Source organism: Mytilus edulis, chromosome 9, assembly GCF_963676685.1.
Source record: "Mytilus edulis chromosome 9, xbMytEdul2.2, whole genome shotgun sequence".
In the NCBI taxonomy this organism is placed as follows: Eukaryota; Metazoa; Mollusca; class Bivalvia; order Mytilida; family Mytilidae; genus Mytilus; species Mytilus edulis.
In genome coordinates, this window is record NC_092352.1 from 53,683,505 (window position 1) to 53,755,593 (window position 72,089).

The following is a 72,089-nucleotide window of genomic DNA, read 5'->3' on the forward strand; positions in this document are numbered from 1 at the left end:
ATGGCTGGTGCTGTTCCAAGTTGTCTTCTTTTTCTGTTTCTTGAGAAGTATTTGTTTAACCTGTTCAGTCACTATAAAGTGTTACAATTCTTATTTAGACGCAACACATAAATAGTGACCAAAAAGGTGCTGCTTTCACATGAGAGAAGCTAGAAAGAAAAAAATCTACACATTTTCAATATTTTTGTAGGACTATCATATAAAATTAAGGAGATATGTAGTTAGAGACTGCTGCTGAATAGAAATGTTTGGGTTGATCACCTGCAGTGATATTGCTGGCTTTTTTCAAAACTACCTCTGCCCTTTTTTATTGGGAAAATATGCGTCATTTTCATCAAATTGGGAAATTTAAGATAAACCATGAATTTGACTGAAGCTTCAATTTACAGACCAATTTTCAAGAGTCAAACCTGTTTTAAAATAAAACCCAATTTTTTCAGTGATGATACTTAAATAGACCCTACAATGTGGACATATAGGGTTTTTTAGGCAAGAAATTGTTTAAATGAGAGTTTTTTAGTTTGTATTCATGCACAATTACCAATGAGACTGCACTGTTTGGGAAAAAGTTTTCTTTTTGGGAATTATTTTAAGCCATTTTTTTTCAAATTGGGATAATTCTCCAGGAGAAAAAGCCTTTACTCTCCACTAATTTAAGGCAAACAATATTACTGACCTTATACCTGTTTTCAAATTAGTCCATATTGAAGTTTGAAGGGTCAAAAATTAAAATATGCTTGATTTCATCTGACATAAACAAAAATTGTATTTTTTATAAGCTAAATATACATCTGTTCTGCTGTTGTATCAGGCTGTGCATGGGGAAGCATTTTATTGTCTTTAGGTTTGAACTTTTTTTTGTTTTGGTCCTAAAAATAAATTTGTAGTTGTAAAGTTGCTAACATGAGAGTACCCAAATTGCACCTACATTGTCAGTTTTTTTTTTATAGAAAAAGATGCTGGTAACAAATTAATTTTTGTTTTACATTGTCATATCAGGGCCTTTTATAGCTGACTATGCGGTATGGATTTTTCTCATTGTTGAAGGCTGTACGATGACCTATAGTTGCTAATTTCTGTGTTATTTTGGTTTCTTGTGGACAGTTGTCTCATTGGCAATCATACCACATCTTGCTCTTAATTTGCTCTTTTTAGAAATATGATAATTATATAACTTCACATGGTGAAAGAAAGCTTGAAAGATTTCTGCAGCTTTTTTTGTTGAATACATGTAGGTGCAATTTTGGTACTATGATGTCATATAACCAAAGTGATAAATAGGTTGAAATGTAAACCTGAAAGTGATATAGTGATAAAGTACTTGGTATATTGAAAATGTTATGATCAGCAGGGATCTCCATGGCCTGTTTAACTATGGCGCCCCGCCATCGTTCAAATGTCTTGCGCCATCGTCAAATGACTCACGCCATCGTTAAATTGCCTTGCGCCATCGTTAAACCGTCTTCCGCCATCGTTCAAAACTTCATCGTTTTTTGTAGCCCGACGCCATTTTTTTATCAATTATAATCAAATGCATGTAATTGCATAACCCTTAGGCTTTTTATGGTATAATCCAATACAGTTCTAATGCCTGATGGATATCCGGATTAAGATCGCTAATCACTTGTACCTGAGCTTGTACAGGTAGATCAACAAACCAGACAGGAGAACGGTGCTTTTCATTTGCGCCAATTGGCATTTCATTTGCGCCAAAAAAATCTTTCATTTGCGCCACAAACCATATTTCGTTTGCGCCAAAAACTAAATCTTTCATTTGCGCCAATATTACAGGTGAGTACAGGTAAATACAGGTAAATACAGGTAATAATAGTATAAAACATAAAAATTTTCAAAAAGTCTTTTAATAATGAAGAAACATACTCCTCAGAAATACATGTAATAAGAGTATAAAACATCATACAAGTTATGCTAAAACCTCGATAACAGTATAAAACATCATACAAGTTATGCTAAAACCTCGATAAAATCATACAAGTCATGCTAAAACCTCGATAAAATCATACAAGTAATGATAAAACCTGAATAAAACCTTGGTAAAATCATTAAAGTAATGTTAAAACCTTGATAACATTGAGACATTTGTTAGCACTATAGTAAAGTTACAAGTCTGTTCTGGCACAAAATTTATATGCAACGGTCTTGATGTAGTCATGCCTTGAAATTTCCCCTCTTAGGTACATGCCATGTTTCTCCATAAGATAGTCAGTTTTCTCTTTCTCCCATCGTCGAACTGCAGCCGGTGTGTCCATAGATCGGATTTTGATGTATGTTGTAGCCTGAATCTTCTTTACAACGTCAACATAAATAAACATGTTTGGATGTTTTGAATAAAATTGTTCATTAAAATGTGCATGGAATGACTCCGGTCCATTGTTGGTTCGTTTAAAATTAGCAGTGGGTGTAGCAGCCCAAAATGACGGTGGATATCTAGATTCCGGGCTTATATAAGTTTCCAAAACATAATCAGCAAATTTTATGCATCTGCTATCAGTTGGAGATTCAGTCATAATATCATCTACGATGCAGTCTTCAATTTGATCAGGCGATAGATATGGTAAAATGGCGCAAATGAAGGTTTTTTTTTTGGCGCAAATGATATATAACCTTGTGGCGCAAATGAAAGGTTTGATTTTTTAAAAATTGGCGCAAATGAAATGCGCTCCAGGAGAATACTATCTGAGGATAGACGACCAATTGTCGAATTAATCAACTAAGTTTCAGCAAATGATTATGATAATTTAGATTAAATAAATAAATTAATAATCCAGTTACAAAAAAAATAGTTTAACAAGTCGAACACGTGCTTTATTTTGACTTACGCAATCAGCATCCCCCTTTTTAAGAAGTACAAAATAAGACGCAAAACAGTAAATATTATTTCATCGCAAATAACTCGAGTACTGCTGTAACGATAATTTAAAATTACTTTTTTTTTAAAAGTTTAAAAGTAAAAACTTAAATATTTCCTGTAAAGAAATATCGTATCGTAATTCCGAATTCATTTGGTATATTACAATCAAATTGATACATCCTCGTTTCCGGTTTCTATTCAGACTCGAAAGATGCATGTTGCACAGCATCAATTTGCCAGATAAAGTCATTAAAAACCTCTTCATTTGTCAACGTTTGCTTTACAAATCTCTTTTAACCTTTTACATAACCCGTAAGAATCGTTTTGTTGTTGCTGCAAATCAGCCATACCGGTAATGGGTTCTGAATTTGACAGTGTCCATGAAAAATATATATTAATATATTGTTACTTCTAATTCTATAATGAAAATTCAAATAAATATAATTTAAATAAGCAATGAATTAGCATGTTCACCATTCCTTGTATGGAGGGATAAAATACTTCCGATCGCGCTACACTGTACAGTGTAGACACGGTTTGTAATGGTGAAAGTTCCTCCATGGTTCAATTTTCATCCATGGAGATCCCTGGATCAGGCCACTGCTGCAGCTTGAATTTTAAAGGATGTAGCCCACATACTTCCAAGTAACCTGCCCTGTATATACCTTTCAAAGTCATGGTATTCTCATGGGTTATCATAATAATTCCATCTTCCAATAAAATCTAATTTTGGACAATATGGGAGCATACAAGATACAAATGTATACAAAATGTATACAGTACTAAATCTGAGACTACTATAACACTGTGTACGGTTTTATAGGGAAATTGAGAGTGACCAATCTCTGTGTTATAGTAGTCTCAGACTAAATGTACTACTCAAACTCAAGTCTCAATTTTTTTTTATTAAACTTAGAGAGAGAAAACAAAACAGTGTCCATCTCCTGGGACTTTTAAGGTAGATATCTGATATGTGACATACTCAATGAAAAGATTTGTTGAGAGTTTAGTTTGCCAAAGGAAGTATCAAGCAGATTAGAATTGTCAATTATTTGAATATTTCTTTTCTGTGTTTTAAACTTTTGTTAAGTTTTGAATTAGTCTGTGGCCATATGCGGATCAAGGGGTGTGCCCCTCCTTTTCGTGGAAAAAAAACCTGGTGATTATGAAGGGCATGACTGAGCCCCCCCTTTTCATGTTAGTCAGCGGGATTATTATTGGCCTCCTTGAAAAGTTATGTAATATTCGCCACTGACTACATGAATAAAAGTGATCACATTCAACAGAATAACCTACGTCATTATCACTGGTCCTTGATGTGGGGAATTGTGCGGCAGATGAACATAAGTAGCCATGGTCAACCAGTGCACCAAAATTTATCCCGCATGCCGCATGGCCATTTAAAAAAAATCGAAATGTATTGCTTGCGGAAGTTTTATCTGTGTTCCCATTGCTGGACGGAACTTTTACGCTAAATATATTATCGTTAATTATGATTTTGTGACTTTTAAATGAAGTACCTGTGTTTATTTGGGTTATTTGTTTTGGCCTCACTGATATTATAATGGAAAGTCGAAGCAGACGAAACATGGCGTCAGATGTTGTTGTCCTAACTTCGGTAATTTCCGTGGTCATGGTGGTACAATAAAATTTAAATTAACTACACAAGTTACGAAAATTTCTGAATTCTTGTTTTTGTAAACAAATAAAAATTCATGTCGTATTTAACATCGAATTTGTTCCGTTCTGCCTGTTTTTACAAGATCGCGATTGAACGAGAATTTTGGCAGCCATTAAAAAAAATAATCGTACGAGATTTAACGAGAGTGACGAAACTTTTCAGATGGGTCGTCTAGCAAGAGTTATCGTTCTTTGTCCCAAAACGATGCTTCTACCATAAGTGCCAGCATAGCTGGCATATTATAAATATATAGGTATCACTGCAGGTATGTATACACAAATAGAGGGAATTATTAGATTTTATTAGCATTTTTTTTTACTTTTCATTTCGTACTTAAAAAAATGTCAACTACATAACACAAATGAAATAATGTTGCCAATAAACAACTGATTATATTCCTTGTAACTAAGGAAGTGCATTCTACTAACTCTTCATCCTCTGATGACGTGCTTAAAGTTACAGGATGACATCATGGATTAATTTCATTATAGATTAGTTTTGGTGAGTACAAATTACTCCGTAATTTTATTCTATGTCAACTTTGTAACGGCAAAAACATTGATAAATTTTGGCATAAATATGTTTTTTTTTACATAAATCATTCAAAGTCTACAATACTGACTCTAATTCAATAAAAACCATTTGTCTGGTAGTATAAGGGTAAAGAAAAACACCCAAAAACACTAAATAGGTCAACTACATAACGGTCAACTACATAACGCAGTGAATCGTTATGTAGTTGACAAAAAGCGTTATGTAGTTGACAATGCTGAATTAAATTCACTTTAAAATATGTTTCTAAAAAGTGTTATTTTAACTGTTGACACTGTTTCGAAAAAAGTGTGATGATTTTTATGGAAATATATATCAAGCAAAATGTAAATATTATTAAAAAAAAATTAGGGACCGAAACTAAATCCGTTATGTAGTTGACATATGTCCCATACTTGTTTCTATGTTATTTTTTAAAATATTTTTGTAGTAGCATTTAAGATTGCATATTTTTATTTCAGGTTGTATTGTTGTTAAACTATTCAATTTCATATTTTAAAGTTGAAAATTGAATATTTTTTTGTATTGTTATTTCACAACTGAAATATCCACATTTTTTGAAAATGACCCACTTAAGTAATTGATTAAATTGAACATTACATTTCATCATAATATTTTTTTAATAATACACAGAAGATGTGGTGTGAGTGCCAATGAGACAACTCTCCATCCAAATAACAATTTATAAAGGTAAACCATTATAGGTCAATGTACGGCCTTCAACACGGAGCCTTGGCTCACACCGAACAATAAGCTATAAAGGACCCCAAAAGTACTAGTGTAAAACCATTCAAACAAGACCAACGGTCTAATCTATATAAAAAACGGGAAACGAGAAACACGCATAAATTACATAAACAAACGGCAACTACTGTACATCAGATTCCTGACTTAGTACAGGTGCAAACATTTGCAGCGGGATTAAATATGTATATATCCTGCATGTGTAAAATATTCATGTATAGCATAGTTTAAGCGTTGCATTTGATAATCATTAGTAATTTTAATGTTTTGTCATTTAGTCTGCATCTCTCTAGTCTGAACACTTTGACAGCAATTCTAAATAGTCTTTAAACAGGAGCTAATGTGGCAGATATTGCTTGATCAGGCCAACTTCCATGATTAGAAGATGTGTTGATAGGAGAAAGAATTTGTTCTTATTAACTTGACAATACATTTAGGGGTATTTAACATCTCAGAAATGAAGTCGTTTAAATTAAACATAATAATAAAATTATAAACAAATTAAACATTTTTTTTTTTTACTTTAAAAATATTAAAAAGTATGCTTTTCACAATATAAATGTAAATACAATTGAAAATAATTTTTAGTACAAACAATGTATATACTGACTAAATATTAGACATTTTAATCTGATTAATTGCTTTTTGTTTTTACAGCTGTTAAATTTTTATTTCTATAATCCTTTTGTGTATACTAATTTGACAAAATGATTGTGTGCAGTGATTTTAAATTCTTGATAAACTGTGTAATAAAGATTTGTTCACACATTTTTTTGTTTAACAAGGTGATTAATTACTTATCAATCTATTCAGTTGAAGATCTTTCTTAAAAACTAAACAACACTAGACTATTCAGAAAAAAAATTTGTAGGTCAAATAAAAACTTCAGTATAACTTACAGAGTTCATATAAATATCAATATTCGAAAAATAAATATAATTTTTAACATAAATCCATATTATTAAAACCATACGATTACATGTAATTGATATGTAATTCAAAAGGAATTGAGCATCACATGCTTTTTTCATTGTAATTAATTAAATTACCATCACACGTAATCGAAAAAATGTTCAATTACAAATTACATTCAATTACATGGAAAATTGTAATGCATTACACTTAATTACCATCACATTTTCAATTACCCCAACCCTGATGACAGTTGTTATCCATTCCTTTTGTGTGAATGAGATTTTCATTTTACCATTTGTTTACTGACTTTCCGTTATGAATTTCCTCGCAGTTCAGTATTTTTGTGATTTGATATTTTTACTGAGAGCTAGTTCAAAGCCAAAAACCATTAATGATAAAAAAAAAAAAAAAATCATGCATCAGAGACTTAAATCAACTAAAACACACCCAAGGGATTTAGTGTTTTTACATCGTAGACAGTGAAGAAGACATGTTTTTTTCGCAATGGCAACATAAAAGTATCGATAGTTTCGGCAGTAGGATAGTTGGGATTTAACCTTTTTATAAATATGTATAATGTTATTTATAGATAAATATAGGCAACAGTAGTACACCGGTGTTCGAATGTCCCTGATCAATCGAGAAAAAACAAAGACGGATTACATACCAAAACTGAGGGAAACACATTAACTATTACAGGAAAACAAAGCAATAACTAGAACACCGAAGTGCAACAAAAAACAAACCCAAACACACATACAAACCAACTATATAGACCCCGTTTACACTGACAAAAAAGATTGATCTTCAATCGGACCTCTAGAGATAGTTTTAAAAAGATCGATCTTATTAGAATCGATCCTTTTTTGGTGTTAACACTTAGATCGATCGCGATCGATCTTTCTTTCAGGTGAATGTTATATTTAGATAGGAAAATAAAGGTCAGGCCGGTTCTTTTTATGTTGTAGTGTAAACGAACTGGATTAAATAAGATCGATCTCGATCGATCTTGCTTGTGCATTGTAAACGCGAACTTGTCTTTTTAAGATCGATTCAAATAAAGATCGATTCAATTTCGTTGCCAGTGTAAACGGGGTCTAAAGTCATAAATCAAAATCGTGGGTTGAACTTGGTATAACGGCATGCCAAACCTATCCGATTCATGACAGTTATCACTGAAATGCGACGTGATAGAAATACAGCAAACACACGAAAGAACATTTATTTTCATAACTGGGAAACGCACAAATAAATAATATGATAGTCGACACAACATGCAAACCGCAATACAACAACGAGCATATTCTATCACCAAAAACACAACAGCATATCAAAGCAGTGACCCGCTTACGAGACTAACATGCAATATCGAACTTTTTACAATTATTTTACAATGTTCATCCTATCCATTTTCACGACAATGATCTTTAGAGCTATGCTTTTTTTAAAGTCAAAGAATACTCGTATTTTGTGTTAAGCTAACAAACCATTGTCAGACACACGAGCCCAAAAGCTGTTCTTAAGCGCATTGTCAGAAGTAGGTTGTTAAAAAAGAACAGTCAATTGGGTCTTCACAGTTTTTAAGAAGCGGCGGGTTCCCAAAATAAATCTGTACATAATCGCATCATCGAAAGACTACTAGTATTTAAATCATGCGGTCGTTGGAAGACAGATTTAGCTAAAGACGGTATCATGAAAGAAAACCATAAAAATAAATTGTCTGTTTCCAAAAGTTTGAATTTATAGTTATTAATGAAATGATAATAGTCACAATAACCATTTATACTTTTCCCTTTGCCTTGGTGAGTCTCTTAGTTCATAGCAGTGTGACGTGTCGGGTGTCCGTACCCGAGGTGATTCTCTAGATCTGCGACTTAATGTATACTAGTTTCTTTTGTTTACAAAGCCTTTTCAACTCCATCGGCTCATTAAAGCTCCTCCAACTCAAATGAATATTCAGCCCAACTGGTTTACTGATTCTACATGTACAGGTCAAATAAATAGCAAGCTCCACTTGGTCACAACATGTAGCAGCTCTTAGCTCAACAGTCTCACTAGCGTGGTGGCTCCACTGGTTAACAATATTTATAAAGACGATTGATTTATCGAATTATTCAACATAGTTTTAGCAAATGCCAATTTAATTTAGATTAATTAAATAAAATTATAATCCATGTACAAAGAATACAGTTGAACAAGTCGAACACGTGCTTTTATATTGACTTACGCTATCAACATCACCGTTTTGTAAGAAGTACAAAATAAGACGTAAGACATTGACATTAATTCATCGCAAATAAATGGAGTACTGCTGTAACGATAATAAAGAATTACTTCAAAAGTTAACAAGAATGTGTCCACAGTACACGGATGCCCCACTCGCACTATCATTTTCTATGTTTATTGGACCGTGAAATTGGAATAAATTCTCCAATTTGGCATTAAAATTAGAATGATCTTATCAAAGGGAACATGTATACTAAGTTTCAAGTTGATTGGACTTCTACTTTATCAAAAACTACCGTGACCAAAAACTTTAACCTGAAGCGGGACAGACGGACGAATGGACGAACGAACGAACGAACAGACGGACGGACGCACAGACCAGAAAACATAATGCCCCTCTACTATCGTAGGTGGGGCATAAAAAGTAAACACTTAAATATTCACTGTGAAGAAATATCGCATCGTTATTCCAAATTCATTTCGTAGTTTACAAAACGGTAAAATATTATCTTTGATTGAAGTGTTGTCTCTTTTTTTTGGTTTTATTAACAATAAAGTGGAGGACAACTTTATTTCCATGACAAATTGTAATCAATCCTAAAATGAAACATACGACTACAGAACTCTTTTAATTGACTTCTCAACGCAAAAAAAACCACCTAATTGTCATTATTTTCAAAAATGTATTTATTATATGACCTTGAACGACTTTTTATCGAACACAATATTTACTTCCTCGATAACTTTTAAAAATCGTTTTTCGAATATTTTTAAGTTGTGTAGTGATGCATATTTCTGTATGTAAATTGATCTTCTTTACGACTATTAAAAGTTGGCCTCAACACGGAAGTTTAGATTTACACAGTAATTACAAATGTTAAAGTATTTCTTTTTAGTTTTGGATATATTTGCATTGACAACACCCGGTGAGTTTTGTTAATCAAAAGGACTCCAAGTAGATTTATTTTCTTGATAGGTTTTATAAACTCACATGATATATACTCTTTTATTTATTTGTGAAGAAAATGTTTACAGATGTTTTTAATAGAGTTATATGTCTAACAACAAATGTGCAATTCATTTTTTTTTTATAGTGGAAACATGTTGAACATCAATTCTTCAGAATTTGTTTTATATGTACACTCTATTCAGCTTCTTGTGAGACTTGAAAAAAAAACTATTAAAAAGAAGAATGTAATCCAAAGCAGTCGTGTGAAAATTAAGTATAGCAAGTCCAATGGGTTAATGTTAATGTTAATTAATGTTATTGCACCAGATGGGTGCACATATCGACAACTAATGCTTTTCATTGTTGATAAAGGCTAATCTTATTTTAAAATCAAAACTTATACAAACGTTTAGTCGCTGATACAAATAAAAGACCAAATGTTAAACTACAGTTGCACATGAAAACTATTCCTTAATTATATCAGAAAATTTAAATTAAATATATCAGAATGTTCATGCCAGTACTGTCTATTGCGATGGTACATGTAATAACTTGGGGGGGGGGGGGGAACTAATGGTCCACCAGCAAAGTTATCGACCAAATGATAGTAATATCATTAACAGTACCAACATTACTCGTATTCCTTTTGACTCACCGAAATGACTACACCGTAATGCAATTTTATCACATTAAGTTCGATAATACAGTAGTTAACAGATAGTAGTCGGCGATAAGTGATGAACCATGCGATTACCAAAGAGCATATGCCATCGTAGTTAAATATATGTCAGCTGTATTGTATTGTAGCCTCAGTATCTGGTTTGTTTGCTCTCAACAGTTCTACTGTACAATTAGAGTGTCCATATGCAGCCTCGGACGGGAGAAGGATAGTATGGAAGTACAGTGCACGATCCATATTCAAAACATATTCAGAGGGTAATATGATAAATCCAACATTTGCAAAAGACCTTAAAGAGCGATTACAAATTACTGGTAATCATACGAAAGGAGAATATCATCTGAATATATCTGACATAAGAGAAAGTGACGAAGGAACATATGAGTGTACTCTTTCTGGTAGCATTGGAATACACACAGAACAACTAACTGTTATTTGTAAGTCATTTTCTTAAAACAACACTCAGTACAATTGCACTTCTATCTCGTTATGATGCCGACTTTTGGACTAGTCGAATTTATTTTGCCAATAAACACAATAGGGTGACATTAATATTGCAAGAGAGAAATGCACATGAAAAAATATGTACACTCATAGAATGATTGCCTTTAAAAGATTGTTTTACCAGGTATAAGCAATAATAAGTTTTATTATTTTTACTTTTATTTATACAAAGACTAGTAAATAAGGATCCGAGAGAAGGCGAACATATACAACAATCAAGTTTATACTGTTTTGACTGACCTCGATCTCTTTTCATGGATCGAGGATCAATTATTGGTGTCTTCCTCCTATTCCCACTTTTTTAAAATACTATTCCTTCTATTCCCACTTGCAAATAACAATAGATGTTTTCATAAATAATTTGTTTTTAAAACAATCAGGGTTAATTAGAATTTCACCTAAGATTTACCTGTACTTTTTTAAAGCATAACATATTTGGTACACTGTTTAGGTATAATACCTTGTTTATTTGTAATATGTTTCTTTTTTCATCAAATAAATACTTAACAAGAATGTGTCCTCAGTACACGAATGCCCCACTCGCACTATCATTTTCTATGTTCAGTGGACCGTGAAATTGGGGTAAAATCTCTAATTTGGCATTAAAATTAAAAAGATCATATCATAGGAAACATGTGTACCAAGTTTGAAGTCGATTGGACTTCAGCTTCATCAAAAACTACCTCGACCAAAAACTTTAACCTGAAGCGGGACAGACGGACAAACGGACGAACAGACGAACGGACGAACGAACGGACGAACGGACGCACAGACCAGAAAACATAATGCCCCTCTACTATCGTAGGTGGGGCATAAAAATAGAGAAAAATTATGATAAATAGATTGGAGTCAGATTTATTTTTAAATTTTTGAATTTGTAACTTTAAAAAATTGTCTGCTTTACTAATAAATCATGATATAAATAATATTATAACCAAGTATAATCTTATATATATATAAATCTTTATTCTCACAAACCAAATAACAGAAAGGTATAGAGATAATTTTACATATTTCAATACAATTACATAAATATATAATGTACGAAAGTAGATAGAGGCATTCACAATTGTTCACCCAGAAAAGTTCAATTTGTTATTGATCTCCTTTATAAGTTTACAAAGTTCGTTCAGTTCTGTACATTTTGGGGAATTCATTAAGTCATAAAACTTCAATGTGTTTGTTCTATTTCTATTGTAAAATGCAATACATTGTTTTCTACAAATATCGAAAGCTGAACAATTAAAAATGTAATGGTATTCATCACCAATGGCATCTGTTTTCTTTTTCTATATATGTTTTGCCATCTTCCAGTTTCTATTGGAGATTTCATGTTCAAAGTTCCAAATTTAAGAAATAAGGATATCTGCCATTCATCCAAAATAAATATTTCTCAAACTCAAAAGTAACTTTAAATAAACGATAATTTAATGCTTTTAATTACTTGGACCAATAATCAAAGATATAAAATAATGGGTGAAAACTGTTAACTTTACTTCATTATTTATTTTGTTTAAAAAAAAACCAGAATTCATACAGATGCAAAATTAACTTATTACCTGTTCTAATAAAAAAAAAACCACTGGTCAATTAACAGTTGATTAAAAAATGTTTGTACAGTATAATCCTTTGTTTGCACAAGTTTTCCTTCTATTCCCACATGAAATTCTACCCTTTCTTACCAGATTTATAAAAAGTGGGAATAGAGGGAATGAACCCAATTATTAAGCAATATTATCAGATCCGTTTCTCAAATACGCTAAGGTAAACTATATTTGTGTATGTAATGGTTGTAAGGTGTGCAAAAAATTCAGAATGGAAATTGGGAATGTGTCAAAGAGACAACAACCCAACCAAAGGGCAGTAAATAACCGAAGTCTACAAACTGGTCTTCAGCAACATAATCCCGCAACTGTAGGCGGGATTCTGCTGGCCCCCGCACATAGTGTGTACTAGTTCAGGGAAAATAGACATCACACTTAAGTCCACAATATATAAATAAACTAAAATTAAAAAGATACAAGACTAACAAAGGCCATTTTCTCCTGACTGGGGACAGGCGCAAAAAATGTGGACGGGGTTAAACATGTTTGAACATGTCAGTCTGGTATATTTCATCTGACCTTGACCTCATTGTCACGGTTCATTTCTCAGTGTAAAGTTGTCCTTGTTATCTGTTTTTCAGATACTAAAACCAAGGTCAACTTATTTGGTGAAGGGAATGATAGTAAGGTGCAAGTCTAGCATGTTTCATCTTATTTCGTGGTTCATTGGTCAACATTTTCGTGGTGTGGTTTGTTTTTTGTCTACTACAGGTATATGCAATTACAGGTCAAATGTATTTAGTACATTAAAATATTGAACGGTGTAACGAAAGAGGGACGAAAAATACTAGAGTAACAGTCAAACTCACAAATCGAAAATAAACTGACAACGCCATGGCTAAAATGAAAAAGACAAACAGACAAACAAACGTACACATGACACAATATAGAAAACTAAAGAATAAGCAACACGAAAATCATGATAGGAAATGCAAGCAGGAAATGTAAATGTCTATCTGACCTAGATCTTATTTTTATGGATCATTGTTAATGTTGAGTTTAAGTGATATTTGTAGATAAACTTTATCTTTGTGACTATGAACATAAAATACTGTGATTCATGTAATAAAACTAAGGTATACTCATTCCAGTGAAACACAATGACTGCTCAATGATACTACAAGCAAATTCAAAAGTATTTTTCTGCGGATTCGGAACAAGTTAACCCTGCATTATAAAGCTTAATTCAGAGAAGACAAAAACATCGGGACGCTCTTAAAGACAAGTGGAACGATAAAACGGAATCGAAGGTCAAAATAGAAAAGACTCTAGAAATATTCAGCTCACTTTAAATATGAATCAGAAAACTGATGTTCATACTCCCTTTTTCTGTAGGAAATCTAATGACAAAATATTACCTCCTCTGTTAACACTGAAAACTAGATCTTCTCAATGTTTGTCCCATTTTAGCAAGGACGCTATCAATTATGGATTCAAGGGAAACCATTTTGGAAAATAGTATAAAAAGAATAAATTGAAATAAAAACAAAACTCCATTCAATATGATCATTTTCCTTCGTAAGTAGCAAACGACAAGTACTGCTGGCCATTGATGCTTAAAAAAATAAAGGGTTTACAATGTTGCTTGCAAATAAATTCCTGGAGAATTATCTTCAATATAATGTTTTACTGTCTCTCTGCCACATATAATTAGTTATCATAGGTACCAGGGTTATAATTAAGTACGCTTGACGCTCGTTTCATTTACATAAGACTCATCAGTGTAATTATTCGTATAAATATACAGATAGAACAGAGAAGTCAGGAAAAAATTCCAAAGAAATCGATTGATATGCAGCAAAGATTGGCACTTTTAAAATCAGGTTACTAAGCAAAATCATACAGAATTTAACTCGATGTCAGCATTGAATATGAATAGATCGAGAATACCGGAAATACTTGTACAAAATTCAAGACGAACTTTATAGGAATAGTTATCTTTAATTTTTTAACCTGCACAGACAGACTTTTAAGTATAATAAAAGAAGATGTGGTATGATTGCAAATGAGACAACTTTCCACAAGAGACCAAAATGACACATAAATTAACAACTATAGGTTATTCTCCTTAAATCTGTACAGGGAAGTTTTATTTAGCTCTAATTATATAGTTATATTGTTGATATTCACCCCATATGTATCTAGTGTTGAATTAGGTATTTATATGACAGAACTTTCTTGGTATACCTAATTATTGGAAGATTTTATATACACAGAAGTAGTATACCTAAAACGACAAAGTCTTTTTCATTACCTGTATATATTATGAGAAATCGGTTGTTTTCAAAAGTGATTATTTTCTAAAGGGTTGTTAAATATTTCGCGGTGGTGTCTTGCAGTGGCTTTGTTTGGACTTGTTTGTTGGCTTTTTGGCCTTGAATGTTTGTCTCAAATAATTTATTAACTATGAATTTGCATTCAGGTATCGCAGATCAAATTTATTCGTTCATAGTGTGTTAATTTACGTTTTTTGATTGAGTTAAGCCTTCCAATTGATATTTTATCGTGTGTTTTTCTATATTGTGATGTTATTCTATTATTTCAGAAAAAGGGTGAAGGTCTGGTACCATTAAAAACGTTTAAACTCGCTGCAAATGTTTGCACCTGTACTAAGTCAAGAATCTGATGTACAGTAGTTATCGTTTGTTTATTTAATTTATACGTGTTTCTCGTGTCTCGTTATTATATAGATTAGACCGTTGGTTTTTCCGTTTGAATGGGTTTACACTTATCTAGTAATTTTGGGGCCCTTTATAGCTTGTTGTTCGGTGAGAGCCAAGGCTCCGTGTTGGTTTACTTTTATAAATTGTTTTTTGGATGGAGAGATGTCTCAATGGCACTCATACCACATCTTCCTATATTTTTGTACTTTGGGAAATTATACCATGTTAAGGACTTTTTAGAACAATCAGAAAATTATTGACCCGAAAGATCTTTAGATTCTGTATGTATATGATCTTTTTTTATATTTAAAATCAAAATAAGTTAAAAAGGCCAAATAAAGTACGAAGCTGAAAAGCATTGTATATATTCTCATTCTTATTGTATTACTAAATTGACTAAAACATATCGTATAGCAAGTCTATTGTTTTTCAGTGGAACCAGTAAGTGTAAATATAGACAATGTGTTACCAGATGACAAACTATCAGGTACAGAAGGACTGAATCTGATAATAACATGCAGAGCTGTTGGAGGAAAACCACCACCAAACGTGAAGCTGACGATCTCCGGAACTATAGTTGCTACCGGCAATCAGTCCCTTCAACACACATTTTCGACCATTAGTAGATCGTACGACCGTAAGGCAATTACATGTTATGCAGGACACGACGTGATTTCACATTATCCCCTAATTGATTCAGCAAAGCTGTATCTCTTCTGTAAGCTAATTAAGGTCTTTCCTTTTTCTATAAGGAAAGACCTTACTGTATTTCTTCTGATTATTATTATTATTATTCTTCTTGTTCCGCCAAACTTTGACAAAATTTCCCTCCGTAACCGTACACCATGTCGCTTTCATGTTCACACTTTGTATCGGTGTCATGAATACCTATCCGGAACTCACCCTGTGAGACGAAATATTTTGTCGGTTCGGAGTAATCCCTCCGAAACCCAAAAACCTTGTTATCGTTCCAACACCGTAACCGTAATAGGTAGAAAAAAAACAAAGGGTGAAATTTGTTCTGGACCAGACCCCGGTTCTTCGTTACATTTGGATCGAAAAGATTCAACAACTCATTAGTAGGGTTATGCCCCTATGAAAATTAACCGGTGTCGGTTGACCACCAAAACTCAGAAACCGTAAGTCGTAGACACCTAGGATCTTCACCATTCATCATCAATTCATGTGACTTTGAAAAATACCTCAAGGTCAAATGTGTATGTTGACCTTGACCTTTGACCTTACACCTTGTTATGGGATAATCTCAGAAACCATTATACTTATAGAAGTTTTGAATAGTGGAAAATGTTTGGATCATTAAGGCGCATCTTTGTTACATTTTGACCGAAGAGATTTGACCTTTCTATAAGGGGCATAACCCCTGATTTAGGTTTCTGAAAAGACAAAATCAGCTTTTACTATATAACCAAAGGTCCTAGACCCATGGGGTCTTCAGCAATGACTTTGGGGACTAATGACCTTGACAAAGGTCAAAAGGTCAAAGGTCAAGGTCATGTCCCATATAGCGAATTATGTGTTTTTGACCTTATTTAAAGGATTTTCAGTGTGTTTTAAAGCTTTTCAATACATTCTAAGTCTATTGGAACATATATTTTACATTATAAAAGGAAAGACCTCTCAATTGTTCAAGAACAATTGACATTTTAATTATTATTATTATTCTTTTTCCTCGTCCGTTTTCAAAGTCCAAAATCAAGAAAAGTACGCAACATATCCAAATGATCTTTGGTATCATGTATCGGAGGTATAATATCTATCTTGTATTAGAATAACCAAGGTTTACTGTTTACCTTATAGGAGTTATCTCCCCAATTACAAAAAACACTGTTATCACTACTCCTCATAAACTATAAGACTTAGCGGCAAATGGTTTTTTTTAAAATGTTCCTTGCCAAAAGTTACAACTTCAAATAACTTTAACCGAAGCGATCCAGTGACCTTTTATAGGAGTTATTTCCCCTTGAATATTTAAATTTTCGATATGCATATAAATCTCATGAACCGTAAGTCATAAAGACTGCGGGTCTTCAGATTTGAGTTCATTGGACCAAAACTAGAAAATATAGGTCAAGGTCAAAGGTCAAGGTCATATTTTAGATTTTCAAAAGTTTTTCATTTCCCTATAACTATTGAACGGTTATAGATACAGAAAAATTAAGCAGTTGAAAATGATTGGTACTTCAAGGGGCAACTTTTTTACATTATGACTATACTGATTTTACCATCATGTAAGGGACATAACTCCCATTGATGGTTTTTAAAAAGCCATTTTTAGGCAAAACTCATTAACAAAAGGTCCTTGACCCATACGGTCTTTTGCATTGACCTTGTGGAGCAATGACCTTGACGAAGGTCACAAGGTCAAAGGTCAAGGTCATCAAATTATGTGTTTTTTGGCACTATTTAAACAGTTTTATGTGTGTTTGAATTCCAACCAACCAATCAATCAATCAATCAATCAATTAATCAATCAATCAATCAATCAATCAATCAATCAATCAATCAATCAATCAATCAATCAATCAATCAATCAATCAATCAATCAATCAATCAAAGCAAGTTTCCGTTTCATGTGTTTAATACGGGATCCAAGGTCTCTTTTTTTCGCTTGTTTTAATTGACACTTTCCAACGTGTTTAACCAACGTGTTTAACCAACGTGTTTTACCAACATGTTTTACCAACGTGTTTAACTAACTAACCAACCAACCAACCAACCAATCAATCAATGCATGTTTCTGTTTCATGTGTTTCATACGGGATCCAATGTTGTTTTTTTTCGCTTGTTTTAATTCAGCCTATCCAACCAACGTGTTTAACCAACGTGTTTAACCAACGTGTTTAACCAACGTGTTAAACCAACGTGTTTAACCAACGTGTTTAACTAACCAACCAACGTGTTTAACTAACCAATCAATCAATGCATGTTTCCGTTTCATGTGTTTCATACGGGATCCAAGGTTTTTTTTCGCTTGTTTTAATTGAGCCTATCCAACCAACGTGTTTAACCAACGTGTTTAAACAACGTGTTTAAACAACGTGTTTAACCAACGTGTTTAACTAACCAACCAACGTGTTTAACCAACCCACCAATCAATCAATGCATGTCACGTTTCATGTGTTTCATACGGGATCCAAGGTTTTTTTTTTTGCTTGTTTTAATTGACCTTTTCCAACGTGTTTAATCAATCAACGTGTTTAACCAACGAGTTTCACTAACATGTTTAACCAACGTGTTTAACTAACCAACCAACGTGTTTAACCAACCAACCAATCAATCAATGCATGTCACGTTTCATGTGTTTCATACGGGATCCAAGGTTTTTTTTTCGCTTGTTTTAATTGAGCCTATCCAACCAACGTGTTTAACCAACGTGTTTAACCAACATGTTTAACCAACGTGTTTAACTAACCAACCAACCAATCAATCAATGCATGTCACGTTTCATGTGTTTCATACGGGATCCAAGGATTTTTTCCCGCTTGTTTTCATTGAGCCTATCCAACCAACGTGTTTAACCAACGTGTTTAACCGACGTGTTTAACCAACGTGTTTAACTAACCAATCAACTTGTTTAACTAACCAACCAACGTGTTTAACCAACCAACCAATCAATCAATGCATGTCACGTTTCATGTGTTTCATACGGGATCCAAGGTTTTTTTTCGCTTGTTTTAATTGAGCCTATCCAACCAACGTGTTTAACCAACATGTTTAACCAACGTGTTTAACTAACCAACCAACGTGTTTAACCAACCCACCAATCAATCAATGCATGTCACGTTTCATTTGTTTCATACGGGATCCAAGGTTTTTTTTTCGCTTGTTTTAATTGAGCCTATCCAACCAACGTGTTTAACCAACGTATTCAACCAACGTGTTTAACCAGCATGTTTAACCAACGTGTTTAACTAACCAACCAACGTGTTTAACACAACCAACCAACCAAACAATCAATGCATGTCACGTTTCATGTGTTTCATACGGGATCCAAGGTTTTTTTTCGCTTGTTTTAATTGAGCCTATCCAACCAACGTGTTTTACCAACATGTTTAACCAACGTGTTTAACCAACATGTTTAACAAACGTATTTAACTAACCAACCAACGTGTTTAACCAGCCAACCAATCAATCAATGCATGTTTCCGTTTCATGTGTTTAATACGGAATCCAAGATCTCTTTTTTTTTCGCTTGTTTCAAGAGACCCTATATCAAGTGTTTAATTAATAAACCAATCATCCAACCAACCAACCAACCAACTAATCAATAAATTAATCAATCGATATATATGATATATTTATTTATGACAGTATAATTAAAAGAAAATGGAAGGAAAGACCTATCAATTATTCAAGAAGAATTGAACTTTAATATTGTTCTTACATCTCTTCTGAAAAAAAAAAATCCACATGTTTGTTATCAGTTGAACTCTGAAACTACAAGTCCAATCGACCCCAAACTTTACAGTCATCAGGGCATACATGTACTTAAGGTTCATAAAACAACGTGGTGCCGATATCTCTCAAGACTTTTCCTAGAGAAAAAAAATTGCAATGCCGTTAAAATTGCTTGCTAGGTCCGTAACTCTCAGTGAAATGCTACAATAAAATGTCCGCTCCTAGATTGAAATACTTATCTGTGTTACAAACTGGTGCTGAAAAATGTATATTATCAGAAAATAATCCTTAAATGTGTTTTAAAGTTACACCGAATCAATTAAATCCAAAACATGCACTGCTGGTGAACTGTGATCAAAATGTCAATTTCCTCCTACAATGACAAAAGAAATTACATTGTGTACATTCCGTCTCTATACATGTTGTCTGTTCAACATCCCGACCTAAAGAGAAATAAAAAAAGTTTTCGTTATTATAAACCCAAGTCACGTGGTGTCTCCTCAATCTGGCGCGCGCGCTGGACCTAAAATAAAATAAAAACTTTCCAAACTAAACATGGAACTTCCCCGGAATAATATAGACCTCTCACAGAAACAAACAAACAAACAAACAAACAAACAAACAAACAAACAAACAAACAAACACACACACACACACACACACAACAAACAATCATGTTTCTAAGGGGGGAAAGACCGTTTACAATTGCTTTTTGAAAGCAATTGATTTATATTGTAAAACGGCAATTTTAACCATTCTGTTCCGTTTATATAAAAAAAAAGAAAAAATCTCCCCGAGACCCCCTTTTGCCCCCCCCCCCCTTTTTTTTTAACCCTCCACTTACAAATGAATGTAGCTTGTGTGCTATCTATCATATCAACGGATAAGAACGACAACTCCAGTTTTTTCCCTATTATTAAGGTCTTTCCTTTCTTAAATGGAAAGACCTTACTGTATTTCGTTTGTTTATTAAGGTCTTTCCTTTCTTAAATGGAAAGACCTTACTGTATTTCGTTTGTTTATTATTAAGGTCTTTCCTTTTTCTATAAGGAAAGACCTTACTGTATTTCTTCTGATTATTATTATTATTATTCTTCTTGTTCCGCCAAACTTTGACAAAATTTCCCTCCGTAACCGTACACCATGTCGCTTTCATGTTCACACTTTGTATCGGTGTCATGAATACCTATCCGGAACTCACCCTGTGAGACGAAATATTTTGTCGGTTCGGAGTAATCCCTCCGAAACCCAAAAACCTTGTTATCGTTCCAACACCGTAACCGTAATAGGTAGAAAAAAAACAAAGGGTGAAATTTGTTCTGGACCAGACCCCGGTTCTTCGTTACATTTGGATCGAAAAGATTCAACAACTCATTAGTAGGGTTATGCCCCTATGAAAATTAACCGGTGTCGGTTGACCACCAAAACTCAGAAACCGTAAGTCGTAGACACCTAGGATCTTCACCATTCATCATCAATTCATGTGACTTTGAAAAATACCTCAAGGTCAAATGTGTATGTTGACCTTGACCTTTGACCTTACACCTTGTTATGGGATAATCTCAGAAACCATTATACTTATAGAAGTTTTGAATAGTGGAAAATGTTTGGATCATTAAGGCGCATCTTTGTTACATTTTGACCGAAGAGATTTGACCTTTCTATAAGGGGCATAACCCCTGATTTAGGTTTCTGAAAAGACAAAATCAGCTTTTACTATATAACCAAAGGTCCTAGACCCATGGGGTCTTCAGCAATGACTTTGGGGACTAATGACCTTGACAAAGGTCAAAAGGTCAAAGGTCAAGGTCATGTCCCATATAGCGAATTATGTGTTTTTGACCTTATTTAAAGGATTTTCAGTGTGTTTTAAAGCTTTTCAATACATTCTAAGTCTATTGGAACATATATTTTACATTATAAAAGGAAAGACCTCTCAATTGTTCAAGAACAATTGACATTTTAATTTGTTGTTGTTTTTCTATTAAGAAAATCTGTAGCACAATGTATCTTCAGCTTTTAAAAAAAAAAGAGTAGCAAAAACATCTAAAAGAGCTGGATCTTTGAAAGAGAATCACACATGAAGAAAAGGAAGCAAAGCATCCCAAAATCAATCAAAAACGGACTCGATAACAAAAAATGAAGAAAATTATTACAACATTGTACGTACAAAGGGTTAATTGAGTTTTTGAATACTATTGAAATGTAACAGATTTTTTATTGCAATTATAATACTGTGTGTGTCAGTTTCTAGTCGATGGCTTAAAACATCGCTACTATAATTATTGACAACACAAATTGTATGTTAATATCAGTGGTAAAGTGAAAATTCAATTAAGAAACTAGCCAATCTATATATGTGTATGCATTTTAACTTTTCATCTACATATAGTAAGTAATCTGTGATACAAAGTATATTGTGCATAAATAAATGTAATTATTTCTTTTATAAATGGTCATGTAGAATCTCTGATTTCTGTGTATTAGGAATAATCGGAGATCTTTGATAAACACCAACGAGACAACAAACTTACGATTCAAATAAACGAAAGACACGGGGTAGTCAACATAGCGTCGTCATCACAAATTCATAAAAGTTGTTATTAGAAGATTTACAAGTTTTGCATATCTAAACATACATAGAGCCATCGAATCGAGACATGCAATGTTTGTATTAAGTTTGAATGTGTAATCTTTCAGTGAAGCCGTTGCCGCCAATATTCACCCAGAGCTTTGTAGTTACTGAAGAGACAGTGCCTCTTAATGTTTCATGCACATCACTTGGTAGCAGACCTGCAGCTAATTTCACTTGGCTAATTGGAAAAAATAATTTCGATGTGACGTCAAACTCTTACGAAAGTAGTACCTTAAATTCGTCCACAGAAACGTTTACAGTAACATCAACGTTAATCTACAAATTTTCTAGAACCTATAACGGACAATTGTTAACATGTAAAGCTAGTAATATAATAAGCAGTAATATTTCATCAAGCAAACTGCTCAATATCAAATGTAAGTAAATTTAATTAGCTAATCTTTAATTGTTCGTTATTGCAGCTCAACTTATTTTTATGTATACTCTCTTATTTCCATATACAAACATGTAATTGCAATTTGTTGTTCAAGAAACAAAACGTGTTTGTTTGATAGGCGTTAAAAATTTAATGCATTAGTTAGCTGTTACATGTCAATATTTTGTTTACCTCAGGTGTCATATCTTGTCTCATTTGCATTCACCGTTCACTGTCGATCGTAACGTTTATATTCATTGTTAACAAGTTATAAACTATCCTTTCATACTGTATATAAAAGGAAAAATTGGATATCCTATAATCATGATAATGAACGAGAGCAATCAAACAACACAACTAACAAAAAAGACAATTTGAGGGTAACATACGGTGTCCTCACTATTTTCCAACTTCAATATCGTCACAAAATCCAAACCCATTATGCATTAATCAAAAAGAAACAAATAACGATTTGTTATTTACGCTGAAAAACCAAAACATTACAGAATAAAAACAATAGACAAGCAGTAACAAGGTTCTCAATCCGTGTAGCGATAACAAACATGCTGCGTTACTAATATCGTGAAATCGAACTTCTCCTGATGTCAAATAATTTGACATTGTCTGTTATATTATATTTCTTTTAAATTTGAAATTGTCGAATACTTCAAAAAACATATTTTATAGAATAATAATGAAAAACATATGTTTCAATGTGACAATAACACTAATTTTGAAATGAACCCAATAGGCATGCACTTTTTTTTTTTTAAATCGGCAGTTATCTTGAAGAAAATACCTAGTGATGTATTGATTTCAACATGTATTTAAGAGGCTTTCGCAAACATTATTTCGGTGTAATGTTTCTTGCGTTCGAACATTTGACTCCAATTGAACTAGATACAGAGTAACATTTACAAATATGTTTGTTTTTAGATGCGCCGAGTGTAGGAGTAGAAAATAAAACGTTTCAGCAAAGAGGCACGATAAGGAATGTACAATGTAGTATACAAGGCAACCCTAGTGAATACACATACTTCAACTGTTCTCATAATTCTTTTTATGGTGTTACAATTCGAAAGTTACCAATCGGACAAAATGGAATTTTGACACTTCCGGAAGTACCAATGGAGTTTGGCTACCAGGACAGTGGAATATATGTGTGTACAGTTGGAAATGGCATTTTGGGAACAAATGGACAAGAAAAACAAACAGGATATGGTTTTGTTAAAATACAGTGTAATCCAATATTAAGTTTGATTAAAACGTAAAGATATTTAGTATAAATGTTTTTCAGGGTCACGATAGAAATAATTTGTTGTACATTTTAACATTGACAAACACTCTATCATACGATCCCATTAAATAAATTCGACACGTATGTTTTTGTAAAATCTGTTAAAATAGATGATAGAGAAACAATAAATTTAATTTGATTTGGACTTTTTAACATTGTTTCAGCAAAAAAAAATGGGTAAATACAGGAAATAAGGACATCCTTATTAAAGTTGATGTATTTTAACATATAACTTGGAAAATACCAAATTAAAATACTCGAAGATGACATGAATACATTGTAATATACAATAAAATACATTGTATGTTCAGGAAATAAATAAACATTGAATCTGTCCTGAATAAGGAGCATTGATGTTAATCAGCATATTCTTTACCAAATTACAGCACGGCCAGTTTTCGTAAAGACCAATGTCAAGAAAATAACTGTAATGATCGGAACAAATGTGGATGTCGATATTTATGCGTTTAGTGAACCCAAATATACATTTATTAAATGGTACAGAAACACTACCCCTTTATCACAGTCAGCAAAATTCAATATGCTTGAAAAAATAATGATAGTGGATGACGATTTCCATGGCAAAGGAGTGCAACTTGACGGGTACAAATTGACGCTAGTTATAAATGCGTTTAGAATTGAAGATGCTACATTTTACAGACTGCTGCTGTCAAATGGCATAGGAGAAGTTGTAGAGCACATTATGTTTCTTGAAATAGGAAGTAAGTTTAATGTGTGTGTTGATCCAAATACAATTATTGTACTAAAATAAATATACGTTTGTTTTGTCCCTTGTGGATAGTGGTCAATAGGCAAGCACATCACATATTGTTATTTTTATATTTTAAATATTATCAAACTGATGCATTTTTTAAAAATAATTATCCAAATAATTTCTGGTTTATACTATATGTTTGGTTTCATTTATAACTAATAAAGCTTCGCGTCTGGCGTATTAAATTATAATCCTGGTACCTTTGACTATATTCAACGTTTGTATTATGTTTTGGATTTTCAAACAGTTAGTTATTGAGCATCACAGATGAGAAAATATTTTTTCGCAATGTACAGCTGATGCAGTAAAATTTGAACCGTAAATACAGGTGAGGCTGTAACGAAATTCCGATATCATTTTTCGGAATTTGTAATCATTAACGTAATATACCAGTAAAGATATTTTATACTTTTAATTCAGTAAAAGTATTTTGATTTTGAAATAAAAAAAAAGGAGAATGTGGTATGATTGCCAACGAGTCAACTCTTCTCAAATTACCAAAATGTTTACAATGAGCAATGTTTATACTGTATGGTCGGCTATAATAGGCCCCGAGATGACAAATGTAATACAATTCAAACGAGAAAACTAACGGCATAATTTATATACAACATAATGAACGAAAATCATAAATGTAACATAGCAATTAAACGACAACTACTGATTTACACGCATCGTCATACATATAATGGAATTTGATGCGACTGTAATACAACTTCAACAAGTGAGATTTTGCGCTATACATTTTAGAATGCCTGTACAAATTCAGGAATACGGCATTTGTTGTCCATTCGTTTGATGTGTTTTATCATTTGGTTTTGCCATTTGATTAGAAAACGTTGAATTTTCCTCGGAGTTCAGTAATTTTGTTATTTTTACTTTTTACATGCTCCATACTTGGGACAGGCACGTACATAAATAATGTGGCGGGGTTAAACATGTTGCTTTTCTCTTGTTTTTAACACGTTGCTTATATCCATTTTCTTTTAGACATTCCACAAACGCCTAAAAATATTACTATTGTATCTGTTGGCGAAACAGGATTGACAATACAGTGGGTCCCTGTGGATGATGAAGATTATCAACTGATTTATCACATTGAGCATAAATTGTCTATTTCATCAATGTGGGTTCGCAAAGAAATCAATGTGAGAGATATTGAAATAAGTAACACAAAACTCCTATATGAATTGGTTGGTTTACAAACTTCAACTTACTATGACGTAAGAATTGTAGCGGAAAACAGTTTCAACAAAAGTTTACCATCAGCTATCATCACAGCCAAGACTCTTAGTAAAGGTATCAAAACAATTGGTTTAATGTTTATCAATTTTTGCAGCATGTATTTACAATAATATAAACAGTAATCTCGTGTACTACCATTTATCTGCTGTTGTCCTTGTTTTCATTCTTACATTTCATAGCAGAACTTGCACAGTCCTTGAAGACTAAACAGTTTAACAAAACACATAAAAAACACTACAACTAAATGTTCCTACAAGTAACCAATGAGCTGACTCACGGATATAAAAATCGACCATTTCACTAGTCAAGTACAGTGCAGCTCTTAAGAATTAATGCTTCTTATTGTAACTTCATTGGGGTGTGAAAACGTTGAACGAAGTACATTTTGTATGAAGCGCTTCCGCGCTTCATTCTACAAATGTGCACATGGTCAACGCTTTAACAACCCTATGAAGTTACAAAAAGAAGCATTCAATACTTATAATTACATTTTTTTAGGTAGGATCATGAACACTCGATTTTTATTTAATTTACCTGTACACTTAATTGTGGGACCTCGTGTCACCATGCATGCTAAATTCTATTGTGTAATGAAGTTGAAGGTGATTAAGGAATAACGCAAGATTGCAGTTAGCCAACAAGAATAACGTATCATAATGAAACATACATCTAATGTAATTATATGGAGGTAACCTCACAACACTGCTCTTTCATTAAAACAAAGGGCTACTGTTTTGTTTTAATGAAAAACACCCTTTCCTTTCCTACATAAACAAACTATGCTTTTAAACAGAGTGTCCTCATGTGATTTTGATCTCGCATAAATCCATCTAGGTATTACAATCCTTTACTTTTCAACCAGGTTGACGGAACAGTTTTCATCGACAAAAATGATTCTGTATAGAGTGCAGTATTTTTTGCTTTCAAAATTAACATAAATGATATATTTACTTTCAATAATAAAAAGAACTTTTTCAGAAGTATTTAAGACATCACGCAAAAGGTGATAGTCATTTGTATTGAGAATATACAAAGTTACAAATGTTTTGATGCAGAACATTGATATTAATCTTTTTTCTTGTATCGAGAGGCTTGGTATTGAATTTGTCTATCCGGAATTATAATAATATTTAAAAAAAAAGCATATACTCTTAGACATATAAGACGTAAAATACATCATTCTAAATAAACGATACATCTGAATGACTCGTATTCTCTTATGGAAATAATTTCTTAACATATATTTTTTTCTCATTTCATCTGTAGCAAACACAGATAATGCAATACAGTCTGCAAGCATTCCGATGGTAGCGTTGGGAACATCTTCTACTATTATTACTATTGTAGCGTGGCTTGTAGTAGGTAAATATGATTATCAAATGGTTAATGATATGATGTCTTCGTTAACTGTTTTCTTATTCCTTCATAACGCGAGATTTAATTTACCTCTAGAAGAAAGAAAATATCTTAAGATACAACTTTATATTGTTATATTTTTATATTGTACGCTAGATGAGAGTTACTATGATAAGTGAAAGTCAAAATAGTCAATGAAAGAATGCCGAGAGATATGCATAATATAGCTTATTATATTGAGGACAAGACAATTGGGACATTGCAAAAAAAAAAGGATGTTTAGCTTAAGTTTGAAGAGAATTTACTGTTTTATTTTCATTAATTTTATTTACAAATGAACGTAAGTTTCACGCGATGATATTCACACTGTTAATGACGTATATTTGGTTCGCTTTATATATATTAAATTTTTACAAAATATATCTATATAGCCATTTGACAAAACACTTAATTTTACCATTGAGAAGCTTTACTGCTCTTCATATATAATAGTGATAATAAGCAATCAATTGATTGTTAAGGGGTCAACTCATGAGCCCTCTAAAATGCAAACTTGTAAGATTATGTGAAAACAAAAACAGTACACTTTATTAACAACATTTCAGGTTGGATTTGGTTTAAACGAAAAACAACTAGCAAGGCAAAAGGGTAATTGATAAATAATGTTTACCAGTATTATAGGGGTTTAAAATTATAATTATATTCATACCTGCAGTGTTCCGAATTATGATCTATCTTTATGGTATTTATCTCATTAAGCTTGAAGTAAAGAACACATTGATATAATTATAATTGCTTTTATATATATTGAAGCTGAATGTACCACTTGAAAGTTTTGAACCACATAACTAGATATATAGCAGCTGTTTATTTATTTTTTATTTGCAAACATTTTTGCTCACAGTTATTAAAGTAAATGATATACCATAGTTTGCTGTGTTGCAGTTATTTTTATATCTTATTACCGATAACGACTACGACGTTTTTTTTGAAGTCAGGGTCCGCACTATCGACAACTATGAGTCAAACATTCGTCGTTTTTGTCATATATCAAATTTGAAGATCTGCTGAAAAGTAAATTACCAAAATTACCAAATTCAGAGTAAGTGCAAAACAGGAAGTCTCTAATCAAATAGCAAAGTCAAAACTCAAACGAGTGGAAACCAACTGTCATATTCCGGACTTGGTAATGCCCGCGTCACACTGTCCCGATTTTTATATACGATGGACACCCGAATGCGAAAATTGTAAGTTCGTGCGAAGTTGGTCCCGATCTCGTTAAAATACCAAAAAGTGACCGAAGCAAGTACGATCAACAACGAAGTCTATACGATGGTGCCGAAATTATATACGATAGCAAAAGATGGACACACGAAGGTTAACCGAAGACGGGTATTTAAGCTTCTATCTCAGCCGAAGCCTACACGATGGATCACGAAGGCTACACGATGGATTACGAAGGCTACACGATGGATTACGATGATGGCGCGATGGCCATACGATGTCTAAAAGACGTCGTGAACAGCTTACGATGAATTTAAATTATATGCCGAAGGCATCACTCGGTCACAGTGGCAGTTGTAATACAAGGCAATATTACCCTTGTGAACACTCTTAAACCAATATGCTTCAAAAGATTTTAACCACATTTGGTATATTGTTCCTCCTTGTAATGATCTGACATTTTTTACGTTCAAGGCCAAAGGTCAAGGTCATGCAGATGGACTTGTTTTTTCGCCTTGAAAGAGCATAATACACAGGAAATTGGTTGCTCATTTTTTTACCTGATGGTTCTAAAGACAATATTAAAGGTATTTCCAGTTACTGAATGTTTTTGGTTGATTTCTAAAAAAATAGTTTATGTATCAAATATACATATTCAATTTACCATTTTCTGTCCATATTTGTCCCCAATATATTACATACGAGGGGATGCCGCGCTCGGCATTGCCTTGTTTGAACTGTAAAATGTTTGCACTAGTCTGAACAATAACCCATAATTATGCCCATGTTTCCTGATCTATCTTAAAGGTAAGGTAATGGCTTCGTTGATCCCTTTTATTCAAAAAGAGCTCTTTCCAGGAGAATATCATAATAATATAGACAAAAGGAAAGATGTGGGGAAAGCAACAAATGCGGCAAAATATGACATATAGAAAACAAAATGGTTATGGAGTAAACATTCGTGTGACAACAACTCAGACGATACATAAAAAATCAGAATTATGAAGAAAAAGTTGGTTTCCCTATATACGTGTACCTGCAGTGTTGGTGTACGAGGCGCGTTTATGATTTTCATTATGTTACTTGATATGAAAAATTGACAAAAAATAATATTTAATTGTAAAAGTAAATCCTGCGCCTGTAATAGCTGCTCTTCTTGTTCCATTTGAATTAATAGAAACAACGATGTCGCCTTTCTTGTTCTCATAGAATCATATGATATGAACTCAATGATTTGTGAACGTCTTAATAACTGTCGTATTAGACTGACCAGTGCATATCGCGCATGGCACTTTAAATGTATTATAGCGCGAGAATTAACTTACATTTAGCTGGATTTATTGCCGTCGTATTTCCATCTTGTCGCCTTCGTACTTTTATTAGATGGCAACACGACGGGATTACGACGTCTTCACGAAGTCGTGTTGCCATCGTAAGACCTTCGGGTAGCTTCGTGATTCATTCGTGTAGACCGATCTGGATACGATCAGTCCAGATTTTGAAAATTTCCATAATCGTGTTCCCATCGGCGTAAAAATCGGGACAGTGTGACGCGGGCATAAAGCATTGACTTATGTAGAAAATTGTGGATTTAACCTGGTTGTATATCTAGTTTAAGGTGGTTCGTGCCTTTTCGATGTTTCTATCAGAAGTGCCGTATATTTTAATATTTTATTCTTTATAGAAAGTGAATCAAATTGGCAAAAAAAACCCAAAAAAAACCGGGGGTCACGGACCATTTAAGCTCAAAATTTTACTTTTAAACAGGTATGTAAAAGGGACCATTTTTCAATGAAATGATAGGGAAAATTGATGTGTTGACATATTTTTATCGGAATATCAAAAACACGTTCTATGACACTTGGTCCAAAACTGTAATATAAAAACTGAAATATAGCTTCAAAGAATGAGCAAATAAAAAACATTGGTCGCCGATAAGGAAAAAAAATTTGTTTTTCCTTAAAACCTAAATTTTGCAGGAAAATAGTGAAGATGGGTGAAATGTCATTTTAACACTTTAAAAAGTACGGATAATAACGCAAATATTCTATTAGTCATATAACTACAATGATTTAACATTTCTAATCAATCAAAATATTTTATAAAATTATATCGAATTTACGACAAATAATTCATGCGTTAAATAACGCGCAGTCGAATAGTCCCGAGCCACCTTAACTTCAATTGTATATGACAGGAGCAGAAGATAAACAACGTTAGTATACAGAATCTATAATTCAAGACGATTACATGTAGGAAGATGCAGTTAATATATATTACAAACATTTTACTTTCTTCATCGAACATCGGTATATTCAGGTTGCATCCCCAAATTAAAATAGAGGGAACATCCAATGGATTCTTTTCAAACATAAAGCAGAGCTATGATACAACATATGTATTTTTTGAATATTTACGTCTCGAAAATGAAGTTTGTGACGAAATGTTTGAAATGAAAAATGAAGCATTAAAGACTTCATTATACAAAAAAAACATATGTATAATTACTGTCCTTCAATTAACTGAATTGTACTTGTTTAGAAATAAAACAGATTCAACATCACATCGTTCTAACATTCAAATGTATGATGTAGTAACAGATCCTGCAAGGATTCAGACAGGTAATATTGTTATATTTCAGGTTATAGTGATTTGAACATCTCAAAACACCTTTCGTTTAACCAGGTTGGACATAGGCAACATTTAATTCTTACGACACAGGTTTTACAAGCCAGAATAATCATATATTACTAGATTCATTCCTCCATTGCATAGAAATTATCATAAAAATGATAATAAGAAGTTATTATATTGTGTACGTTCGAAATGCTTTTCTGGATAACCTTCATTAGATACGGTAATGGCCAAATATTGAAAGCAAAGTTTGTATAAACAGTTGAAGAGCCAAATTCCCAAAGGTCAACTTTTTCCTTAGGGAGTTAAAAACATAAGTTTCTCTGTAATTTCAAAGTCTATAAACGGACAATTTTACAAAATTATTATTTGTTATAAATCAAGTCAGTAGCGAAGTGCCAAATTCTGAGCTGTCAATGCTCTCAGGGACTGATTGTCCAACAACAAATGTACTGACTCAGTGCTGTAAAATATGAAAACAACACGTAATGTATGTATGCACCCGAACCGCTTTAATTGTATTAACCTTCATTAGGAACGAATATTGGAAAGCCAAGAATGCATAAGAACCGTAACAGTTGATAATAAAAATCACCAAATCTACTGTAGGTCACCCTTGCCTTATCTTTCTTTATAACTACAAATATTTAAAAAAAAAATAAAAAGTTAAGAATGAATAAAAATGTTAATGCTGTGTCTCTGCTATACACAAATCTAAGTTTGAAATCGCATGATATGTCTTTTATATTCACAGTTTAGGTAATCTATTGCAAAACTTTGAAAAAGTTTTTTTGCTTATTGTATAGATTGGATTCTAAAAAGTGAAATATATGGGGCTTAAAACGAATAGCTTTTTTGAATCCCCCAACGTTGCTTGAGTTTAAAATGTTTAAATACATCAGAATGATAACTTGTTTATATTACGCATTTATCGTGATTTAACTTGTATTTTCCATATTATCCTGATTTAGAGTAATTTCTCGCAATTTGATTGGCTTATATTGTCCTAATAAATTTCAGTACAATTTTTTTATTACGTCAATAGGAATTATCTCCCTTATTTATTACGTCAATTAGAATTATCTCCCTTATACCATTGACCTAATAAAAAATAAAAAAAAAGATTTACTTTATAGTTCTAATATTTTAAATTTTTAACAGGTTTAGATTAAATATCTTACATATATTTAGTTGATTATTGTACAAATATTGAATTTAAATATAATAATATGTAATATAACAAAATCAGGATAAATTCGTTACACAGTGTTCAATTGTCCTAATACGGAATTTATCGGGTCAATAAAATTCATATCGGGTTTGGCTTCGCCTCACCCGATATGAATTTTATTGACCCGATAAATTCTCGTATTAGGACAATTGCACACTGTGTAACTAATAGAATCATATTCTAAACGGAGCTTTGTTTCAAAAAATGAATTTACCTACATTTCAGATCAACCAAAAGAGATGAGTGATACGTAAGTACAGCATTTATTATACGCCAGTCATAGACGGGACGTATTATGGTATACAAATATCCGGCGTCCGTCTGTCCGTCTGTCCGTCGGTCCGTCTGTCTGTTGTCCGGCGTTCACATGTCGCAGCGTAACTTGAGAACCCCTTATCCAGATTTCAGGAAATTTAACATAGTTCTTTCTAATGATGGACAAACGATCTGTATACTTTTTGCTGGAAATAGGATTTTAACTTTTTGAGTGACGGGACTTTATAACAAAAAAAGGGGTGTGTATTTTTCACATGTCGCACTGTATCTCAAAAACCATTTCTGATTATTGCTTTAAACTTTACACACTTCTAAATTATATTAATCAAAAGATCTGTATACTTTTTGGTGATGATTCAAAATTTTATTTTAGAGATATTGAGTTTTTTTGAAAAAAGGAGTGGGTTTTCAGATGTCGCGCCATATCTCATAAACAATTAATGACTATTGCTTTAAACTTTACACACTTCTTAGTTATATTCATCTAAAGGTCTGTATACTTTTTGGTGATGATTCAAAATTTTATTTTAATTGGAGTTATTGAGTTTTTTTTGTAAAAAAGAGGGAGGACTCACATGTTTCATCGTATCTTAAAAAACATCAATGACTATTGCTTAAAACTTTACACACTTATTAGTCATATCAATCTCAAGATCTGTAAATGTTTTGGTGATGATTCAAAATTTTATTGAGTTTTTCTTTGTAAAAAATGTCTTTTTTTCACTTGTCGCGCTGTATCTGAGAAACTATTTATGATTATTGCATAAGGAAGACGAAGGGTGTATCATGCGCTCATGGCGCAACTTTTTATTATCATAAAAAAATACTCTAACGTTTGCTGTCAGTTATGAAGTTATGAGCAATATCAAAAAAGAAAATAGAGCCAAACTCGAGATTAGTTTGCCGATTATTCATTATTCATTTTCATTTAAAAGGAAAGAGGTTACAGTTGTTACCAAAACAATATTTGCTCCTTTTTAATCTTAAAGTCTGATAAGATTTTTAAAATATGTATTTGTAATAAATCACCATTATTTATAAGATCAACATATACAGGAAGCTTTATATGAACAAATGCCAAATTCAGAGAATAATTAATTAATTTCCTTATTTAAAAATTCTAAATGTTTGACTGTTTTCAAAAATTTCTTATCTGTAGCTTAAATAATGTATCAATTATGATTAAACCATTGAATCTAAACATTCCTGATTAATATACGGTCTCATTGCTATTTACGCCGGCATTAAAAACTCTTAAAACTGGCTTGCATTGGTCTAAGAACAAAGTTGCTGTGGATGATGTTCCTATGAAAGAGTAAAAAAGGGAAGGTTAATAGTTTAGCAATTTGTTTTTCCCAACCCTTTGTTTATTTGCCTGTTCCAAATCAATAATGTTCATTTATACTTTTTACGGACTTCATTGAAACATTGATTGACCGTTATAAAATATCTACGTCACACATAACCCTGTATCTTTTGGTTTCGATTATGTAATCACAACAAAAAGATAACCTTAACCGAATTTGAACTTACAGTATGCTAACCAGATTACATGTATCTTGATTTTTGTGTTTTTTTATATTGTCGGATTGATGTATGCCCACAGTGAACTACTTCAATATTATACTTGACAATAGGCCCATAAAACGATAAATCGGGTCTACATCTAATTATATTTCAAATAAATAAAACTTTTTTATTCATTAAAAACAAGTAAAAATGTCAACCATACGGTGTCATACTGCAAAATATGGATATCTTACAAATACAAACTTTCATTTTCTTAAATTTATCAAAATAAATGAAATGCTTCTGCACTATAATTATTGTCTGTATTGAATGTATACAAAATTATTACAGTTCAATGGCAGCTTACGAATCCCTCGGTTTAAAAGATAAGCCTAACGTTTATAGTGAGCTCTAAGAATAGGTATGTATTTAGCTTATGTTTTGTGTTTTTTATGTTATGATTAAGCAGTCCTTATAAGATTACATCCCAGCTCCTTAGTTCTAACAGGAGTGATATGAGCCGGATCACCCCTACCAGATCACCCCAGTTTGAGTTTCTTTATTTGCATGCTTTCCTTTCTTCTGTAACATTTTGGCGGGAATGTCAAATCCACTATAAAACTTATAATTAATTATACGGAAAAGACTATCAAAATTCACGTAGAAAAAATCCAGTGTATATGCTTGGATTCGAACTCAAGACCTTTAGCATATCAAGCCACGACATATACTACTACACCAGAACGACTGGATACGAACTAACAGTAATTTAACATAATGAAAGGAAGCAAGATCTTTTTATAAGTGGGGCGAGTTGGCAGACCTTTATTCAGTGGGGTTTAAACCTTTTTCGTTAATAAGTGAGTTGTCAGACTGATTGTTCAATTTGATTTTACACTTTTTCAAAAGTGGGGCGAGTCGGTAAACAAGAGAGGGGCGATTTGTTTTATAAAGTGGCGATATAGTGTGGGCCGATTGGCAAGTGGGGCGAGTTGACATTGTTTGATATCTACTCATCGTGTTCGGGGGTCATAAAGGGTATAATTCATATAGTAATATATAAAGTATATTATAATGGTTGTGTGGCGTTCTAAACTAGTTTTTATGAATTGTAAATGTTTTTTTCGTATAATCTAAAACAGCTGGGATGTAAAATAGTTATCCCACTCGAACTTGGTGTGTCAGTGTTAGATCACCCTCTGGCCTCCGGCCATCGGGGTGATCTTACACTGACACACCAAGTTCGAGTGGGATAATGATTAAATACAACATTTAAGGACATGAAATGGTAACCTTGTCATGTGAAGGTATCGGTTTTAAATGTCATGGCCCTGATTCTGGTTTTCAGAAACACTTCAGCTATCCAAAAGTTCAGATATATGCATGTTATTGAAACTGTAATTCAATTAGTCTCAAGTATTGACTACTTTTCCACCCTTTTAAATAAAAGAAATCAGACTAAATGAGAAAAAGCATATCGTATGTAAACATGTTACAAGCTTTGATTGAAAACAACACTTTATAGTTTCATGTGTCAGTTGCGTTTTTCTAGATTTCCTTTTACCTGGAACGCTCGAAGCTGAATATTTGATAGCCAAGGATGTATTAGAAAATCTATGTGATCAAAATGGGGCGGACAAATAATAGACAAACCCATATTTGGTCAATGTTGTTTGAGGGAGTTGAAATCTTAATTTCTTTATAATTTAAAATTTATAAACTTTGTACTCTAGTCTACATGGAAGCTTTTATCGGGTTGAAAAAATCAGAAATTTTATGTGTCCTGACACTGGAGGAGGATATTGTGGTATACCGCCACACCTAGTCCATGATATACATGTATATAATTGATGTTTTTTTGTTGCACCCTTTAGAAATTCGTTTCTTTACATGCAATCCTATATCGAGTCTTAGCCGTATTGGACACAACTTTTTGGAATTTTGGGTCCTCAATGCTCTTCAACTTTGTATTTGTTTGGCTTTTTAACTGTTTTGATCTGAGTGTCACTGATGAGCCTTATGTAGAAGAAACGCGCGTCTGGCGTATTAAATTATAATCCTTGTACCTTTGATAACTACTCATATACAAAACAGACATATTATATGTTCACAGGTTAATCTATACCGGCAAACGTAGCTAAATTAAAAAAAACGTAATTGATTTATTGAAACGATTGCTTTACGACGCTTAAGAAAACAAAGCGGCACAATATTGTTACAACGTTTATTAAATTTAAATTACAAGAAATCAGTACTATTTAGGTACATTGTTTGCAACTGTTCTAAGTCAGGAATCTGATGTACAGTAGTTGTTTTGTTTATGTGATTGATACGTGTTTCTCGTTTTTTTTTTATAAAGATTGGACCGTTGGTTTCCCCGTTTGAATGGTTTTAAACTAGGAGTTTTGGGGGCCCTTTATAGCTGATTGTTCGGTGTGATCAAGGCTCCGTGTTGAAGGCTGTACCTTGATATATAATAGTTTACTTTTATAAATTGTTATTTGGATGGAGAGTTGTCTCATTGGCAATGATACCATATCTTCCTATATCTATTGTATTTTTAAAGCACACATATTCGTTCTGAAGGTTTTAATATTTTAGAATTATTTCTATACGTTGTTTTATTTTGATGTATCTTTAATGTTCACACTTGAATATATATTCAAAGCAAGTTGAACCATTATGTTATTGATCTAAATATCTGTTTCAGGATCAAAGAAAGCAGCCATGCCTTGTTATAGTCAGACCGAATTTATGTTTTTTTTTTTTACCAAAGTTTGAATATACTTGCAACAAATCAATGACATATGTAAAGGAAAGAACATTTAAAACAATGTTATTATTAATTTTTGAATTATGAAACATATATAAGGAATGAGTGTACTATTACTCTGTCTATGAAGAAGTACCATAAAAAATGTGGTGCCTACTAAATAAACTTGCGCAAGATAAGATTATTTGTGAAGAAGATGGAGATTCATTTGCAGGTTTGAGTTGCATTTAATAGTTAATACAATAATATGTATTCCAGCATTCGTACACAATATTTGCAAATCAAGAAAGCATCAAAACTGACAGTTACAGCTTATACGAATAGACACCATTTTGAACGCATTTTAAAATAAGTTTGTAAATAAATAAAATATCAACGCTGCATTGTGTTATAGATAATTCATGTTCAACTACATATGTGCATGTCATTTCTGAATCAGACTATCATAATAGATAAAGTCATCAGTTGTATACCGCTGTTCGAAAGTCACAAATCTATTCAGAAAAAAACCCAGATCCGGGTTACAAACTAAAACCGAGGAAAACACATCAACGATATGAGGAAATCAACGAAACAACAGAAACACTGAAGTGCAACAAAAAAAACAAACGATAATGCAACACACACCGTCACAAACTATAAGATAACAGCTGCCATTTTTCTGGCTTAGTAGACCATTTCAATTTGGATAATTTCTATCCATCAGTTGAACTATTCAGAATAAAAACAGTTCTACCCTAAAATATCCTAGGAATTCGAAGAAGTTTATCGTAGAGTTGTAAAGACTAGTTCTAATGTTGAATTGTTCAAGTGTTACACTGGTTTACAATTTTGTGTTTTTGTGTGTGTATTGTTGTTTATTTTATAATTGTTTTTCAATTCTTGTTATAGCATTATTAATGTATCTTTTTAATCTATGTGTTTGAAATTATTCATGGTATATTTTTTTCTACACTGCAGAACAAATTTGACTTCCTCGACTACTCTGAGATAATATTTGCGTAGTGGCATGGTGTAGTGTGGGAAAGGTACTGCTCAAGTTTTCAGAATTAATTGGGAAATATTTTCTCCAAAAATAATTTGTTATGAAACCCGAATAATAAAATGCCTAAAAATGAATTTCATCAATAACAAATGTTCGAAAAACCTTTGGTCATTATTTGCAAACATATATTCCCTTTATATATATTTGACTCATGTTTTGTCCATCGGTCTTTTGTAAATGTCTTCATCTAAAGGGAAACAAAAAAAAAATTCTCGATTTGAAAGTCGGAAGATACAAGGATTTTGAACAAACATGCATAGTGATACCGGTTTGTCCAGCGTTTGCAGTAGTTTGGTCGGGCATGCATATTGGCAATTCATCGCTGAAATGGGTGCATTTGTGTCTGCTAGTGTTTTAAGTGATAGTAGAAAAGGAGAAACAATAATTTAGAAACATCACTTCGATGGTAAATTTCGGGACTGTAATAAATATTAAATTTCCTCTGATTCGCATGAAAATCTTGTTATGCACCAATGTAGCAAACGTTGACATCAAATGTTACTTTTGACCGTCTTTTTGATCGTGGTACTATTTGCGTTTCATCACTCTAACATCAGTTTATAAAAAAAATCATACACAATGATATGAATCACAATGCCTTTGCATTTGTGTATTTTTCATTAAACTTCTGTTACAACATTTTTTCACACTGGACACCCACATATTATGAGTTTGAATGTCCCTTTGGTAGTGTTTACCTCGTTTTCCTAAAGTTTTCTGTGAGGTTTGATGTCAGAGTTGATTTTGTTTCATTCCTTCCATCTTCAATTTGTTAATCGACATTGATTTCTCATATCACTTTAGTTGCATTGACAAGTAAATATAACAGTTTTTTGTTTTGAATTTTTAAAGGTAAATTAATATTTAACCTAGCTTATTACCTTGGCATTATCAGTTGTTTTTTTACTTATGAATTTGATTGGCCATTTGTTATCTTTCATCTATCTCTCAAATAATCATTTTACCTGACTAACCTTTTACAATGCATAATCCGTCATGCATTTCCGTTTCATTGTATTTCATTTTTCTTTATATTCAATCTTTATTTCAATTGGTACATTTAAATTTGCCTTCTTCAAATACGGAACAATTTACACTTAATTTAAACAAAATGTTGAATAACATCGATGTGATAAGAATTATCGTTACATTAACCATTTCAAGTAAGTCTAATATATTTAAATATTGATTAACGAATACGTTAGTTGTTAACAGTCACACTTTCTTTAATTCAATTAGCACAAGTAAAATATCTATTTATGTTTGGATACATTTTAACGTGGTAGATGAAAAACACATATTTCAGAGTAGAAAAAAAATATAAATCAAACATTGCCAATAGGAAAGAAATTATTTTTAGAAGAGAGTTATACAACAACGACCTTTTCCTACAAACCACCTTGGTGATTTTGTGGTAATGTTTCTATCTGGGGTATCTGATGTCGTAGGGTTCGAACCCTGCCGGGGCAAACATCGACTTGAAAAAGTTTTGTTTTTGTTTTGCAGCTTCTCTGTTTCTCTACTTATCAAGCTTCCAGAAGGAGTAAGAGTATATAGTGGTTGTTTCGTGGTCAAAATAATGTTTCCGCGTAAGGTAAAATCCTCAGGATATTCACGTTGTGAACTACCGTATTCAAAAATCAAGCTTAGCGTGTCGGTCTAGTGCAAATAAGGGTTAATTTTCTTATCGTTTTAACATGTACTCGGTCTGACTATGCACTAGATTTATCAATGAAATTTTAATAGCCATCAATCTATCCAACCTTGTCCGGCGTCCGCCAGTACGTTCTTTTAACCACTGTTTCAATAACACGTTTCTGAAGTACAAGGCACTTCCAATATGATCAACTGTCCATATACATACAAGTAATTGGTTGTAACGTGTTATTGTTTTTCAAATCTTCCAGAAACCTAGTGCTTGTTTACCTATATATTGAAGTAAAAAAAATATGTATGTTGATCATGATAGCCCGATACGATTGTGGTAATACCTATTCTATCTCATAGAAGTACAGTTTTACACTAAGCAAGACTTGGGAACTGTCGTCGTTCCTTATCGCATTACTAAAAATTGAAATAGCAGAAAGATTAAGACATGAACTTAAAACGAGTAAAAACGTCGTGATCTACATTATTTTGGTTTATCTATATGAATATTCAATATCTGGGTTGCAGGCTTTATCTCAAAACCAAACATATACATTTATACACTAGTAACCGACTATTTCTTCATTGAAATTTAACACTAGGCTTGTTTTAAGCTTGTTGCTTTTCAAAGCAGAGCTGTATAAAGACTTATAATGTTTCAAAATCCGTTAACAAATGACTAATGAAACAGTGTTGATACAACTTTGACTATCTTTCGCTTTGTCTAATTTAGATACTTATTCTAGTTTATTACCACTTCCTCATTTTATTTACAATAATCATTGTTATTTCTATATTTTTCTTCCTAATGAATATCTTTATACTTCTCATTTTAATGTTTAAATAAAGATGTTTATCCAACATATGATTCTATAATCGGATGGCAGTTTTGTCCTTTGTTTCGTATAGATCACATCATCTAATTCTCAATCCGATATAACGTCTTTTACGCAAAACTATTAACTTCTTTTGTAGAACTAAGTACTTGATTAAGCTGGGCAAGCATTGATTCTTGTATTCTTTTCTTTCATTTAGTTTTCGGTAGGCTTACATTTAGGTATTCTTATCGGTTTTCAGTCTTGCATTTTGATTCCTCTTACAATTGAAGTCTTCTAAGCTTCCGAGTTTCGTAAACATTTTAAAAGCTGAGCCCTGTCTATCTTCATACCTAAACTTTGAACACAATTTATCTGCTATTGATTTCCAATACTTCATTTTCCGTATTATCACATTAATCTTGTAAAAATGATATTTTTGTTCTGATATAATTTTTCGATATATAAATGAAATAATCTAAATTGAACTTTTCATCAGACTTAACATTACAAATTTACATAACTTCCTTAAAATATTTCAGATTTTCGTTGATCGATTTCTTCAATACATATTTAAATGACGACCTAAATTTAGATATTTCATATGTCAATACGGAAGTTTACAACAGTTTAAAAAAAAATTTCCAAATAAATCAATCTGATTAGAATAATCTTCGCCATGTCCACATCAAGTAAGTCTTGTTGAAGGGGCTCGCGGGTATAACTAATTTTTTTTTAAATATAGGATTTTGTTATTTTTTTCTTTTAATAAACTTTATCCTATATCTAATAGAAAAATGAAATAAAAATATGGAGACACCGTTCGTTTAAGTTCACAATCTGCCTTCGAAAGAATCATACATTTTCATTAAGTTACTTTTTTCTGTTGAACTGTTTATGGAGAAAAATGGTAATATCAAAATAAAAAAAGAACTAAATAACAGAAATCGCTCAAATTTTACAATAGCTTAGTTTAGGTACAGCTTATTTGAAAATATTAATAAAAAATATAGGTCACCGATGAGTTAAAACAGACATTTCAATTTTAATGCAAACGAATTGCATTTTTTCACCAAAGGGAGATAATTTGGAGCTTTTTGAATAAAATAAACATTTTAAAAGTCATCTGGTGCCAATCGGAATTGATTGTTTTTGTTAATTTTTGTACCATATCATAAAGTATAGCAACTTATAGTGTAATACATAAAGTTTGTAATAAAAAAGAATTTTCAAATTTTTGCTGAATTTTTTGTACCCTCGAGCCCGCGGCCCCTTAAGATGAAGATTTACAAATAGTCTTGGGTTTGTTTGTCTTGTATGTGGTGATTATTTTTACTGTCGTGTTAACTATTTTAGCTGAAAAATGTGTACTGATTGCGTGATTTTTCTCTCTCATAACTTTGCTAATTTTCAGTTGGGTCCATATTGCTGTCGTTTATCATTCTAATGGTCATGTTACAAACGTAATGCTATCCCCTTTTTGTAAGTTAAAATATGATTTTGTTGATCTATTGCTTCACACCATAAATCGAATGACTAAAGAACTTTCTCTGAAAATGTCATTTCATTTTTAAAGATCCAAAGGTTTTTACAGCTGTTTTGTGTTAGCATAATCAGAAATTTGGCAAACAATGGAAATATTTCCAACAAAAAATTATTTTTAGATTGGGAAAAATCGTGTACAGCTTTCTGAAGATCGTGAAAAGAATCGAGAGAGATATGATGCTACGAAAAACGTTCAAATCATTGGTTAATTATATGATAATGTATATTTTATATTGGTATAGCAAATATGTAATTTTCTTGACTCATTGCGGTTCTCTTTTGTTGGCGAATATGACTATATATATATAAATGCCTGTACCAAGTCAGGAATATGACAGTTCTTGTCCGTTCGTTTTTGATGCTTTTTGTTATTTGATATTGCCATGTGATTATAGACTTTCCGAATTGATTTTCCTCTAAGTTCAGTATTTTTGTGATTTTACTTTTTATCGTACAATGCCATTAGATCTGATTTTCTTTCAATACCAAACCGACAAAGGTGCCTTATAGCAATATCAGTTCGATATTCCTTATAGATGAATGTAACATCACTTTCACAAAAAAGGACAAGTTCGCTTTCTCCACATATCCTCCGTCCTAACATAAAAAGGCATTTACAAAAACCAAAGCATTCATACATTTATCTACTGCTTAAAGCATCAAACTTTCACCATCACGCTTGTGCCAGATGAAAACGACAATACTGCAAGAGGAGAGCTAATAAGAGTAAATTCCTTATAACAACCATGATTCTTTCTAAAATGCAATAGGAATAGATGGTTTAAAACTAAAATTTCGGTTTTCACAAATTGAAACAAGGGTGACCTTATAATAGGTCGTAGAATATGTACGACTTCCTGTATGTTATTTTGTTACCGGGCCCGATTAGGTGTTTTTACATCTTACAAAGCCTTTTCAAATTATTTAAAAAAAAACCCTTCAAGAAGATGCTAGGGGCCATCTTAAACTTGCAGTGAGGTGAGAGTTTGTTTTGATCCGTGTTAAAGGCCTAACTGTTACTTTGAGATAAAGAACAGCAGTACAAGCGTTGTTCCTTCGCTTTATAAGTTTATTTTGGCTGGGCAAGATATGTGCCATAAATACCCCACATCCTTTGTTTTTCTATTAGACAAACTATGATGGCTATCCATGCAACAGAATAACCACAAGAGAAATCTAGTTTTCAATTTTAATCCATTAACAAAGTAGCTAATTGAAGATCTAAATTGAATTGTTTGATCCATTAAAGTTCCGTTTAATCTATCATTTATAGAGAATCCAATGCATTACGTAACTTGAGGTAAATTAAACTTTTTTATTTATTTATCTATCATTTTCGATCAGGATAAGTTCTTTTTATTACACACACGCACTTGGTCCTGAAACAATATACAGATAAATATGCAGAAAAATAATAAAACTAGAATGAAATTCAAAACAGCGTGGCTGTGGCTATTGATTGACACATTAAATTCATCCATTGGCTGGGACAATTTAGGTGAACGTTTGTATGTAACGACCACTGCTCACTATGTACTTTTTAAAAACACTTAAACTATTGGGTCACCAAAGGTTCTCAACACCTTAATAAAGTAATTCGAAAAATTAATCAGAAATAACACGATGTTTTGATTTATACCAATTATATAAATCAAAACATAAAGGTTATTCCTGATTAATTTTTCGAATTATTTTATAATTAAAGGCGTTAAGAAACCTTTGGTGACCCCACAGTTTAAATGTCTATCGTAGGTACGTCGTGAACAGTGGTCGTTACAGACAAACGTTCACGTAAATTGTCCCAGTCAATGGATGAATTTAATGTGTCAATCAATGGCCACAGCCACACTGTTTTGAATTTCATTCTATGATTAATAGTACCCTTTTTACACGTCGTAACAAGCTAAAAAATATACGTATTAAGCTCGGATTCTGCTAGATGCCCAATGACTAAGAGGAAAATGGAAATCCGGTGAAATACATATCCAACTATTTGTACATCTCTATGAAATATCCCCTGACTTGATTGTTCTGTCTATACGGAAAGTAAATCCCTCGTATACAAATCACACCCCATTCTAACTGTTCTGTCTATACAGAAAGTAAGTTCATTCTTCACAAATCCCCCAAGCCTCCGATTTTTTTTTATTGACAAACGAAACTCCATGTGTGTGTCTTGGTGCAATTTTACAAACTGTTTCTAATCATTTTTTATCCGAATATTTTTTTCTGAACTTCTCGGTTTTTTCGGATATTCTTTCAAAGAATATGTGAACATTTTTATGACTTAGGTAACTAATGTTACAACCCATTCTTTCGTTATTGTTTTTAAGCGCTAGCAAATGGGTTGTCTTCTCTAAAGGGTTCCACAGTACAATTGGAGTGTCCTGAAAGTGTCCCAGAATCGAGAACATTAATTTGGTATTTCAAATCTGGCTCTGATGTTATGCGCATGGTTTATTCTATAAATTCACAAATAAGTCCACATTTACAATCACAACTTCACAGGATAATTAATATTACTGGTAATCATACCATTGGAGAATATCACTTGGGTATATACATGATATATGAGCTTAAAGAGAGTGATGCTGGAATCTATGAGTGTGACATTACTGGTACTGTAAGCGTATACAGACAACAACTGACTGTTATTGGTAAGTCAACTTTTATTGCTATACACGTAACCTTGTAGCAACAATTCATATATTTTGTTTACAAACATAAAAGTATTTCTACCAAAAGAACACGATAGACACCAACATGTTTCAGGGAGAATTCGTTCTTAGATTAACACTAACGTAGACCAGTAATATATATTTTTTTATTTTATCTCGCCTGCGACTGTATTTTTGAAAACGAGTCAAACGTTATCGTTGATGTTTTATAATTGTATTAAGAGATAATTTTTTTTTCAGAAATAAAAGGCTATTCATATTATATCTACTGAAAAAAGATGATCTCTGTCGAAATGCTCTTGCTGGCTTAAAGTTATTTTTGTCCTTGATCCCCTTTACTCTAGAGGCACACTCATGACAAATTATAAAAATATTATAACTAGCTTGGTTCGAATAAAAATTACTAAACAGTTCTCATAACAAATTACATCTTGCATGTTCATGAAAGTCATGATGATGTTGTCTATTATATTTAGTTTTCCCCAATAAATCCGATAAGGTAATATCAGTATTCACCTGATCCTACGATGTCCAAAATTTGTAAGTTTTGTCGGCAAAAATAAGCATTTTAAATTTTATTGTTTTGTTCAATAAAGTTTAGAATTAAAAGTATTCGATGGGATACTACAAAGTATTCATTTTTAATTATGAACTAACTTTTTGGATTTCTTTATTTTGAAAAAAAATCAACGTAAGTTGAAACTGAATTGGTGCGTTATGCATGTTACAATTAGTTGTGTTTAAAGCTAATTTCTTTATGAGGGTTCTAATAGGGTAAATAGAATGGAGAATAACGGTATTGCAATGATTAATATTAAATTGTGCCAGAAAAAGGACTAGAGAATAATGAAGTTCTAAAAAGTTTTAAGAATATAACAAAAGACATAATGAATCTGAAGAATACAGAAATGAATATCTCTCATAATCCAGTCCCGTCTATATAATAAAGCCAGACATATATAGCGATAAATAACGTATAGATTTTAAAAGATCGTTTTTTTCAGTTGATCCATCTAGTGTGAATATAGATAATGTGTTACAAGATGAAAAATTGCAAGGTACAGAAGGACAGGATCTGATAATAACATGCAGAGCTGTAGGAGGACAACCACAACCAGATTTGAAACTGCTGATATCTGGAAGTATAGTTGCTACCGGCAAACAGTCTCTTCAATTCACACTGCTAAAAATCAGTAGATTGTATGATCGTAAGACAATTTTATGTTATGCAGGGAACGAAGAGATTTCACATTATCAAACAGTTGATTCAGCGAAGCTGTATCTCAACTGTAAGATATTTGCTTAAATTGATAGTGGTTTTTGCTAGAAAACCAGTAATATTCAAGATTTTATTTTTGTAACAGTTACTTTAACTGGTATGAAGAATAATAATTAACATCTATAAAATAAATGAGAAATATCTACATATATCACATTGTGTTGTACTTTGATTCTACGGAACTGTGTGTGATCAAAGACTTAAGAAGTAAAAGAAATATTTCAAATTGAACTGAAATTTGTAATAAATTGATACGTACTGTATACATGGTAAATAAGAAGACAAAAAGAAATTGATATCCAACATGGAGTCAGAATCGTTACTCGTAACAACAGAAATGTCTAAAATGCATTTTGAAATCAGCATACAGGTTTCAACAATTGACATATTTGATACCCTGATATATATTATAAATTAGTAAACAAGATTTATAAATCAAAGTAAGGAAAATATGATATATTATATACATGCGTAACAACCATATATATGTGATTGATCACAATTTCTGAACTTAACTGTAAATTGAATATCACAATACGTTCTCGTGTTTTATCCTATATATTTGTAGGACTCGGAACCGCGATGGTACTCCGAACCGCGATGGTCACGCTGAAGTGCGATAGTCTACGCTGAAGTGCGATGGTTAACACGCTGAAGTGCGATGGTAACATTATGATGTTAACGTGTTGATATTTACGCTGAAGTGCAATGGTGGTTACGCTGTAGTGCGATGGCCAACTCAAGACTTTGAGTAAAAGCAAAATGCACATGGGCTGTTGTAATAAATTAACACCATTAAAATTTGGCTGCTAGCCTCTTATTTGGAAGATGTTTTAACTTCTGTTTAGATCAAACCAAAGACTTTAATTTTTATTTTAATCTAATTTTCCAAGTCTCCAATTATTCTTTTAGCACGCAAGAGTATAGAATAAGGTGTTCAAAGGAGAAATTAAAGAAAGATTCAGCGTGTAGGTCTTTATAATAGTACTAAGAAGTGTCCATCTCATTTACTTAAATATTATGATAAAACTTAGTAATTGCTCACATTCTTCTTCAATTTATATATACATGTTGTACCTTGAATGTCGGAACAGTATCCACGAAGTAAAAATATCGACAAGTAAATTTATGCTTTACTAATAGCGAAGCTTGTCAATTATTTCACGAAAAACAAAGATGAGAATGATAAATTGGGAAGTACACGTAGGATTTAATCAGGTTAATTTCTGTCTGACATGTTTTAGACTAAAACCATAAAAAACCAAGAGCAACGACGGTGTTCTTTCAAAACAAAATAAAAATATCCCGGGTATAAAACAACATTATATGAACTTGATATAGCAAAATCATTGAAACATTGCTAACACTATCATATTTTTTTTTTATTTTTAAATTGCCCACATAAAATCATGTGACGCTTACCGTAAGATAAATTAAGATTAATATTTAGATTAGTATACTGTATAAAACGTCATATTATTCAAACGTCATACACAAAACCATCGCACTTCAGCGAAAGGACCATCGTACTTCGGCGTGGACCATCGCACTTCAGCGTGGCCATCGCACTTCAGCGTCCCCATTGCACCTCCGAGTCCTACATATTTACTTGAATTGAAATTGTAACAACTTAATACAGATATGTATTATTTTGAATAAACAAAAAACTATTTCTGAATCATTAATATTAAATATTCGGGAGGTAAAACATATGAAATTCGTATATTTTCAGTAAAGCCGCTTTCTCCAATCTTCCTACAGAAATCTGTTGGTACAGAAGAGACCGTGCCATTGAATGTTTCCTGTATTTCTCATGGTAGAAGACCTGCAGCTAATTTTACGTGTTGTTTTTTTTTAGGACAGACTGATATGGATGTAACAATTAATTCATCTGAAATAAAGACATTTAATACGTCCACAGAAACTTTTACAGTAATATCTACGTTAACCCTCAATGTTGACAGAACCTATAACAGACAAATGGTAACATGTAAAGCCAGTAATATTATTAGCAGTAATGAGTCATCAAGCACACTGCTCAATATTAAATGTAAGTAGATTCAAATTTATCAGCATCCCTACTCAAAGTACAATACAAATATTGATTACTACATACTGGATTTAATTAACACTACAAACTGCTCAGAGTCTGAATTGACCAGTTTTTGTGCTCGACCAGTAAAATCGAGCACACATTTTACTCGACCAGTCTCGACATTGTCTCAACTGTACTTAACTGTACTTAAGTGTACTTGACTTAGTCTCGACTTTACTTAATTAGTCTGATTCAGTACTTGATGATCTTTGTGTAGTCTGAAATGGTCTTGACCAAGACTCGACCTGTCTCGACTTGTCTTGACTAGTCTCGACCTGTCTCGACTAGTCTCGACTCAGTCTCAACCAGTCTTGACCTGTCTCAACTAGTCTTGACCTTCAAATTTAGTTTTGACTTGTGTAAATCAGCTAATCTAACTAAATTAAATATTGATCTTACAAGATTCAAGCTTATTAGGTAGGTTAGTTTGATTTATTGCTGTGAAATGAAAGAATTTAATTTAACAATAGGTAAAATTAAAAATTATTATATAAATTCAGATAGGCATCTTTGATTTTTTTTATAACTTTTTCAAATCAACTTGGATTTTCATCGAACTATGCATCTATCTTAGATATATCTTAAGCTTACTGAATTCCATGTCAGTTAGTTTTTTGTTGTATTGCTGTACAATTTAGGAATTAAAGTAATCTTGGTAAAAAAAAGCTAGGATTTGCAATTCGGACAAAATAGAGATAGTATACTTTAATTTCTTTAATAACTTTTTCAAATCAACTTGGATTTTCATCAAACTATGCAGCTGTCTTACATATATATTAAGCTTACTGAATCCAAGGTCATTTTGTGTTTTGTTGTACTGTTGCTGTCAAATGTAAGAATTAATTTAATCTAGGTAAAATAAGCTAGGATTTGCAGTTTTGACAAAATAGAGATAGTACACTTTAATTTTTTTCATAACCTTTTCAAATCATCTTAGATTTTCATCAAACTCTACAACTATCTTTGCAATATATTGATCTTACTGAATCATAGGTTGTTATATAGTTTGGTGTATTTCTGTCAAATTTAAGAATTTAATTAATCTAGGTCAAAAAGCAACGATATTAGAAATATATCTTTCCTCATAACTTGGGAAAAAGTATAGGTCAAAATAGCTATATAATTCCTTTTATGTTTTATTCCTTTTGATATATATTATATAAATATATCAAAAAGGGATGAAACATTAAAGAAATTATTAAAATAGTTCTTCTGATTTGTGCTGATTTATAAAGCAATACCTTCTGCTTGGGGCAAACTTATTAAAAGATCACATCTACCAGAGAGTTTTAAATTCTAAATAACATTTATTCAAAGTTGCAACATCCTGTTAAATCTAAATGGCAAGGCTTTTTTAATTCGCTAGATAAGTAATACACGAGTTAAAGAAAAGTAGGGCTTTCTTTTTACCTGTAAAACTTATGTGTACTGATGTAATTAAACCATGTATAGTGCCATGTCATTTAAATTGACAAAACAAATATTTTAAGATAATTTTTGTTTTAACAAAAAAAGGTGTTTATTTTGTCTTAGATATATATTTAACTGATTTGAAAAAGGTTATGAAATCTTAAAAAAGACACCTATTATTTTGTTAAAACAAAAATTTAACATCATTTAATATATGAGGAAAGATATTTTTCTAATATCTTAGCTTTTTGATCTAGATTAATTAAATTCTTTAATTTGACAGAAATACACCAAACTAAATAACAACCTATGATTCAGTAAGATCAATATATTGCAAAGATAGTTGTAGAGTTTGATGAAAATCTAAGATGATTTGAAAAAGTTATGAAAAAAAATAAAGTGTACTATCTCTATTTTGTCAAAACTGCAAATCCTAGCTTATTTTACCTAGATTAAATTAATTCTTACATTTGACAGCAATACACTAAACTTCATAACAACCTCAGATTCAGTAAGAATTATACATCACCAAAGTAACTATATAGTTTGATGAAAATCAAAGTTGATTTGAAAAACTTATTAAAAAAATTTAAAGTGTACTATCTCTATTTCGTTCGAACTGCAAATTTTAGCTTTTTTGACCTAGATTAATTTAATCCTTAAATTTGACAACAGTACAACAAAAAAACAAAATGATCTGGGATTGAGTAAGGTTAATATATATGTAAGACAGCTGCATAGTTTGATGAAAATCTAAGTTGATTTGAAAAAGTTTTAAAAAAATTAAAGTGTACTATCTCTATTTTGTCCGAATTGCAAATCCTAGCTTTCTTGACATAGATTAATTTAATTCTTGAATTTGACAGCAATACAACAAAAAACAAAATGACCTGGGATTCAGTAAGCTTAATATATATGTAAGATAGCTGCATAATTTGATGAAAATCCAAGTTGATTTGAAAAAGTTATCAAAAAAAAATTAAAGTGTACTATCTCTATTTTGTTCGAACTGCAAATTCTAGCTTTTTTGACATGGATTAATTAATTCTTGAATTTGACACCAATACAACAAAAAGCAAAATGACCTTGGATTGAGTAGGCTCAATATATATGTAAGACAGCTGCATAGTTTGACGAAAATCCAAGTTGATTTGAAAAAGTTATTAAAAAAATTAAAGTGTACTATTTCTATTTGTCCGAATTGCAAATCCTAGCTTTTTTTTAACCAAGATTTCTTTAATTCCTAAATTGTACAGCAATACAACAAAAAACTAACTGACATGGAATTCAGTAAGCTTAAGATATATCTAAGATAGCTGCATAGTTTGATGAAAATCCAAGTTGATTTGAAAAAGTTATAAAAAAAATTAAAGATGCCTCTCTGAATTTATATAATAATTTTTATTTTTACCTATTAGTATTGTAAAATTAAATTCTTTCATTTCACAGCAATAAATCAAACTACCTAATAAGCTTGAATTCTGTAAGATCAATATTTAATTTAGTTAGATTAGCTGATTTACACAAGTCAAAACTAAATTTGAATGTCAAGACTAGTTGAGACAGGTCGAGACTGGTTGAGACTGAGTCGAGACTAGTCGAGACAAGTCGAGACTAGTCAAGACAGGTCGAGACAGGTCGAGCCTTGGTCAAGACCATTTCAGACTACACAAAGATCATCAAGTACTGAATCAGACTAATTAAGTAAAGTCGAGACCTAGTCGAGTACACTTAAGTACAGTTAAGTACAGTCGAGACAATGTCGAGACTGGTCGAGTAAAATATGTGCTCGATTTTACTGGTCGAGCACAAAAACTGGTCAATTCAGACTCTGAGCAGTTTGTAGTGTAACCATTGTTTTCATTCAGTGTATGGAAAAGTATTGCTAAGAAATTCAACTTCAATCAACAATTTCATGGAATACCATCGCCCGGACAAAAACATTCTTAACAGTAAACTTGGGTTCACATAACCTGGAACAGGCACATAATCATTTAACAGGGACTTAACTATATAGTTTTTAGAGATACCAAACATTCCCGCCTGAATAATAAAAAGAGCGAGGTTTTCAATTGAAGCATATTAATTTTTTCAATTGGTAAATGAGGGGCGAAAAATACCAGAGGGACAGACAAACAGACAAATAACAGTACACAAGACACAACATAGAAAACTAAAGACTAAGCAAGGCAAACCTCACCAAAAACTTGGGGTAATCTCAGGTGTTCCAGAAGATTAAACAGATCATGTGTCACTTGTCGTGTTGTTCATGTTATTACAAACCCGGTAAATAGTCTAAATCGGTAGGTCACTTTCGTAAAAAAGGTAAGTGAATGTAGTTATGACATGAGAAATATATGATATCATCTTTGAAACGGTTATTTCATAACGGCCAACCAACTCGTGATGACGTCCGTTAAATTTACGAATGTATAATCTCAACTTCAATATTTGGAAATTTCGGTTCAATAGCTTCCTTATGAGCATCAACCGTCTATATAGGAAATACATGCCCGGGAATATCTTATCAATTGAGAGATATATACTCCGTATGCAGGCGCTGCTGGAATGTTGCTAGAATGTTGGTACAAGCCAAATACTTTGGAAATAGAAAATATTTGAAATGTTTAATAATGTTTCATCATTAAAAAAGAACTCATTTTTTTTTAATGTTTCATCATTAAAAAAGAACTCATTTTTGTATAAAGATTGTTTCCTCAAACATATTAATGTAAATGTTTCGGTCATTCTAACGAAGTACTATAATTAAACATTTTTTTTTAAGTCATTCAATTAAAACATGGATTTGTATTTAGATGCACCGATAGCGAGTGTTGAAAATAAAACGTTTCTGCAAACAGATAAGGTAAGGAAAGTACAGTGCAGTATACAAGGCAACCTTAGTGAATACAAATTCTTCAAGTGTTATCATAAGTCATATTATGATGTTATGATTAGAGAGTTGACAATCGGACAAAGTGGAATTTTAGCACTTCCGGAAATTTCACCGGAATGGGCCTACCAGGATAGTGGTATTTATAAGTGTGCAGTTGGAAATGGAATTTTCGGCACAAATGGACAAGAAATACAATCAAGATATGGATTTGTTAATATAACTGGTGAGCCAAAATTTTTTTTGTTTTGAAAAAAACAGAATGTTGAAATAGTTTTGTTTCAGGCCATAACGTTTTGTTATTATATAACTTTAAAAAGCCTCATTTCTGAACTATTCACCAACGAACTAAATCGTTTGTTATAAAAAATAAAATTACAATATTATAGTAGCCTTTGTTTTCTAAACTTGTCATAATAAATTACTTCAAAAACATTTCCGATCCTTCAAGTTAACATGTACAGTAAGTGTATAGACCGAATACACCCTTCTACAATTAATGTATTTAGAACGACATTATTTGAATATCGTTAAATTATGATACCCGAAGATGACATGACTTATATATAATAAAAATACAACGTTTAAGAAATAGAAAAAAATAAATACAAGTAATATGTTGTTAATCAGAATGTTATTCTTTCCTATTTAAGCGCAGCCAGTGTTCGCAAATGGCAATGTCGAAAAAATGAATGGGGTTTTCGGCAGAAGTGTTTATATAAATGTGTATGTGTATAGTAAACCCAAATACACCGCAATCAGATGGTATAAAACCACAACTCTTCTGAAGCAGTCAGCTAAATACAGTATGACTGAAAAAATGATGATACTTTATGACAATTTCCATGGAAAAGAGGTACAACTGGATGGGTACAAACTGACATTGGTTATCAGTGAGTTGAGATGTGAAGATGCAGCTGTTTACAAACTGCTGTTGTTAAATGGCATAGGACACTTAGTCGAGCATAATCTGATTCTAGAAATAAGACGTAAGTTTTACTAAAAGATAAGATTGAAAACGGTACGTTTCCATTTACGCCTGAAACAATTTTTTGGATTCGAGCGTCACTAATGAGTCTTTTGTAGACGAAACGCGCGTTGTGCGTAAATACAAAATTTAATCCTGGTATCTATGATGAGTTTATGTGCTGCCACTGGGTCCATGCCGCAGCTGGTGGAGTTATGATACCCGGCCGAGGGTATAACAAGCCCAGTAGTCAGCATTTTCTTTTTTAAAATAAGCTTTTTTTTACCTCAGGAACAGATTACCTCAGCTCTATTTAGCAAAACTTTTAGGAATGTTAGTTCTCAATGCTCTTCAACTTCGTACTATATTTGGCCTTTTTAACTTTTTTGGATTCGAGGCGTCCTTGATGAGTTTTTTGTAGACGAAACGCGCGTCTGGCGTAAATATAAAATTTAATCCTGGTATCTATGATGAGTTCATCTACATATTATGATAAGATCTTACCATAAAAGATGTTTAAAATAAGTTTTACAACTCCATTCTGATATGATTGGTCAAAACTTGTAATTAATTTAGACTATTCACCAACTAAATATTGTGTACTTGATAAATGTTGTCACACTATTTCAAGACTATTAGATAGTTATTTTTTTTGGATTTAGACATTCCACAAACGCCTACAAACATCACTGTCGTGTCTGTTGGAGAAACAAGTGTGACAATTCAATGGGACCATTTGGATTATAAAGAATTGCATATAATGTATCATATAGACTATAAACTGTCCATTTCGTCAACATGGATTAGCAAAGAAATAATTACGACAAAAGCAGGCAACAAAGGACTACTATATATATTGGTTGGTTTACAAACTTCAACTTACTATGATGTAAGAGTTTTAGCAGAAAACAGTTTCAACAAAAGTTTGCCATCAATAGCTATATCGTATATTAAACAAATATTGTCCAGAATGTAGTTCCAAAATCTTTGCACAGTAAATTCGTATAATATAAAGAAACCGCTGACATCCTTGTTTTCATTATTACATTTTGAAATGATGAATTGTCAGTTAAAAGTTAGATTCAATCGTAATATCAAAATCCGATGGCGACCTTATTTACTAGCTATATGTATTTAGTCTCACGTTAGGAGTATTTCAGATGTCATCGCCAAATAATTTCACGAAAGAACACGTACGTACAGTTAATCGGGAACAATACATTTAAAACATCAGTACATCTTTCCTTCGACTGTCATTTTGTTAAAATACAACCTGTTCCTTTAAGCCATAATCGCCGAGCAATAATACCAAAAAAATTATCTCGAACTTTTTGGAATTGATTTTTTAAGACGTTTTGTCTTATGATTTGTAGAAAATACACCAAATGTTATCCAGTCCGCAGCTGTTCCAATTGTGGCATTAGGAACAGCTTCCATTATAATTACCATTGTATCTTGGCTGATAGTCGGTAAATATCATAATTGTTTTAAAACAGTAATATGCTGTGATCGTCTACTGTTTTTGTCACTGAATATAGATACAAATAAAAAAAATATCTTGATTTGTTTCTGTGTTCAAACACTATCCTTTTTAATGACGAAAAATCCTGAAATCAACCTTGGCAAAGCTGTAATGACAAACAATATTTTCAATTCACGAAAAAGACATTTTAATTTCAGTCACATACATGTACAAGTTTTATTCGAGTAAAAAAAAGTATCTGATGTTTTTCTTATATAAACCTCAAATGCCCTGATATCACCAGACTAGTCTTAAAACGTTTAATAAGCTAAGATATACTTATCTCTTTATTCAATAGCTGTATAATAAATATATAAAAAAATATCATCAAATATACCGAGCTCCTAGTTAAAATGAAAAAGTGGGAAGTCCATAAATTTGACAAAACTAATCACTAGACTATATCAAGCAACAACACTACAGTACAAGCATTTTCAGAGGGAAATGGTGGACAATGATCATTATATTAAATAATACATAATAGAGGGTGATATAGCAGATTTTCACCCAGAGAAAACATGATCAAATGAGACGAAGCCGGGGTTAACAATGCGTTTAAAGGTTCACGTAACGATCTGCAGTATCCCTCTACTGAATGTTTTGATATTATTGTCTAACAACATTCCAATTCAAGGTAATAATCAATGACGTCTGTGACATAACAAATTGCCGAATTTATCAAAGCGTGCACTTGATTAAACGTCTCTGTGAAGGATGATGGAGTAAATGACATTGAATAGAGTAAATTATCTCCCTCTTATTAACCAATCAAAATTAAGCCCTATTAACCTGCTGTATAATAAATCATAATATCTTATAGTTTCTACACAGAGATTGCAAAGATTATACAAGTATATACAATTTATTCGCGAAGCGAGATATATATGTAGCCATACCTTTAAAACAATAATTAATACCTGATGTATAGTTGTGTTCCTGTTTTTCGTCTACAAAAGATCTAATATGACGCTAGTGTAACAACAAGTCAAGTGAGAAAGAGAGTTATTTCGTGCAAGTATATTGACACATTTCAAGACAGTATAATTGATATTTTAAAAATATTTCAGGTCTATTTTTGCTCAAACGAAAAACAATCCGCAAGTCTAAAAGGTAAATGGTAAATAAATGTATACTAGTACATAAATTAGTAAGGATATTAACAAACAATATTTTAGGTCGTATTTTTGTTTTTTAAAAATGTAGCTCTTCATCTTTTGCCACTTTATATATTCTTGGCTTTGAAATATTCGGCTTTGAGCGTTCCTGATGAATGTAAATTCAGAAAAGTGCTTCAAACGCATTTACTTTATTACGTGTTGTTTTCATTTCATTTTATAATAAATTACATTCACACATGCAGTAGATCATCTTAAGTGTCTGTATGTTAATGAGTTAATAAAAATAGAACTCATTGAAATAGATATATTTTTTTTACCCATGTGGTTGTCAATTTCCTAACAACTTACGAGTTTCTATGTCCCTTTGTATATTTCGCCTCTCTCATGAAAACTAAGAATCGCATAACTGAAGATATAACAGCTAACATTGAATTTCCTTTTTTATCAACAAAATGTTTATGGTTGATACAGCTTTGATATATTAGAGTTTGCAATCCTTTTCTCTTCATAGCAATACTCGTCATATCTTATTATTGATATCGACTTTACAGATTATTTCTCATGGTCTGCCTATTACTAGTTGCGCCGGAATATCACTAAAAATGTACGGAAGATGTTCTTATTGGTCATGAATATTTAAATAAAGTTATGTTAAAGGACAACGATCACATTATGGCAGAACAAAATTTCCATATATTTCATTTTTTTCAACACGAATGTGAACATTTGAAAGCACCTCTCCAAAACAAAATTAAGTGGAGATGATAAAGCATCACAATTTTTTTTAAATATTCTGTTCTGCTTGTTTGAATACTGTGATTCGAATGTATGTCAGTTACTTTTACTAATTTAGGATAAACAATATAAAATGTTAAGAATTCGATTTTATAAATAAGGAATTTCATATTAGATTTTATGGAATTATTGGATTAAAATGTTTAATATTAGATGGGAGGGATTGTATGCTCTTGATGTATTTGATTTGATTTCATTTATTAGGTTTTTTCGTTCTCTTTCGCGTTCTGTATTGTCTTTTTGATAATTTCCATACAGTTTTCAAGTAACTTCTATTTCAAAAAGAAAGTTGATGGAGTGACTTTTTTTTTTATAATTGAATATAAAATTTCATAAAAAGAATAAAAAAAATAAAAATTAATATATCAAATACATGATATACGCATTTAGAAAATTCATGTCTCGACCATGATGTTTGTTTCAAATTGCCTATGTACATGATGTATGACAATAGTTTTGATTAAATGAAACTATTTTGTTTAGTCATAAAACGATTTCCTCAAAGCCTCCTTCTGACACCCAGATGTATGACGTAGTTGCAGATTCTCCAAGGGTTAAGACAGGTAATAGTGTTACAATATAGGCAACAGTGTATTGACGATCGCAAATTAACTATAAATTTTACCTGCTTATGTACAGTGGAAATTCTATTTCATGACATTTGTGTTTAAAGACTATACTCATGTATTGTTAGACTTTAGACAACTTGAAATATACAATGATAATTCAGTAGTTGTAAGTACGCTATATTGAAGCAATTTCGGTATTGTAAGTTTTGTCTGTCCTTTTTCCTATATTAAAGTAATTCATTTTTCAAGCCATGCACATTTTTCTAAATTTGTATTCTTCTGATTATTTTGATAATTACAATTTCCTGAAGGTAAAATATTGTTTTCTCATGGATGAGAGGTAAAACCGTTAATTTAAAAACGTCATCTTAGTTAGAATACATCCGATTCTTTAATTGGTTTTCACTGCCTTTTTTAAATGCAATTTGATATGCATTTTTTTTTATTAATTAAAGTATATTATCAAAACACGGGGTTTGATTAAAACAAATGTTTTACCTACATTAAGTATGTTGTTTTAAAGGGATAACTATAATTTTTGTTATCAGATTAAATACCAAAAAAAAAACAAAAAAAATTGGTTTAAAATCTAAGATCAATTTCGCCAATTTTTTTCATTGTCATTTACATTCGTTATCATGGTGAAAATGCAATTATTATACTGAGGTCAATTTTCATTAAAAATTGTATCCTTTTCAGTTTAACCTTAAATTATTTTTGATAAGTCATAATGCCTTTACTTGTAAAACTGAAGTTCATGGATGTATTTTTTCATTCATTGGTATTGGTTTAAATTTCATGTCCGTGATTTTAAACGTCTGAAACACAACAGTTATTCATAGATTAAGATATGCATCGTATTTTTAAAACATTTGAATACGTTTAGACCAGGTTTCCGGACTCCTGATATGTTTCCTTGTCTTGAAACTGATAGAATAAAGGCAATCTGAAATAATGAAAACATGAATGTGTCCAACGTACACGGATTTTGCACTCGCATTATCATTTTCTTTGTTCAGTGGACCGTGAAAAGGATGCACATATCAGGAAACATAATGACCCTCTACTATTGTAGATGGGGCATACACAATGTTTAAGAGATATGTTCAATAGAATTTGAAATTAAGATCAAGCGTTATTTAAGTCTGCATAATAACTTTTAAATAAGTTTTTTATGAGTTTGACTGTCCCTCTGATATATTTTGTCCCTCTTTTAATCGAAATTTATATCACTTTTTTTGCTGTGTGGAAGTCCAACTTGTGGCCATCGGCTGTTTTCTGCTCTTTTGTCGGATTTAAAACTTCCACTATTTCCATTCTCAATTTTATTGTACGTTGTAAACATATATGGTAAAATGTGATTCTTAGAATAAAATAAAATAATTGAGGATTATTTTTGTGTTATAGTCTGTGGTATCTATTATATATATTCATATTACTATATCTATATATACAGCAAGTTATCTTATAGTTAATTTTTGTTTCAATCTCTTTTTTAGGATCAAGGATAGCAGTCACACTATGTTAAACATAGTTAAAATAAGACCAACATCGTGTATTTTACTTGCAATTTGAACGTACTTGATTTATAAATGTCCACATTGCGATAAATCAACACCTATGTTAAAGAAAGAAAAATATTTTTAACGAAAATTAAAACATATTTGCAGCTTTATTTGCATGTTTTCGCTGCAAAATGTTTTTTTTTAGGAAAATGTATCTTTATTCATGTAGTATTTGAATAAAAACATTTCGTTATGTTGTTTAATTACTAGTATGTTTAGACGTGCATTTCATTACATAGAAAATGTATTCTAAGAGCAGGTGGAAGTTAGGTCCGCTGCTGTATGACCTGAGGTAATCGGTGCCCTGAGGTAATCTTTGATGGGTCTTTGCTAATTTTAGTCATAAATTGTAACTCATAACAATACAAAAACAAGTCCGCAATAAGTGGTGCACAGTTAGTCCCCATTGGAGTTCCAATAACTTGACGATATAAGGAATCTCCAAAGCAAACAAAAATGTTATCAAGTAAAAATTCAAGCGCATAAATAGTATCAAAGCATGTCCCATTGACATAGTTCTTTTGTTTATTGCTACTAAAAAATGATCTAAAAGAGTTTGAACATATGTAATCGCATTTCGACTTTTTAAATACCCAGATAATTAGAGATGTGATTTTTTTCTTAATAAGAATATGAGGCAAAGTGGTATATAGGGTAGAAAAATCAAAACTTTGAACAGATTCAAAATCACCAATATATGCATGCAATTCATCAAGTACTTCCAACGAGTTTTTGACACTCCAAAAGTAATTAATTCCACTATTTCCAAAGGCCTTATTTGAACAATTTATTTTCAGGTTTTTTATTGTACCAAGTGTACTAGTAGGTAAAACAGACAATTTAGTAGTTGAACAATGGACAGTGGGGCCACTACCTTATATGGAAATGCATAAATTAGCATACTTATGTTCTCGCACATGTAATTGTTTATTTACATGTAACGCAATTTATTTTTACCTAGGTTTTTGACCAATCCAGTAAATGAGTCACAATGCATGATGGACTACTACGTGTTTACAATCAACCAATAACACGTGTTATTTATTGAAAGACAACACATTTTTTCGTGCAATGCGGGATTCACAATTTCGCTTAGTTTTTCATTTTGTGTATCCTCATTTATAGTTATTGATATAAAGTTTTACTTCCATGCTCAGATTAACGAAGAGTTGTTTCTATGCGAAGAAAAAAGGGTTTGAATTACCCGATATATAGCCATTAACATGGTTGATGATGACATGTATTTGTCCACCAGAAGCAACGAAACAACAGCGAAAAAAACACAATTACCCATGAGACAAACTTACTGGTGTAAAGTAAGCCGTCGATAACAGCCGGTGCTGATATTCAAGAGTATAGCAATGTTCGTATAGATAATTAAAGTAAAATGTTTGATCCTTGAATTTTGTGTTCGTACATTTAAAAAAGGCGAAGAAATATTTACATACATAGCAGTGTTAACAAAATCTATAAGTATTTTTGTTGGTCACATTTCAGTATATGGGACTTCCAAACTGTTCCCTTTGTTTTGAAGGTAGTGAAGTCAGCAACTGTAGTTTCAGTTTGTTCGTTTTTTAACGGGCTCGGACATTTGCCAAACTGAATAAAATCATTACAGCTGATTTCTTAAACCTGCAAAGTAAAACTTTGGTTGGCTTGCTTGCTTTGTTAGTATAGTTGTTTATACAAGCTTTAAAAAAATAAATTGACATCTTTAAACAATATAGGCATAGTTTGTATATTTAATATTTTGTACAATAAACAAACAAAGCAAGCAAGCTAACCAAAGTTTTGTTCCACATGCATTAGGAAATAAGCTGTAATGATTTTATCCATATTTATGTGCGACAAGGTGGAAAATTCGATATGTTTTGTGAAAAAAGCGTTGGATCTATAATAAAAAAGAAGATGTGGTATGATTGCCAATGAGACAGCTGTCCACAAGAGACCAAAATGACACGGAAATTAACATTTATAGATCACCGTACGGCCTTCAACAATAAGCAAAGCCCATACCACATAGTCAGCTATAAAAGGCCCCGATATGACAATGTAAATCAATTCAAACGAGAAAACTAACGGCCTTAATCATATAAAAAAAAAATGAACGAAAAACAAATATGTAACTCATAAACAAACGACAACCACTGAAATACAGGCTCCTATACAATATATGTTTTTTTATGTGATAGATTTCTTGTCCTTTTACATATTTAATTGGGTCGGTTTTTTTGGGTTTTTTTTTGTTTGGATTGTTTTACACAAGTAATTTTTGGGTCATTAATAGCTTACTTTTTAGCATTGGACCTATGACTGCTTACTTTACTAAATTATGTCTTTATTGGAAAGATGTCTCATTTGGCACTCATACCTCATCTTCTTATTTCTATATACAAAGCACGTTTTAGAGAAAAAAAAATAGGCAATATGGCACCCACTATGATCCAGAGACTTTTAATATTGGAGATATTTGACATAATTATGTCAACAGGACAGCAGCCGAACGATAAAAAAAACCTCTGAGGTATATTTTGTGATAAAATTAGCAACAAACGGATATTATCGATAGATGAAACTATAAAAAATGTATTGAGCTCTATACCGTACCCGCTCAGTGGCGGATCCAGGGGCCGGGTTCCGGGGGATGGACCCCCTTTTTTGGACGATTAGTGCATTTGGATGGGGACATGTAGTTGGAACCGCCTCCCCTTTTGTCCAGGGTTAGGATCCCCCTTTTTAAAAGGGCTGGACCTGCCCCTGCCACTTTCATAACACTTATTTTTAGCATACTGAATATTATGATGTTCTTACTATTAGTTCAGGTCCTGATAAAAAAAATACACATTCAGTACATGCAGAAAGAGGTGTTTCAATGAAAGTTTCGTGTTTTTCTAGTCTGAAATGATTTTGCAATAACATTATACAGGTTTAAAAGAGCTCAAATGATTTTCTTACTGGACAGTGGTCACTTCATTGGATATTTCACTGTGTTATGTCGTGAAATTAATGCTGGTTCAATTCATAACAATGCCCAAAACCGGTTCAACTACTTTTGCTAGGCGAAAAAGAAAGTCGAATCGTGAAGCCAATAAACAATATTTTTTTAATCTGAGCATGCAAATTGAAGATTACGTTATATATTTTACATTTAATATATTTGCAGAATAAAAACTTTAGTAATGAGAGTCCCAGACAATATATTAATTGACTGTTTTCCCACTAATTCCACGTGTTTTAAGTAGTAGTTTACTCATAGTAGCCCACAATGCATTGTAGTTCATTGAGTCGATTGGTCAGTTTTTCAAGGCCATATTGGCCTTGTGTTTTGGAAATTACTATGCAAATATATTCGGACGTCAGAAAATCTAGAGTTATCGACCTGTTTAAAAGAAGTAACCAAAATCAATACATGCGTAATCTGTCCATATGTAAGTGTCATATATTATTAACTATTTTAAAGCCAACCGAGTAAAATACGGATCTATAAATGTATGCTTTGCTTAAATCATAAAGATTTATGATTATTTATACTTTGATATAATTGATGGAATACTTTTCACATATCGATTGTTTGTACAACTTTTATGAAAAAAAACGTATGTGCCTGTCCCAAGTCAGGAGCCTGTAATTCAGTGGTTGTCGTTTGTTTACTAGTATGTGCTACATATTTGTTTTTGTTCATTTGTTTTATATAATTAAGGCCGTTAGTTTTCTCGTTTGAATTGTTTTACATTGTTATTTCTGGATCTTTTATAGATGACAATGCGGTATGGACTTTGCTCATTGTTGAAGGCCGTACGGTGACCTACAGTTGTTAATTTCTGTGTCCTTTTGTGGACAGTTGTCTCATTGGCATTTATACCACAGCTTCTTTTTTATATGTATCATTATTGAACGCATACATATCGTTATCTAGGTTCTTCTATTTTAATTATATATATATATATTATATATATATATAAAAGTCTATAAAAACGACCAACCAGCAAATTTACTATGTACCGGATCGTCTAGAATAGGCGATACTATGCAGATAAGGAAAAAATTATATCAGTCTAAAGATTTGCACAACGGTACTGATATAAGATGTTATAATACGAAAATGTTGTTATTAAATCGTGCTGACAAATATTTCGGCTCAACAAATGGCCTTCTTCAAGTGTCACAAGTTTTAACAATACTGATACATAATGTATAAGGTGTAAAAATAGATCAGTAATAATACGAATATATGGAATATATATATATATATATATATATATGGATTGCCTAACAATGTAATTTTAACACACTATATAAACGCTTGATAAAGCTAGTTGGTCTAGCGAAATATTGCGTTTATTTTCATCATTTTGTAAATATTTTAAACATTCTTATATTTACATACTATATAGTGTGTTAAAATTACATTGTTAGGCAATCTATAATTTTATTTGTGTAATTGAATTAATCTCTGTACTGATTAATCCACACTCCAATAGATTTGTATGTCATGTGCTGCTATTTATAGGCACTTATATATATATATATATATATATGAATATATAAACGAGTCCAAATTGAAAACTACGTTCAAACCTATGATTGCGTTGGATAAAAACCGCAATTTTTATACGTGTGCATGAAAAACAAATTTCGTTGTAGAAGGGTCTAAAAACAGCACAAAAAACATTTTCCAAAAGACCAAAAAAGTGAAAAATGACTAACAGGTCGAACAACTGATGTTCGTTAACCCTGCTGACTACCATTTGAGATTGCCAAATAAAATTCATCACAAGATGTAACAAAATGGATCTAGATATAAATTTAATACTAAACAGAAAAAAATTAACTTGTGGCCACGATATGATGCCACAAACATACGGTGTCAATAATTTTTAATTACACAAGATCCGGATTTCGACAATAAATGTCTCTTCAGTGATGTTAGGGATCGAAACGATATTTGGAAGGCCATATAAAAAGTACCCTCATTTTTAGAAAAAGTACCCTCATTTTTAGAAAAAAAGTACCCTCATTTTTAGATAGACTCTTGAATTTTAAGAGTCAATATAGGATGAACGGATCATATAAACCGGGGGTAAAATATGATACAAGCCAAAACAAAAAATATGAACGAGTCTAAATTGAAAACTACGTTCAAACCTATGAATGCGTTGGATAAAAACCGCAATTTATATGAGTGAGCATGTAAAACAAATTTTTTTGTAGAAGGGTTTAAAAACAGCACAAACAACATTTTCCAAAAGACCAAAAAAGTGAAAAAGTATATTTAAACAAAACGCATTCGACTAACAGGTCGAACAACTGATGCTCTTTAACCCTGCTGACTGCCAATGGCGATTGCCAAATAAAATTGATCACAAGATGTAACAAAATGGATCTTAATATAAATTTAATACTAAACAGAAAAAAATTAACTTGTGGCCACGATGTTATGCCACAAACATACGGTGTCAATATTTTTTTAGTACACCAGATCCGGATTTCAACAATAAATGTCTCTTCAGTGATGTTAGGGATCGAAACGGTATTTGGAAGGCCATATAAAAAGTGCCCCCATTTTTAGAAAAAAGTACCCTCATTTTTAGAAAAAGTACCCTCATTTTTAGATAGACTCTTGAATTTTAAGAGTCAATATAGGATGAACGGATCATATAAACCAGGGGTAAAATATGATACAAGCCCAAACAAAAAATATAAACGAGTCTAAATTGAAAACTACGTTCAAACCTATGAATGTGTTGGATAAAAACCGCAATTTATATGAGTGAGCATGTAAAACAAATTTTGTTGTAGAAGGGTTTAAAAACAGCACAAACAACATTTTCCAAAAGACCAAAAAAGTGAAAAAGTATATTTAAACAAAACGCATTTGACTAATAGGTCGAACAACTGATGCTCTTTAACCCTGCTGACTGCCATTGGCGATTGCCAAATAAAATTGATCACAAGATGTAACAAAATGGATCTTAATATAAATTTAATACTAAACAGAAAAAAATTAACTTGTGGTCACGATGTTATGCCACAAACATACGGTGTCAATATTTTTTTAGTACACCAGATCCGGATTTCAACAATAAATGTCTTTTCAGTGATGTTAGGGATCGAAACGGTATTTGGAAGGCCATAGAAAAAGTACCCTCATTTTTAGATAGACTCTTGAATTTTAAGAGTCAATATAGGATGAACGGATCATATAAACTGGAGGGAAAATATGATACAAGCCCAAACGAAAAAATATAAACGAGTCTAAATTGAAAACTACGTTCAAACCTATGATTGCGTTGGATAAAAACCGCAATTTTTATACGTGTGCATGTAAAACAAATTTCGTTGTAGAAGGGTCTAAAAACAGAACAAACAACATTTTCCAAAAGACCAAAAAAGTGAAAAAGTATATTTAAACAAAACCCATTTGACTAACAGGTCGAACAACTGATGTTCTTTAACCCTGCTGACTGCCATTGGCGATTGCCAAATAAAATTGATCACAAGATGTAACAAAATCGATCTTAATATAAATTTAAGACTAAACAGAAAAAAATTAACTTGTGGTCACGATGTTATGCCACAAACATACGGTGTCAATATTTTTTTAGTACACCAGATCCGGATTTCAACAATAAATGTCTCTTAAGTGATGTTAGTGATCGAAACGGTATTTGGAAGGCCATAGAAAAAGTACCCTCATTTTTAGATAGACTCTTGAATTTTAAGAGTCAATATAGGATGAACGGATCATATAAACTGGAGGGAAAATATGATACAAGCCCAAACGAAAAAATATTAACGAGTCTAAATTGAAAACTACGTTCAAACCTATGAATGCGTTGGATAAAAACCGCAATTTATATGAGTGAGCATGTAAAACAAATTTTGTTGTAGAAGGGTTTAAAAACAGCACAAACAATATTTTCCAAAAGACCAAAAAAGTGAAAAAGTATATTTAAACAAAACGCATTTGACTAACAGGTCGAACAACTGATGCTCTTTAACCCTGCTGACTGCCATTGGCGATTGCCAAATAAAATTGATCACAAGATGTAACAAAATGGATCTTAATATAAATATAATACTAAACAGAAAAAAAATTAACTTGTGGCCACGATGTTATGCCACAAACATACGGTGTCAATATTTTTTTAGTACACCAGATCCGGATTTCAACAATAAATGTCTCTTCTGTGATGTTAGGGATCGAAACGGTATTTGGAAGGTCATAGAAAAAGTACCCTCATTTTTAGATAGACTCTTGAATTTTAAGAGTCAATATAGGATGAACGGATCATATATACTGGAGGGAAAATATGATACAAGCCCAAACGAAAAAATATAAACGAGTCTAAATTGAAAACTACGTTCAAACCTATGATTGCGTTGGATAAAAACCGCAATTTTTATACGTGTGCATGTAAAACAAATTTCGTTGTAGAAGAGTCTAAAAACAGCACAAACAACATTTCCAAAAGACCAAAAAAGTGAAAAAGTATATTTAAACAAAACCCATTTGACTAACAGGTCGAACAACTGATGTTCTTTAACCCTGCTGACTGCCATTGGCGATTGCCAAATAAAATTGATCACAAGATGTAACAAAATCGATCTTAATATAAATTTAAGACTAAACAGAAAAAAATTAACTTGTGGCCACGATGTTATGGCACAAACATACAGTGTCAATATTTTTTTAGTACACCAGATCCGGAATTCGACAACAAATGTTTCTTCAGTGATGTTAGGGATCGAAACGGTATTTGAAAGGCCATATAAAAGGTACCCTCATTTTTAGATAGACTCTTGGATTTTAAGAGTCAATATAGGATGAACGGATCATATAAACCGGAGGGAAAATATGATAGAAGCCCAAACGAAAAAATATAAACGAGTCTACATTGAAAATTACGTTCAAACCTATGATTGCGTTGGATAAAAACCGCAATTTTTTTACGTTTGCATGTAAATTAAATTTCGTTGTAGAAGGGTCTAAAAACAGCACAAACAACATTTTCCAAAAGACCAAAAAAGTGAAAAAAGTATATTTAAACAAAACGCATTTGCCTAACAGGTCGAACAATTGATGTTCTTTAACCCTGCTGACTGGCATTTGCGATTGCAAAATAAAATAGATCACAAGATGTAACAAAATGGATCTTAATATAAATGTAATGCTAAACATAAATAATCAAATGAATATATGGTTTGATTTTGTAGATTACAGTGCATGTCTCAATGAGATATATTGAACAGACCTCTTGAAAACCTTTGATAACTTTTCCTTTCAAAGAGTATGTTCAGAACCAAAGGTAACTACTATACAGATTCCACGAGTATAAAGCGGCTTATCATCACCTAAGGGTAAATATTGCTAAAAATCATCTGTTCCAGTCATATTAGATTTCTGATTTTGAATAAATATCCCAACAGTGCATGTGTGAAACGGACATCAAACGGATGTCAAGCTTGGGCTAACCTGCTTTTCAAACTGAGTGGGAACAATTCTAATATGATAAAGTAGATTGATTTAGAAATTTTAGTTAAGAGAGAATTATATAGATGTTGAATGTAGCCAGAATTTGATGTAATAACATTTGGTAACGCATATACAATGATATATATTTCAAACTATAGGTGGCGGAGGAGGGCAAATAGAACCATGTGTTAAAATATATACCAGACAAAATTTTCCTGTCTGTTGTATTCCGCCTTCAACAGGACCATGCTGCAATTGTGAGTTTTAGTTTTTATACTAATTGTTAATTCGGGATAGAATGAATTAATAACGACTCATAAACAAATAACACCAACAATAATAATGATAAAGAAAATCAAATAGTTGATGGCTTATGTCAATAAATGCTTAAAACAGTTTGTTCCTGACTCAGCAGTAGGGATCACAAACAAAAGACGGCAGTTAAAACAAATCCTGATTTCAAACTCACCAAAGTGTCCACTGGGATTAAAATCATTTCAGGAATTGATCACCTTTGGTAAAACTTTTAGGAATTTTTGGTCCTTAATGCTCTTCAACTTCGTACTTTATTTTTTTATTTGAGCGTCACTGATGAGTCTTTTGTAGAGGAAACGTGCGTCTGGCGTAAATATAAAACTTCAATCCTGGTATCTATGATGAGTTCATTAAGATCTTTTGACTATGAAACATGGAATAAATGTCCGTAATTGAAAGCAAAATATTCCAAATAATCAGATCATATTGGCAAATACATCGTGGGAAATCGGACACTTATTTTTAAGGCATATAACATAAATAAAAATTCTAACAAAATTCCAAGAATAAATGATACAGGGAAACTCAGGCTATTTTGATTTGGAAAACGTAGCAAACTAATGTTGATAAATAGAATTCTACATCTAAAATTCACATGACTATTACAACTTTTTCATTCTTCTCCTTTACACAAATTTTAATAGCATAGGTACCATTTTTTCATTTTTGTTACAAACCAAATTCAATAAAAGAGGAACGAAAAATACCAGATGGAGAGTCAAGGGATAAGCAATCATTGTCTCCGCATAGAGAGAGGCCGCTAAGAACGAAAAATTGATGAACATGGAAAACATATTACATTGCCAAGATCAAAGAGAACATGTCAGTTTTGTTCAATGAACTCGGTTGAAGACGAAGAACATTTTGTATTTAAATGTATCCTTTATAATAAGGAAAGAAAAGCCTTTCTGGATGAACTCTTTACAAAATACCTATATTTATCCCAAATATCCGATAGTAATCTTCTAATTTGGTTCATGTCAAACGATAGCCTTCATTTTAACTATTTACTATTTCAGTTATAAATCGTAAGTACTTTATACTAGAATTTATGAATACCAAAACATATATAGTTGTTTTGGCATTTTGCAATAATTTCTGATTTGTTACATCAAAAGCGTTTTCTTGATTTGTTTATATATTCCTGTAGCTTGTTGCGGTTACAGAAATCATAAAACGCATTTTTGATTCAATCTAATTATATAGAAATAAATTGATCATAGATACCAGGATTGAACTTTTATATTTGCCCCAGACGCGCATCATCTACAAAAGACTCGTCAGTGACGCTCGAATCAAAACAAATCATTATAAAATCATAATAATCTAGAAATGTTATTAATTTTGCAGAAACAATACTGCTTACAATTATATAACTGCAGTGTTAATAGTTGACATCTTTGTTTCTTGTAGATTGTTCCCTGAATCCATGTATTCATGGTTCTTGTACAAACAGCCTTTCTGAATATAATTGTACCTGTCAATCTGGATACAAAGGCACAAAATGTGAACAAGGTATATATTAATCACAAAATAGATATATGTATTCAAGCTTAACAGGTGACATTATTTAGAACATGATTTTTAAGTCAGTCAAATCAGAAAACAAGACTTTACGACAACAAATATGATTTCAGCTGCCCAATTGTAACTTTTCATTTCTAGGTAGCAACAACCTAGCAGCGCCTGTAAACGGAGTATATATCTCCCAATAGGTACGACATGTCGTCTAAACTACACTACCCTCAGTGTCATTTGAGTTGAATATTTTAGAGTAAAATAAAAGAAAAAAGTTGAAAAGCATGACAACCGTTTTGACAAAATACGGCTAATTCAATCAGTTTTTTGCATTAAAATAAGACAAATCAGTTTTTTTCATATAATTCAAAATTTTATAGAAGATGAACAAAGCAGTGTTATTTCATGTCACAGCAAAAAAGCTGATTGCTGAACTTGTGAAACCCTTGAGTATAATTTTAATCAGTAGTATCGATCCAGTGATTGTAAACACTCACCAGAGATACAAGGTTTATAACTTGGTACCCCAAACTGGCGTTTCGTCTTACAAGAATCATCCTTGACATTCAATTAAAACAGAAAGAAGATCAAATCAAATACGAAAGGGAAAACCATTAAAAACTAAAAAATTCGGAGAGTTGACGTGGCTCGGTACTCATACATCCCGTCAATGTGTTTGTATTATCTTTCATTTTTGCTGGCCTGGTGTTTTTCGTATATGATACTTTTTGTGTTTCTTTGGTTCTTATAACATGACTCTGTACTTTTAAGGATGTATTCTTCTGACTTTTCAGTCTCGTTCAGTCTCGTTGAAATCTCGTTCTTGAATTATTTCCAAAAAATGCGATAGAAGTGGAAAATATCAATGAATTTTAAAAATATTATAAGCAAACAAAAATCTGTGAAAAAATTGTGAATTTACAATGAATGTTTTTTGCGTAATCCAGTTTTCAAATTTTACGACCAATCAAGTCAGTATTTTTAGCCAAAATTTTGAGAAAATGGGTGAGGGATACAAAAAATGATTTTACAAGAATAATGTACATCCCATATCATTTTGGTCTTTTCAAATTTCTTAGATATGCCTTTTTTCATTCATTTATAACAAAAACGTTGAAATAATATGAATTTTGTTCTTAAAACTGAGAAAAATCACAAAAATACAAAATTGACAGCATGGTAAATTTTACACAAAAAAGCATCTAAATATGATAAAACTTTCTTATATTAACACCTACCTATAGTTTTTGTAAGTAAAATTTATTCAGATTGGTCCACTTTATCTTTATAGAAAGTATGAGAAAAAGTTTAATAGTGGAACTGTGATTTTTTTCATGATAATAGCCCAAAAATAGGTAAAAATCGATGAAAAATGGGAAAATCATCAAAATTGGGCATTTGCAAAGGGCCGTAGCAAAAAAAGAAGTGCACCACCATATGATTTTTTCTTCACCAATTATTTTTTGACAGTCTTATAAACCCAAAAATCAGGTTAAGAAAAAAAGTTTAATTCTAGAAATTTTGGCTCCTCAGAGGTGTACATCCTTAAAGAGTCCTTCACATTATGTCATTGCTCTATTATATGTCATTATGTTGTTGTTCTATTATAAAGGAGAACGTCCGATACGGGCTGATTTTGGCCTCAAATCTCAGGTTCAATTGACGAAAGATTTTATAGACTTTTTAAACACTTTAGTCTATTTCAGTTAATTCAATAAGTTTATGTGAAAGATTTTAACTGAGTAAGTCATTTAACAGGCTCCGATATAAGCACAAACAAGCGAAACAATGAATGTGTTTTTTTTTATTTGATTTGATAGCTGCTTTTTGTGCATTTTTGTAAATGGCTGTTTTGAGATTGTAACTCAGTGATGACTTCTGTAACCATATTTTGACTATTTTACAGATTTTGTCTGTTTTGTTCACGTTGTAAAAGTAACGGAATTTGATGCAACTGTCGTACAAGTGAGAGGTTTAGCATTTTCAACCAGGTACGATGCACCATTGTCTACATTCGAAAATGCCTGTACCAAGTCAGGAATATGACAATTGATATCCATTCGTTTGATGTGTTTTATCATTTGATTTGCAATTTGTTAGGGACTTACCGTTTTGATTTTTCCTCCGAATTCAGTATTTTTGTGATTTTTGTTTGTGTTGTGTGCGATTCTTGCAATCCCTGGGGTAGACAAACCTAAGCTATCCGAATTTTTCTATCTTTTATTAAGTTAACATACATTTATAGTTTTTGGTATGGTTCGAGTAACTTAATCATTGTTTTTCTATGTGGTTTCTTCTGTACTAGCATTTGTCTGTTTGTCCTTTTGTTATAGACATGACGATGTCAGTTTATTTTCTATCTATGAGTTTGACTCTCCCTCTGTGATAGAAGATGAACATATTAACAATATGTCGTGTCAACACAACTGAACATGTGGTTATAAAATAGGGAGGAATGATACCAAAGGGACAGTTAAACTCATAAATTTAAAACAAACTGACAACGCCATGGCTAAAAATGAAAAAGACAAACAAACAACAGCACACACGACATAACATAGTAAACTAAAGAATAAACAACAAGAACCCCACCAAAAAACTAGGGGTGATCTCAGGTGCTCCGGAAGGGTAAGCAGATCCTGCTCCACATTCGGCACCCATCGTGTTGCTTATGTGATAACAAATCCGGTTAATAGTC

The 72,089-nt window shown here is 32.0% G+C and overlaps 2 protein-coding genes across 2 annotated transcripts; both read left to right on the plus strand.

Annotated features, from left to right (window-relative positions):
- Positions 1 to 9,809: 9,809 nt before the first annotated feature.
- On the plus strand, positions 9,810 to 38,070 carry LOC139489771 (protein turtle-like). The gene is made up of 13 exons (XM_071276587.1): positions 9,810 to 9,916; positions 10,747 to 11,055; positions 15,823 to 16,107; positions 22,509 to 22,820; positions 23,756 to 24,058; positions 24,503 to 24,838; positions 25,882 to 26,190; positions 27,403 to 27,498; positions 28,098 to 28,140; positions 31,258 to 31,337; positions 32,807 to 32,831; positions 34,718 to 34,787; positions 37,077 to 38,070. Exons 1-12 carry the CDS (start codon positions 9,865 to 9,867, stop codon positions 34,779 to 34,781), a joined length of 2,214 nt encoding a protein of 737 aa, XP_071132688.1. The 5' UTR covers positions 9,810 to 9,864; the 3' UTR covers positions 34,782 to 34,787; positions 37,077 to 38,070.
- Positions 38,071 to 41,256: 3,186 nt separating this feature from the next.
- Positions 41,257 to 57,517, plus strand: LOC139489772 (uncharacterized). Its single transcript, XM_071276588.1, has 10 exons — positions 41,257 to 41,338; positions 44,525 to 44,848; positions 45,874 to 46,158; positions 47,881 to 48,198; positions 52,470 to 52,772; positions 53,200 to 53,535; positions 54,176 to 54,458; positions 54,864 to 54,982; positions 56,103 to 56,145; positions 57,432 to 57,517. The coding sequence occupies exons 1-8, from the start codon at positions 41,326 to 41,328 to the stop codon at positions 54,877 to 54,879; spliced, it is 1,878 nt and encodes a 625-aa protein (XP_071132689.1). The 5' UTR covers positions 41,257 to 41,325; the 3' UTR covers positions 54,880 to 54,982; positions 56,103 to 56,145; positions 57,432 to 57,517.
- Positions 57,518 to 72,089: the final 14,572 nt, after the last annotated feature.

Coding starts and splice junctions, on each gene's coding strand:
- LOC139489771 (XM_071276587.1), top strand. CDS start 9,865: ATGTTAAAGTATTTCTTTTTAGTTTTGGATATATTTGCATTGACAACA. Junction 26,191..27,402: donor AGCCAAGACTCTTAGTAAAG/GTATCAAAACAA, acceptor TTTCATCTGTAG/CAAACACAGATAATGCAATA. Junction 31,338..32,806: donor TCCTGCAAGGATTCAGACAG/GTAATATTGTTA, acceptor CCTACATTTCAG/ATCAACCAAAAGAGATGAGT.
- LOC139489772 (XM_071276588.1), top strand. Junction 46,159..47,880: donor AGCGAAGCTGTATCTCAACT/GTAAGATATTTG, acceptor GTATATTTTCAG/TAAAGCCGCTTTCTCCAATC. Junction 48,199..52,469: donor CACACTGCTCAATATTAAAT/GTAAGTAGATTC, acceptor ATTTGTATTTAG/ATGCACCGATAGCGAGTGTT.